We start from the raw sequence: 56,949 nt of genomic DNA, 5'->3' as shown, positions 1-56,949 counted from the left end.
CACCCCATGGGGAGATGCTGAGCAGGAGGCCCTCTGACTTCTCTTCCAAGTAAGCCTTCATAGCAAAGGGCAATACCCACTGCCCAGACTGTTCTCTTTCACGAATACCAGGGTTTAGAGTTAAAACCAAGCAGCATGCTATGAAACATCTTAGAATTTACATCCCTGCAGCACCGGTAAATCACATATGAGGTGTGATCAACAGTCTCATCTGGTACCAAATGTGGTGTTGGGAATGGGACCATGCCATCAAAGCACTGGTGCAAACAAGAGTTTCTGTGTGCTGAGATTGCACAACTAGCACTCTGTCAGAGGAGCAAGGCCAGGCAGAGGTTCAGCATGACCTCCGCTTGACTCATATTTTTTCCTTCTGTTACCAATAAGAACTTTTTCCTCATGAGTCACTTTAAAACAGTTTGTGCATGTTCAGGGAAAAAAACACGACCCAAAGATTTTCCTGAGGAACAGTTTATTGGTGAGACAGAGCAAACCACTGAATGCGGTCAGGGACTGTTCTGCCTCCACAGTTGAGCTAATTAACTCTCAGGGCTATAAGTGAATGGGCTTTTTAGTGTCCTTTGTGTATGTTCCTTCATCTTTAATGTATTTTCCTCTAAACACATCAGTGAAATAAGCAAGCATACTATTCCATTTTCTGTATGTGTGTCTGAAGCTCAGGGAAATGAGGACCCTTTCCAAAAATTGCCAGTTTAGCAGTTAACCATCCTAGCATAGCATATGCTGACAAAACAGTGACTTTTCTGTTCTACTTTTTTTCTCAGGTAAAATAAGCAAAACCACATTTTTGGTACTGTATCTGTGACTTCCACGAGGTCTGCAATACCGGGCTTTCTGTCCCCGTCATGACTGCACTGCAGTGCCAAATTTGACCTGTGTGACTTGCTTGTGGCTGCACAAGCAAGAGGCAGGGAACTGTGGGCTAGCATTTTATCTCTGAGAGCTAAATAGTTATAATTTCTGAGAAGTTCAGGTCTCTGTGGGGAGCAGACATTAAGGTGTCCATTATATGTATTGATATTCAGAAGCTGGAATGAATTTGTATCCTGATGGTAGGAGTGATTTATTTTGTTTTGTCTTTAGCTGCAAAACGATTGCTTCTGGCTAACTCAGCCTGTGCTTCTCTTCTAACACCTTTTGGCCCTGCTGACCAATTTAAGCCAGTTTTGACAGATCAGCTGCAGGCTCAAAGGCAGTTAAGTTTCTGCAGGCTTCACAAAGGTCAGGAGTGAAGAGGAAAGAAACCTTAGCAATGCCCCACAGTTTGATCTCAGCCCTTACCAAACATCTGAAATGTCACAGTAGGAGCACTTTTTAAGGCTGCCCTGATGGCGAGACAAAATTCACTGGGAGTCACAGGCACCAGGAAAATCAATCGTGGAGGAGAAATCAGGTCTCATCTGAACTTCTTGTCACATTCATTGCCAGCTAGCAGCATGATTTTGCCTTTGTGTTCCTGATCTGGATCAGTTTATTTCTGCTGTGAGATCTGAAGGACTGGTGGCACCTCCATCCATTCCCACAGTCTGCTGTGGCCATAGTCTGTTCTTTCTCAGACTGACAGGCTGTAATCAGATTGAAATGTGGGAGTCTGGAAGAGGTGTCTGGGAGAAATTTACTGACAGGTGATTTTGAGAGGCCAGGTTAAAGGATTTAATGGTTCTCAATCTTTAGATCCTATACATCTGCAGGAAGGCATGCTGGCTTCTGGAGCACAAGACAGCTTTTGTTAGATTCCCATATTGCCCAAATGCATAGTCCTGTTTCCTGAATGCAAAGCAGTCTGTCTTGAAATGTTGTCACCATTTTGGGCATCTGAAATAGTGATTATTTCATTAAAAAAAAAGAAAAAAAAAGCAAAGCAAAAAGAAATGTTCCAGCTACAGACCTTTCTGTGTCAAAATCAATGGAAGAATAAGTGCCTAAAAAGTATGATAAGAAAGCCTGCTGCCAGCCACAATATTCCAATTACTGACTGTACAGTCTAGGAGAGTCAAATCCCATTTCTAAAAAGCTGCTTCTTGATGAACAGATTTTGACATGGCTTTTATTGCACTTCTTTGTATAAACTGGATACTTCAGATCAATTCAGAAGTTACAAGTGAAACTGCAGAAAATATAGAAAGAGAGCCAGCAGAACTGATCAGCTGCAGATGACTGGGCCAGGAGGACTCAGATGACTGGGCCAGAAAGAGCTCCGTGATGAGCTCCTTCCAGAACAGAGTCCAGCTCACTTCCAGCACCACACAGCCAGGTTTTTTATTCCACTAAACATCTCCTTCTCTGTTCCTCTCTCCATTGACCTTCCTCATCACCAGAGCAAGAGTTTCTACTGGAGTCTTAAAAAAAACCACCTAACTCAAAGGAATAAGGAAAAAAGGCCAATAATTTACCTATGATATACACCAATGGTTACTAAAAATGTAATTATATGTAATCAGCCATGCATGTCCAGTGGTCAGCTTTCCACAATGGTCAATGAATCTACTTTAGTTTCCCTGTAGGAGATTCTGTCTTGTACTGAGTAAGCATGTGCTCTTCATATTGCAGCAGCTGCCTGGGATGCAGGGCTTCATATTAAACATACTGCAGGTAATGCAGTGCAAGAGTGTGTCTGGAAGATGTAGATGTGGCTGTACAGGACATAGGATGCATGCTTAATTGCCTGAGTGGTCTCTTACAGTGTCTGCCCTGCTGAAAAGTAAGTTGCTGTGTGCCTAAATGACTGCAACTGAAGAAATACTACAGATGTGAATCAGAACCTGAAGGAATTTGAAAATTGCACGGTAAATCCTGAAATTATCATGACGTATGTATCAATTTGCTGTTTGGATTAAGCACCCACTGACTTTAGTCACAGTTTCATTTGAAAAGGGAGTTCGGAATAATCTGCATTTAGGAACTGTTTCGTTCACTACTGCAATAAAATTGCAGCTCGCTGTTAGTTGCCTCACCCTGAACATAAGCCTGTCACAGCTGCCAGCAGCAAGACTGAGCTGTAAATACGCAAAGCTCTATCCATGTTTCTTTATAGTCTTAAAGATGAGTATGTATACTTAAGTCTTTTAGAATGGGGATGTTAGTCCTTTATTGCAATTTGGAGGATCATACATCGTTCATAGAAGTGCTCAGTAGTGAAGATGACCACATTTGTGTTATAGCTAAGTCTGGAAAGCAGCAACTGTTTAAGACATATGGCACCCCTATTCAGCAATTTAGGATTCTAAGTGGGAGACCCCAGATGCAGTCCAATTCAGACGTCAGTCTGGCATTACCTATATTTGAATCTGGCTGGGACATACACTTTTTGCAGAAGGTGCTAACTAATTTCTAAGGGCCAAAAAGTTTCAATCAAGGTATTTTTTCCAGAAAATTCAGACTGTTGAAAAGAATAAATATAGATCACAAAGAGAAATATTTCAATTTGCAGATTGAATTTCACTGCAGTAGTCCTATTGATTTGTTTGTTTATTAATGGGGTTTTTAGGTCAGATGGTATACTCTGTACAGCTTACAGCCAGGACCTCCCTGTTGCCTCCCTGTGCTGACAGGAGATGTAAATGGTGCAACGTGGGGGATACAGCCTGACTAGACATCCTGGTGCAGGAGGAGAAGTGTGCTAAGGTACACATTCTCCTTAGACATAGGAGAAATATTTTCAAGATCTATTTTTTTAGTGTGTGTGTACATGCTGGGTTTTTTGGTTTGGTTTTGTTTTGTTTTTTAAAATGCTCTTCTCTACCCATTTTCCCATTTTCTGCAAAAGCATTTTTTTCAATAGAAGTCCAGGCAAGCCTTAATGTTCCTTTTTTCCCTACCCTTCCCCTCCCCCCACCCCAGTGAAGCTTACTGTTTTATTTTCCAGTCCAGAAGAACAGCTGACAAGTGCCTCAGCACTGCATGCAGCATTGGCTCTGCCCTTTGCCAGAGGATCTGAACCATTCTGTGACTCCCTTGTCAGTCCTGCATGTTCTCCAGGGCCACAGCTCCCCTACCTTGTAAGCGCCAACACGGTGATTGCCCAGCAGTGTTCTACAGAAGTGATATTACTGATATTCTGAATGTACATGAGTGAGAGAGTTTGTGGTTCCAGCTCTCTTACATCCGTCTCCTTCATCCACACAAAATTGTCTGCAGTACTGTAATACGTATTTAAGTGCTGGTTGCCTCAGCGTCGAGAAGTGTACCTGTCATTTTCCATACTTCATTGTCAGCTCCTCATAAAATACCATATTGTGTTTGCTCCTTTTCTTTGCATGAGTGAAGTGATATTGCACTGAAGTTACTGTCTTGCATTGTAAAGCTGCAGTCACATCTGTCTTGGGAACATGCCTTCGTTATTTACGCAATGAAAAGAGAGGGATTTTGGTTTCTCAAACCTCCTGATTCGTGCCCTGCCTAATAAGGTTCTTGTTTGCCTATCATTCCTCTGGTTTATGTGATGCTGAAATTGCAATGATACGAGGAGCACAATGAGAGCAGCTAGTGAAACAGCTTAAATTCAGGATAAAACATCAACAGGCATTTACGTTTAGTTTGTTTTCAAGGTACAGAATTCAAGACCTACAAAATAGCATCTCCTGGTGTGTGGACAGAAATGAAATTGAAGATATACACTCCTGACATCTGAGGTATGTAAATCTGCCTCCTGGCTTTCGGGTGTTCAAGGTGCAAGAGGGAATAGGTGCTCAGCAGGGTAAACATGGACTAAGCCAGAAATTTGGAAATGCCTTCTTCTCAAAGCCAGGCAGGAGGCGGGGATCCAAGCTGAGCAGGCAGAAGAGACAGGTTCCCTGGGGAGAGCGCGAGGGAGAGAGAACCAGCAAAATTCCCACCGGAACCTCTTTGTTTCTGTTGCCAGTAGTCATCACTCACCTGCAATAGGTAACAAACCAAAGCACCCTTTCTCCGAATCCGAAAGCCTCCATGAACGGACGGTCAAGCTCTACCACACTGGAAACAAAGTGGTAAGAAGGGCTTATCTAGAACAGGCATTGCAATGGCCAGGATCATTCTTACTTCTGTTCTCATCCTCTGGGCAGCCACACAACGGGGAAGGGGGAATGAGATTACAGGTGAGTAACACAAACCTGGTCAGAGGACCATGGCTGTTATGTAGAATGGCTTAGTTTGGATGTGAGATATCTCTTTATTTGAAATAAACCAACCAAGGTGTCCAGTCTCCATAGAACTGGCAACATCTCAGTGGCTATTTAAGAATCCTCTGCTGACAATTAAACACAGAAAATCCGACAAAGCCGAAATACCACCTTTGTCCCCAGGCAAAAGCCTTGTCATTTCCTTTGTGCCAGAAATGAATGAGTAGGATTGCATCTTTGTGTTCAGTAATGTGCAAATTTTGATGAAAATTCTCTTTAAAATTATCTTCTTGAGGAAATCATGTAGTAATGTACCTGGCAAATTCCTAGAGATGCATAAAATGAAGGTGTAGAAGACAGCTTTCATCTATGGTATGGGCTGTAATTTGGAAACCCCAAACCCAGTTGCTAGATTGTAACTGCTAAATTACATCCTAATTTGTTCTTAATTTCTGGTTAATTTCTGGTTCTAAATAAATAATATTTAGATGTGATTTTTGGCTGCTTTTTGTTGCATTTTTTTACTTAAGGGATTTTGCAAGTCTCAGTTAAAATACAAACCATATTTCTCAAACCTTAGAGACTTTCCTGTTATTCTGTCAAAATCACAGCTGAAAAAGCGGTTTCTATAGATTGGGGGTCAGCAGAACCCCCATTCCAGTGCCATTTAAAATCAGTGATGTTGACATTGAAAAGAATTTTGAATACCCATAAAAACTGAGCCCTTAATCCATTTTTCTTCATGTCTCTGAGCCTTCACCTTTTAAAACTGAATTATGAACCTGCTCCAAAAGATTACTTTTCAGGTTAAGCCAAGACAAGAAAGGGGCTTGTCTTTGGCTCTTGCTGTTCTCCTGTGAGATTTTACAGATCCAGCTCACAGTGGCTTTCCTGGCAGTTGAGTCCCGAGGTTTCCAGAACTGCAGCTAAGTGTGGCATAAATTCTATCAAGCACTTTTTATTGCTGACTTTTGTGATTGCTCTCTCAGTTCTGATCTGGGTTTGACCTTCAGTTATAAGCAGCCTGCTCCCATGCAGACTTTTCTTTCAGCCCTTCCTCTCAGTATTTGTCTCTATTAATAAAGTATTTGCTTTAATTGTTTGTGCTCTTGCTTGACATAAAATTTATACTTTTCATGATAGTGGAAAGCTCGTGGTTGCTAATTAAAAAGCCTCAAGTCCAGAGATGATAGGCATAATGTAGCCCTACTAATGTCAGTTGACTGCGTTCTCCTGCTTAGCAATTGACTTCAGCTTTGTGTTGCTGGAAACAACATTCAGTGCATTTTAATTCCATTTGATAGTGCCATAATCCTGTAGATGGGGGTAATGAGAACAGAAAGCCAATTTGCTAAAGAGCCCAAATTGATCTGAGCCATATTGCTCAGCAGGAAACTGCTGTCAGCAAATAATTGAACTCTGTGAGTGTCAAAGCTTGTTTTAAAGTGTATGGAAATGATGGAGGATGGTAAGGTTGGTGGTGCTGCACCGTTCCCTGTCACCTTCTGTCTAAATTCTTTTTATACCGCCATAGCCGTATCTGAAAGGTTCTCTTTTGGCTTTGGCAGCCTCATTCTATACCTAGTATCAGTGTTTAAGTATGAAATACGATTTCATATCTTCTCTGACAGCTGTAGCTTCTAATTATAAACTGTGTCTAATTCTACACCATTTTATTCTCAGTTTCATACCTGTATTTATGTTGCACATTGCTATAGAGCCTAAGCCAGCTCAGATGACACTGGAAGTTTTAGCTTTCCAGTACTATGTCCTTGCTGCAGCCTCAGCTCTGCACGGACAACACGAATCCTCAGTGCTCTCCTTACTCGGTTGTTCTCTTCCGGTCCCTGCTTTGCTCTATCCATACTAATATGTGAGCTCTGGGGAAATGGAGGGATCATAGCAATGAAGAACCATGCTGAACTCTTCTTCTTTTCCTGCCCTACCCTCCCCTAACAGAATTTTACACTACAACAGTATGATTTCTTAATACAGTAGTCTATTTTTCTCATTTTCATAGGACAAAATTTCACCTGCGCCTCCCACCTTCCCTGATCACTAGCAGATGCCTGTGCACTCCTTCTAGATCAAGGCTAGATCCAAAATGATTTAGGTATTCTTTCAATTCCGCTTTGGGTATTTAGCAATTTGGGTCCCAAACTAATGGGAAAAAAAACCAACCCCAAACCCAGCTGAAACGAGATACTTTTTCTTTTCTTCCCATGCCTACATGCCTGTTTGCTGGGACAGGTATTCCTGGAGCACTATTAACACATGGCAAGGGAATGCTTTGCAAACTGCAATGACAGCTACCTGTTTCTTGTGAGGCACCACTGCCAGATGCAAAGTGGCACTGGATAAAAAGCTTCTTTTTTCTGCTTCCTGCTGCAGAACTCGCTTTTGTTCTCTTTTCCCCTCTCCCAGAGGGATGTGCTAACCAGGGAGGGAGGACGCATTACTTTCAATGGCTCACTCAACTTCAGTTTCTTCCTGCATAGTCACTTATGTGCCGTGGCTGAGTACAGGCTTTCATGGTCCTGGTCAGACCTCCAACCTGGCCATTGGGGTCCTCTCCTTGGTCAGGCATGAGTTTGAGTCCCTCAGCTTGAGACAGGCTGGGTGCCTTTCTTCCTGCCCTTCATGACCATCTCCTTTACTCTCTCCTTAAGGACAAAGAACAGCCCTGGTGCTTTTTAGGGGAATGAAGACCTTTCAGCTGCTGTCTCTTCAGGGACCAGACACAGAGATGCCCTGCTTGAGGCTGGGGAGGAGGAAGAAGCAGAGAGTGGGATTTCCAAATATGCTCTTATTCTCAGTATTTTCCTGCTGAGCTGATGCAAGCAGCAGCACAGGGCTCCCTGGAGCCTGCTGGGAGGTCTCTTGCTCTCACACGTGCTCTCTGGAGGAAGCCCCAGCATCCAACTCTGCCTTTTGCTGCCAGAGGAAGGCACAGATGGGTTAGGCAGAGCAGGGCTGGGCTCCCAGGAGCATGATGCTCTCTCTGGGTCTGGTCAGATTTGAGTTACTCATGCTGGGGGTGGGCTGTGGTTAGTCTCAGCCCCTCTCCTCCCTTCTGCAATTCCAAAGTGCCCTTGTCAACAGGGAGGTGCCCGTGTTCTATTTGGGAATTGCACCAAGAAAATCCAGTTTTCTTCATGGCCTTTTGAACATCTGGAGCACGGGAAGTCTTTCAGGCTGTTCTTATTGAAGCAGTGTCTAGGATCAGGGGAGAAGACCACTTGTGTGACTCAGTTCAGCTGGCTCGAGGGATGTATTTTGGCCTATGATATCTGTTCTATACTTTCCTTTGGACTGTCCTTGCACTACAAATGGATCATTTGTTCAAAACTTCCACCAGTCCTGCTCAAATTGTGCATAAATCTTTTGTTTAGCTGGACAGCTAAACATGATGAAAGCATATTAATTCCTAAGAACTTGACAATTATCTTTTTTTTTTTCTTGAATTGTTTTTATATGTTTCAACTTTTCATGCAGGAGATAAGTTGTAAAAATAAGATAAGATGTAAATACTTCAACTGTATGCCTATTGCATATACTATGTTAGCTTCAGTCTGCCTGTTGACTGGCCCTGGTCACCTCAGAAGTATCAGTCCTGCCATACTTGAATCTCTGCAGCCAATTCATATTTATCCTTATTAAAGTTTCTTTTGCTTTGTCTAAAGGATGATAGAGGCATTTTAGTTCTATCCCATTTATTTCCCAAATGGGACACAGCGTGACTCAGTCCCTCTGGCTTCTGTAGCATCTCATTAAGAGACAGCCTGATGTTTGTGACGTGATTGTTGATTGCTTACTTCTACTTTTTAAATTCCATCTGATTTTGTTTCTGTTGTTGTAGTTTGGTTTCTTTGTGTTGTGTTCTTTTTTATTCCTGCTCCTGTTCAAGTATTTCAGTTTTAAGTAAAGCATGCCTTAGGCAACATTGTCTAGGGTGAGGCATCACTGCCCATGGCAGGGGGATTGGAACTAGATGATCTTAAGGTCCTTTCCAACCCAAACCATTCAATGATTCTGTGTAACAATTTCACTCCTTATCACGACTGGTTTCAGAACTTCAGAAACTGAGTCCCATTCCCAGACCTGCATGAAATTATGTGGTTAATGAACTTATCAATGACTTCATTTATACTGAAGTCAATGAACAACTGCAGCTCTTAAAGGGCCTGTTGTGATATGGTCTGCTACAAATGCAGATAGGCAACACAGGGGCTTTGGGAATACCTTTTGTGTCAGATACCTGGAAGTCCTTTGCAGTGATGTATGTACCCAGTTTTAGCCTAGCAGGACAGTATCTGAAGGATGTCTTATTCCAGACACCTACTGTGACTCATCTGCCCATGAGTTCCTTGCCCTTTGTTCCTTTTATAGTTGGTTGAGAAAGATGAATATTTTGGCAGCATGAGCCTGGGGTGGACATCTAAAGTACTTGGATGACTCTGCCCTAAAAGTGCCTATTCTGCTCTAGTCATAATTTTCATTTATATACATTAATTTCCTTTGTACTTGAGTTAAATTGCTCTTTTTCTGCCTTGCACCTGAAAACACTGAGAGATCTTTGAATTTTATGCCAATCTGCATCTTTTTATGACTGAATTGATGCCTATGACAAGCAGTCACTGCTAATTCTTTCTTCTGTCCATTTTCTGAAGTGATCTTCTTCCTAACATCAGCCTTACTGGAAATCATTTACCTATGTAGGTTCTGTCACTGCTTTCTCATAACAGCATTTTTAACTAGACACTGCAGGGAACTTGTACGCTGGGGTAACAAGTTAGTGCTGACCCCTTTCTTTCCTGTGGTTTTTATTTACTCCCTAGAAAAAGGCCTCTCTTTGCTTGGGTACCATCTGTGCAACTACAGCCTGACCAGAAATGTGGTTAAAATGGTTGCCTACCAAAAGTCCTATGAGAAAAGCACTTCCTGTGGAGGATGGATACCATGGATGGTGTGTCCCAGGATGTACTATAAAATGCAGTATCATGCTGTTGAAGTCCCTGAAACCGTCACTCTTACAGATTGCTGTGAAGGGTATGAACAAGTTGGACTCTACTGCTCCTTAGGTAAGCTTTAGTCAGATTAAGAGTTGAAATAAATGCTTCTTATGGAAGAGGATTCACTTGAACGGAGACATGTAAAGGCAGTAGGTTCCTGTTCACTGAAATGATTGTTTCTGCAAAATTCCACAGAAAATTTAGTCCGTTGTGGTAAGGAGTAGACATGAAAGACTAATGCTCCTAATTCTTGCTCTTTGCCATCCCTAGCCACAAATTCACTAAAGTTCCAGGTAAGCATGAAGAAGACACCTACTTGCTACCCCTGCAGGGGCTCGTTACTTGTCCTGGTTTGTGCCAATATCTGTGGCAAATTGCAGTAACTCATGTAGCCTTGCTTGGTGCTGCATCTGCTCTGAGCACACTTGCATTTACAGTTGGAGCTTTCCTCTCAAAAGTAATTCAGGATGCACTTAGGCTAACATCTCCTTTGTTTTGGAGCAGGGTCAGTTCTCAGGATGCAAACCCAATTTGATGTTAATTTAAAACAACCTGTGGCCTCATGGCTAGTTACTACCAACCGCTTTCCAATCAAAACTACATTAAGGGCCATTTTCTCAGGGCTTCCTTGGTTACAAAGGGCTATGTTGGAGGTCTGGAAACTGATGAAAGTTTTTGTGGATCTGCTGTAATTAACTTCTGAGTTTTAACAAGGTTCTACTCAGGAAGACTTAATCATCTTTGACTCAACTCAAGATGGAAGATTTTTCTCCTTCCCACATCAGGGATACTAGCTATCAATAAGAAATTACCAGTTTTAGCAGAACTTGAGATGTAAGTGGAAGGAATTCCTTGGGAAAAAGGAACTTTTTCTTTTTTAATAGATAAAGCCACATGCTTTTAAGCTGAACAGGCATCTTGGGTTAGCTAGGCCAGGACTGAACTGTTCCAGCATCCCAAAAAGTTCTGCAGGACATCATTTTGTCTCCTATTTTTGGTATGACATTGCATTTTCTCCATTTCTCCTTTTCAAGTTGTGGCTCTGGGACACATAGTCACATCACTGTAACAAGAGATTGAAAAGGAAAGGTTCTATTGCAGCCCTGGCCCTTGCTTTGAGTCATAAGACTTTTGTGACTCAGATCTATGGGAATGTCCCCTAACCCACTCCTGCACCAGATCATATAACGTGACATGAGAGGGTATGAGCCATATGTCTTGTCATGGGATCTGTCCAGAACAATGTTTTCATCCTACTTTTAAGTTGTTTCAGAGCATTGGAAAATGAATCTCCAAAGAATTTTTGCCAGGCGTTTCTCAACAGTTACTGTAGAATATTGTGTCTCACAGGAAAATGCTTATAACAGAAAGATGGGAAGACAGAAGTGGTCATTGTATTTTGCTTCTTCTTAAAATGATTTTCTAGAGATGAGAAATGAAAGCATAATTAGATACACATCATTTTTAGTGTACTGTATCCTGCCAAATAAATGTGTCGGCTAAATGCTGAAGTGTCAATAGCTAGTTATGGTTGTCTCTATTTTCACATGAAACTCTGTGAGTGTTCATTATTTTCAAGGTGTTTCAGAACCTCTGAAAATCAAGACCAACTTCTTGGATAGGAAGAAAAGACATCCTGACAACACTTTAAGTATTCTTTCCCAGTATAATTCTATGCCTTTTAAAAGCATCTGTATGGATATTTTAGGGTTAAGAGTGATTGATGAGCTTGTTTCATCTAACATTAACAAATCTGTACATCTCTTGTAAAGCTTAGCTGCAGCATTTCTGCTCTGCCCTTGCCATATTGTTGTTGAGCACTCTGGGCAGGCTTGTCTGAAATACGGTGGTCACCTTGACTGCTTTTCCTGTCAAAGTTAATTTGGGAATATTTTAAACCATAAAAGGATTTGTATGGATTCTTTGTGATTTCTGTGTTTACATTATTCCGGTATCTTTGCTTTTCAGGGCATTAGTCATAAATTCTGTGAATGGTAATGCACTGTCTAGACACAGTCTTAAATAAATGATGAGAAAAGAAACTGGAACTGCTGAAACCACTGTGCAGCACGCTGTTGAACTACTCTTATGTTCTCTTGACGTTATCCGTACTGGCATGCTCTCTGTCCTGCTAGGAGTGGAAAGGTCTGCATGACCTTTCACAGCAACCTGCTCCTGGCCACTCCCCACCTTTTCTTCCTAGAAGAAAACATTTATTCTTGCTTGGGATATGACACATCCCTCTTTTCTTATTTCTTTACTGTTGGGAAAAATTGTCTAGGTCATTAGTCCAGTTACTTTGGTAGTTCTTATTATTTACCTATCAATCCATTAGAGTAGTGTTATGCACACACAAATTACTTTAACTTTTTAAAAATAAAAATGGAAAAGAAATTAAATATCTAAAAGTTAGGAAGTGCTAGAATTAATTTTAAAGGTAGAATTAAATAAGACAACCTTGTCTTTATTACTTTAACAACCTTTGTTACTTTACTCTCCTTGTGCCTATGCATGCAGGGCACATTAACTCTTTTAATTCCCTGATCTGGCACTGTGTTGCTCTGAATACCACATTTCCCTGAGGTGATCAGGGATGATGGAGCCTCTAAGGAGCTCGCCAGCAGTGTGTTGTCCTGGCCTCCTCATTCAGTGCATGGGGCAGGGCTCTGCTGAGCTTCTGTCTGAACAGAAAAACATTTATCACATCTTAAGGTGAACCCTGGGGTGATTCACATACAGCAATTTGTCTTCACAAAGCCTGTGGGAAGGGAGGGAGGTTCTCTGTCTTTCACAGCTGGGCAACTACCCGCAGAGAAACTGAGATTGAAGAATTTTGTGTGCCCACTTCCAGACACTTACGGTAGGGTTTTAATTTTTTTCTTCCATTTATTTTGATTTTGATATTCAGAGTGCTTCGTGCTGCCTTCAACAACTTGTGTGCTTGTAGCGCAGAGCCTCATGTCCTTCCATGGTGACTATGAGCAGTCTAACTGCTAGGCAGGTCCCAGGGCTGCAGGTCAGGTTCCTGGACCTGTGAAGCCCATGGCTCTAAAAGGTTGTTATGAGTTTGTTGTACAAAATTTTCCCAGCATTTTGCAGGACTTTTTATTAGGTAGAGACAGTGCCCAGTTCTCCAGGCTAGTTTCCAGCTACTTGAATTGATGGTACAGTTACTTCTGGTGACTGGTTTGCTGCCACCTTCCACCTTAATGCATAAGATGAAACCAGAGAGCTTCTTTATCTGCCATAAAACCCTGCTTGATCTCCAGCTATGGAGTAAAAGAGCGCATCAGCATGTAATGAAGGCTGTCTTTTAAACACATATACATAAAAATACCATGAAATCAGAAGGCCCAGACAACTGCAATCCTGGAGTTCGTTAACTTGAGAGTACTTGATTTGCAGTGTTAAGGCCATGCTTGAAGTAGAGTATGCTGCTTTGTGTGAGTAACTTCAACCCATTCATTTTTTGGTACACAGGTGCCTCAGAGGGGCTGGGACCTTTCAGAGCCTGCATGCAGATGATCTCATGCTAAGTCTCACCAGAGCAGTGTGGAACTGTGGCACAGCTGTCCCTCCTGCTTGGGCAGTGGTGTCACCAGGGGCATGAGACCAGCACTGCAGCATCAACCTGGGGTAGGAAGGTGCCAGAATTCACCCAGAAGCAGGTGTCCCTGCCTGCCCTGCACTTTGGGTACCTTGTGTCCCTCAGCAGCTGCAGAAATGGGATTACAGGTGTCCCTGCCTATGGGGTCTGCTTGCTTATGGGCCTCCTGCCCAGGAATTGTCGTGTCCTTTTTTGGGACCACTGAAGCTGTCTGCCTCCACATGCCCTGTGCCAACAAATTTCAGAAGTTTACTCCCATTTGGGTAAAGAAGTGTGTGCTTTCACCCATTTTATTACTGTGGGCTATGGTGAATACTGGCTCTGCTTTCACCTTCTTCTCTGCCTTTGGTATTCTGTAAACCTTGATCATATCCCCTTCATCCTTCCTGTCTACACAGCAAAAAGCCGCAGCCTTTTTAGTAGTCTTTCCTTGCAAGTTACCTGCTTCATTCAGTTACCCACCTTGTGCCTTTCATGGCTGCATTAATCCCTTGAGTCACATCTGATCACCATGGGTCCCTGCCTGCTCTCTACTGATTGCGGATGTGAGCTTCAGCTGGGCAGAGCACATGGCATGGTGCTGCTGGCAGGATGAACCCTCTGAATGTGGCAGTGGCTAAACTTCATTAGATTTCTTCTGAGCATGTGCAGATTGGTTTGCTCCTCTAAGGCCGCGTCCTTGCTGAATTTCAGCCATTGCCTCCTGATTATGTTCTAGTGAATGATAGGGCTTTTCATAGGGGACAGTGTTAAATATTTGTCGGATGCTGAACTAGCACATCCTGACACTGCCCTCCAGCCCAATTAACCCTGGACAGGCAGTCAGGGTGGAAAACATCCATCTGAGCAGGTACAGTTTAGCAGTGGTCAGAGACCCTGAAAACAGGGTCATATGATGAAAACTGCCAGTGCCTTTTTAACGGGCTTTGCCAGGAGCCCTTTCTATCACCTCACAGATTTGTCTCCACCTTCTGACGCCTGAGATGAGTGCAGGGTGTTGGTGCTTGCCTCTGCCGCACCCTCTAGATGAAACCCGTCCCTTCTAGGTGGAAGGAGAAAGAAGAAGAGGGTAATGGCTAAGATAATGGTGTCCTCAGCATCTATTTCCTGGGAGATCCTCCCATCCTGTGCTCACAGCAGACCCCGCGGCTTTCATGCACGGTGGTAACTGACCTTTCATTGCTAAGCACTGGGTGCTACATTTCTGCTTCTGTACATTTATGCAAATAAAAGAGGAGAAAAGCCTGTCCTTTATCCAACTGACAGGAGCTGGCTGGCTTGCTCTCCAGTGCTGGCGGTGTTGCTGTGTAGGTGATTGTCCCAAATGTGATTGAAGTGGAGAGCACAAATTGAATTTCAAAGTGCACCTGGCACAATTAGGCAGAAATGTGATGTGAATCCATCTGTTTCCGCTGATGCAAAAATGATGACCTTTTGAATTTAGATAAATGGCTGGTGTGGCACTCGGCCAGGATTCAATAGTGTTTTCTGAGATTGCATGTGACTCATTAAACCTTTTACATTGCAGTTAAACATGCCAAAAAAAAAGACCTAGGTGGAAAAAAGCTGCTTTGAACGTCAAAACTGCTTGAGCTGCACCTGAATCTCAGAGCCAGAGGAATTTACATGTTTCTGTCCAGCTTACCAAGATCTACCTGGTTTGGATATTAAGGAGCTCTGATGATGTACTAATACACAGAAATCTCTTGTTGCTCGTGTCTGTGCAAGCTCCCAGTGCGAGAGGCTGCTTAGCCTCCTGGCGCAGCAGCTGGGATGCAGCAATTGCGTGAGGCTGGGAATGTGTGGGAGACTCATCTAAGATCAACTGAGGCTGCATCACACCTTATTGTGGCTTTAGACTAGAAATCAGAAAAAGGCTTTCTAGCAGCAGAGCCTGTTTGGGGGAACAGCCCATAGCGCCAGCCCCAGAGCAAAGGTTTCTGGTCCATGCTGGGAAGGAGAATAGGGCTGTTGGGACTTGCTGGACCCAGAAGTAACTTAAGTAAGATTGCATGGGTTTGAATTTCACCCCATCCTCCCACTGCAAACCTAGGCCTCTGACTCAAAATGATTTTTGGAAGCAGAGTTGGTCATGGGGAAGACCAAAAAACTGTGGGTTCAAAATGAACGGAAAAGAGAAATCTTTAAGGTGGATTGGAAAGACCAGAGCTGAGCATGCCTTGGAGCTATGTTTAAAAGCATGAGTGAAAGCAATGTTTGTAGAACTTAGAAATATTTTCTCTTTTCCTGTGGAAACAGGAATCACTGTCTGCCCTCGGCTTGGGAATCAGCAACTTTCTCCCTTAGCTGCCCTCTCCACAGGGCTGTCCCGCGTGGGCTATTGACCTCCCAAGGTAGTTGGCTGATACAGAGCAAGTGCTGTCAGGCTGTGGACCACAGGCTCAGTTCTGCTCTGTCCCTCTGTGTAACCCTGTTAAGTGTACCTGAGAACAGCGCTGTGTCTCCACTCTCATTTTCAATTACTACAACTAATGGTTAACTTTGTTGCAACAAAATACTAACTGAAAACTACTGATTTCTAGCTCAGATGTTACCTGTTTCCTTTGCTCATTATATATTATTTGGATTAGTCATAGCTGACATCAGACGCCTTTTCTGTTTTGCAGTGCTTCTAGTGCGACCACATTTAGAAACACTCTCTTGCTCTCTCCCCCCCATTTATCCATAATTATCAATGGAAAATTATAAATTTAAAATTTAGTAACAGAAGTTTCATGAGCAAGAGAAAAAACTGAGAACATTCACACTCTTGAAATGAAGTAATGGTAATTTAGGCTGCTATTCTCTCCCCATGAAAACCTCAGAACAGACGCACTTCTAAAATGAGGAGGAGGTGTTTGATATAAATTCAATTGCACAGTTTTATGGAAACATTTTTCTGTATTTTTGTTCTCATAAATGTTTTTGTTACTTAGCACTCAATAGATCCAGTGTATTTGCCTCAAGACCTGGTGCTTGTCCAAAGGAGAATATGGAAACATTGGATTATCCTTGTACTTTTGATACTGAATGTCCAGGGCTTAAAAAATGCTGCAACTCTTCCATAGGAGCAGGCTGTGTGGATCCAGTGCCAGAGGGTATGTTACTGATAAATTCAAGACTGCTCCTAAGAGAAATATGCATAATTTTTCCTTCTGAGGGTGGGAGTGGGCAGAAAAACTGTTACCATAGCTTTTCATAAAACAAATATGGGAATCTGCTTTGGATCAATTCCAGGACATTCAGCTCCAGTACTTGCACCTAGGAGTGCTGAATGCTGTGTGGATGCTGAGGGTCCAGTGGACCTTCTCTGCCTTCTTCTCCTTCATTGGCACTGCTGCCTGCAGCATATGGCAAACAAGGCTGTAGATGATGGCTGTGCGTGGGCCTTCATATTTGCCAAATTAAAGCTTGCTTTGGTTTCCTAGACCCTTCCTATAGCTCTGTCTCTTTCTATAACATCAGACCATAGATGACTTGGCTGTTTTCATTTGTATGCTTCAGGAAGTACATTCTGGTACAACGTGACAGTGCTTGTGAAAATGGATTTTGATGAATTAATCCGAGTGGATTCCCATCTTCTGAATCATTCACGCCTTTTGCACTCCATGGTATGTACAAACGTAAACGCCCCCCTGTGTTGCTTGTTTTGTCCACGTTTCTGTCACTCAGTAACCACCACTTGCTTTGTAGTCGTAACCTTGCTAGCTAGTTGCTCCTGCTTTGTTCTGCAAGATCAGGGGTATTTTGCCCTAATTTGTTCCTAATTACTGAATGTCAGCTGAATCCTCAAGCAGCTCAAATGACATTGATTTATCAGCTTATTTAGGAAATTTTTCAGGTCTCTTCTGAGGGCAATTTAAAGACATCATAGAATATAGGGTTTTTTCCTGCCTGAGTGATGCTTGCTCCAGCTCTGCCTCAGCTGAGTTTTTGGTCTACAACCACCCAGCTCCGGATGTCTGCAAACCTGCAAAGCATGATTAGATCAAAGGAGTTGTGATTTAACCCTTTCAAGAGACAAACCTGACCTACGGCACTGGGACCTACAGGGCAGGTGGACTCAGCAGTGCCAGAAGTTTTGCTGAGGAAGTCCAGGGGGACTGCGTCTGGGTCAGGGGCACTTTGTTGTCATTCTTGCCACAGAAGCAAGGCTGAGGGAGATGACAGTGTGCTGCTTTTGCTGTAGAGCCAGGCTCATGTGCACGGATTAGCAGCAGCCATGAGAGCAGTGCTTGCAGAGCCATGCGACAGCAGCACAGCATGTCTTTTCCTATCCCCGGCATGAGAGATAGGAACAGTTTGAGGCAACCAAATAAAAATAGAGCCCTAGCAGAGGTGTGAGGTACTGAAGTGTTTGTGCCCTTGTTTTCCAGATTACTGGTGCATTAGATCCCTTGAATGCCTCCGTACACCATATCCAGAGTAACCATGCAGAAGTATATGCTGGGACAGTGGCCTCCCAGGTTCTCATTGGACTGCATCAGCCAGCTCCGCTCATGCAAGTTTCTTCTTCCTTGAAGGACATCGTGAAGCGCATATATGAAGTGATTTATACTGAAGTGCAAGGTTATTTGTTATAATCCTGTGATGGGGGGAAATTCTGTAGGGGTTTCATCCCTCTTCACTGGGGGTTTCATCTATATGACCGTCCATTTACTTTCAAAAATAGCACAGCAGACCTTGTAAACTTTGTAAATATGTCCCTAACCTTTCCATTGTAGGAAGGAGAAGCTTGTAGTTAATAATTACTTTGGAGAGAATATTTGGAGGGAAATATTCCTGATTCCTCAATTAAATTTATTTTCTCCTAATAGCGTCTTCAGATGAAAAAGCAAGGAGGCCCATATTTGTAGCACAATCATTAGTTATATTAAACAAGCTCTTAAAAAAAGTGTTTTCCTGGGAAGCATATATACTCTGTTTTTAGAGATGTGTTACTTCCAGTAGCTTGCATGGAACAAGTTGTACTCATAGTGTGTTAATTACTATAGCATATTACCTACTTCTTAAATGTTAGGTAAATAATTTAAATACATTCAGTTTAAATTATTTTAATCTCCTCATTATTATGTAGTTATCTGGACATTTTCACTCCTGAAATACATCAATAAGCACCACTGTCATCACTTCTTGTTCTGTGTTTATTTTGGAAAACTCAGCCCAACTTTCAGAGAAATCACTCTTTCAGGGAAGGGCAGAATTCTAATTTCGTTGCTCCCATATACGTCCAGAATTGCTTTTGCAGAGTTACTGCAGATTTACACTGAATTTATCATATCCAGAGCCTAGTGTACACATACTGCAGATCAGTCTTGATGCTGCTATCAACATCTGTGCAAGGTGTATTCCTCTTCATAGATGTCAACGAATGTTCCTATGTGGGATTCAATGCTTGTCCTGAGAAGAACACCTGTGTAAATCTGGAGGGTTATTACAGCTGTGACCCTCAGCATGGGCATGCAGATGTCATTCCTCACCAGCTGAGCAGAAGAAAGGAAGGTAGGAAATGTAGATCTCACCTTGGGAAATACTGAGACTGTTTCTGCAGGACTTTTTGGGGCCTATGCCAGGCATCACCTGCAAGGCAAAGATTTCTGGAGCACCCAGTGCCCTTTCTCCTTTTGTTGGGAGAAGATGCCACACCTGCCAGCTGTTAGCTCTTTCTGATTGAATTGCAGTGTATTTATTTCAGGGTTCTTTGTTGTTTCTCTTATCCTACCCTCAGCTGTCCTCACTCACCTGCCAAAACCTTTAGCTTCAGACCCTGTTGTCAGTGCACCTCCCCAGCTTCCTGGGAAAATCCGATTAATGGCACCATTTGTCCACAAGGTCTCCTTCTCATTTTGGCTGTATGACTGCAGCCAGGGCACAAAGGTTGTATAATCGCACCTTGAGCTGCTGTATGGTCACTGAGTCCTCTGTTGGAGCAGACAGACTTTGGCAATGGGTGAAATAATACTTTGCAGTACCAAAATATGGAGTGCAAAATATAGAGGCATATACTTAGGTCCCACAGACATCAATGGGCCTGCTAATAGGCTTTAAGTTAATGAGATAAATAAGTGCTTGCAGATCCATTGCCTTAGTTAGAAAATAATTTTACAATCCTTTAATCTCAAAAAAGAAGATAATGTATTACTTTATACTTTTGTGATATGATAATATGTTTATTTTAATTTCTATTTCTATTTTATCTATTGCTGCTTTTCAGCTGCAGAAAACATGAATAGTATTCCTTTGGATTTGCTTTGTTAGGAATACTTTAATTCTTTGATGATACTATTTTCCTTCTAGGCATAGCAGCATCTACTCCAAGTTCAGCACTGACTCCTGTTAACACCAGCAATAGCTCCCTGCCTGTAAGCAATTCAAGTCTGTTGTCCATAACTAACCAACCTACAGATGCTGGGTGCTGTAAGTAACCTTGAGTTTGCATGAATATTGTCTTGCTTTTGATTCAGCTACTGTTTGATCCTTTATTCCTGGGGCTGGTTGAGTTACAGAGGGGTGTTCACAGAAGCTGGTAATAATTTTGGAGTGGATCTCCACTGATGGAAATGGAGAGAGGCTTCCCCAGTGGGACATTCAGCGCAAGGGCTGTGATGTTGTGTATTGACCACTGGAGAAGCTCTACTGTTATTCCCCTGGCTACTGAAGGGAATTGGCCTTCTGGAAGTGGCCTGGTGAGCCATTCAAATGCGTGTCCCACCGCAGCACTTGTGATAGATAATCCTACAGCACAAGCAGCCTGCCAGTGAGGGCTGTGTGAGGCCAGCACCACTCACTCACCTGGAACACAGGTCACTGCATGTCCCAGGCTTGTCCTGGAACAAGGTATGGGAGGATCTGCTACCAATCGCAGGAGCTCCCTCTGACCACAGCCACCAAGATGAGGGCACTTCTCGCTTTTGAGTCCATGAAGATGTTGGTGGGGGACATGAGTCAGGGAGGTTGGCTACAGCTGTGGAATTAGCCTTTGTGAATACTCTCCCTGCTATACACTACAGCTGTCTAAGGGACTGTGATGGGAACAAACCCCAGTAGATTTGTCTTTATATGGGTGACTTCAGCCCTTTCAGGCAAGAGTTATCACAAACTTTGTTTACAACACCCTGTTCTTCTTGTTGGAGGAAATAGCTCAAAGTAGTTATTTGCCTAATTCAGAGAGAAAGTCTGCATATTCTTGATTTCAACCACAACTTTTGATTCAAGCTGAAGCTAGAGGAATTAAACTGGAGTCCCCCTAGTGCTGGGGCAGTATGGCTTTGGGTTGGTTGACAGCCACCTGCCTCAGAGTCATGGAAACAATTGTGTTCTATTGAAACAATTTCAGAAAACAAACTTTTTTTCTCAGACTAATTATTAGCATGAAAGAATTGAAGCTGTGGTAGCAGCATGCTGTGGTCTCTAGGTTAGCACGGGGGATGACGTTAATCTCACCTGACCCCAGCTGTCTACAGGACAAGTGTCTAGTCTGGGCTCTGTCTATAGTTAGTGGATACAGACTGGCTCTGCTGGAGGGCAATTAGTCCTACTCAATTTAGACACCATCTCCTCCTCCTTCGAGGAGGAAATCATCTCTGAAGGGTCCTGTCTTTTCCCATTGACACAACAGTGATTGCACTGGACTAGAGTAGCATAAATAGGTAAAATGCTGCCTGCTGCTCTGCCCCCAGCCTCTATAAGATGGGGTCTGTGGACTTTCTCCAGGCATAAATCAAGGCACCTTTGCCTGAAGACATGCATTTTGATGATTAAAGTGACAAGAAGCATAGTAGGTGTCAATTTTTGTAGAGCACGCAGATTCACTATTCCAAACTTATCCCTGTTGCTTGAACCTGTAACTCACTGTCTGATTGTCAGTGTTACTTGAGGTCCAGCACAAATACTTATAGTAAAAGGAAATAAAAAAGGTAAGCACCAAATTAATCGCTCTAGTGGGATGGCTCATAGATGAGGGGACCTTGTAGTGTGAGAGAAGGTTCTGTCTTGATGGAATATAAAGAAGAGTTTCCCCTATTGATTGCCGAAGAGCTTGTCTACAGTGGATTTACAATACCACAATACTTTAAAGATTAAATGTTGCTTTTCCTGTGATGACTCTTCCTGGGATTGGAACAGATCCCTCTACAGTTAGAAACCACCGAGTCTTCAGTGTCAACAGCAGCGGTTTTGAAGTGTCCTGGCACGTCACTTCTACTCTGAACCGTACTTTCCAAGTCCAAGTGTTCAAGGGCAAAGAGATTGTACAAAACCTGAAGACAGAGGAAATGAAAGTGTATGTGTCTCAGCTGGAAGCAGGTGTGATGTATTCAGTAGAGATCAGCTATGAAACCTGTGGAAAAACCAGCACCTCTCGTCAAAATGTTAAAACAGGTAAATAACAACTTTATAATACATATGCATTCTCTCCTCCCTTCACCCCTTCACTCACTTGCAGCTCAGCAATGATCCATTTGGTCCTCTTTGAACTGCATTTCCTATCTTCCCACCTCTTTCAGCACTTTTTGTGTCATCTACCCCAGTATTTGTGTGACCTCAACTATCAAGCAGCAGAGCTCTGGCCTTAGTTAATAGAGCAGTGCTGGAGCTGACTCAGACTATTACAGGTATCAAACTAAGCTAGAATACTTTTGTGTGTGTGTGCCTGGCACTGCATTCTGCTGCTGCCCGTCTCCTATCAGCCCCATTTTTCCTGGTTGATGGCTGTGGCCAGTGAGAAATCCAGTCATCTGGTTTCTCAAGGGGTCAGCTGAGCTACCAAGAGTGCCCAGAGGAAGGCCAGATTCAGCTGAGTGTTTGTGAATGATGGGGATTGAAGGGGATAACCAGGGCTGTGTAAGAAAGCTCGCAGAGTACTTGGATAATTTTGTTCAATTAGGTCACGATTCTAGCAACCTGGGACCTTAGTGTGCTGATCAAACATACTTTTGCCTTTCCTTTATCCTTAGTTTCCTAAGCCTGCACGGAAATAAAGAAATAATCCTCTCCCCATTTTCTTCAAAAAGCAGGCAGTGAGCTATTTAATACTGGCCACAGTGAGAATGCTGCTGTTTATATTTATCCATAAAAGCCTCCCCTTTGGTCAGATGAGGGCTGACTTCAGTTTGGGTCAGAAGGAAATTACTCCCTTTGTACAGGGAAAGTAGGAGGTCTGGTGGTTACGGGAACAGGGGCTGGAGTTCAGGGTATGAAGTTGGAGCCCTTGAGAAAAATAGTAGTTCTTAAAATGAAAGTTTTCCAAAGATCAGTCCAAAGAGTAACGGCCTGAGATTGTTTTTACAGGTTAAAGTGGTTATAGGTTCCTTGGCTCTTGGTTTTGGTTCATGAACTCTGTACGTTATCTGTCAGGGCTCTGCCAGACAGAGAAGTGGCATGCACATTTTTTGTTGTTATTTTCAGTTGAAGAATATATTTACTATATTCATAATACCAAGATCAGGAAAAAAAATAAACACTGTGACTGGGGGACCAATGATGAGCTCAGAGGCAATGCATCCCTGGATGTAACTCAAGCGCAAGAGTTATGAAGGGTCAGGTCCATGAGGGTATGTGTATACCCAGTTCTCATTTGGTTCTAACTAGGCACCTAAATATATTTATAGACCTAATGTAAGTGCATCTCCTCATTATATAGGAAGCTTGTAGCAGAATATTTGCTTTATTTTCTCAGTTTAGTACCAAACTCTCTCAACCTTCTCCGCACCTTCTCCCTCCATCATCTGAGATTTTGGTCTGGGTAGCTCAGTTTTGACTGAATCCTTCCATCCTCTGCTTTATCACTGTGTATTTTTATATTATGTCCTACAGAAGCCAAGGTGTTTGGTGTTACTATGAGGATTCTCAACTACAACTTCACTGATGATTTCAAGAATGCCAGCAGCTCAGCATATGAAGAATTTTCAAGACTGCTGCTTATGGAGGTAGTGCTAAAATATCTCTGGGCTTTATGCATACATAAATATACATGGTTTTGGTTTTGATTTTTTTTTTTTTATTTAAAATTTATTTAATGTAATAGAGAATTTTATGCCTGGCTGAAACGCCCCTTGAAAATCATTATTCTGTTTCCTGTGACCTTTCTTTATAACTAAATCAAAATTCAGCTGACTAGACAGGTCAAACCATTGGCCTTATTAGCGACAGAACCAGTGAGAATTTTTCCCTACTGGGGAGTAAAGGAATTAAAAATGCAGGCAAAAAGGACCCTTTCCTTGGATCTATAGTTTGGCAATAAACTCACACTAACTTGACTTGAGGCTTTTTAATGGATTATTGAAACGACATTGCTGGCATTAATTTCAGTGCTGTCCTCTCAATAAATGTCTGACTGCTCTCAAGGATCTGCCTTCTTTTAGGAAAAGTGACTGGATCAATCTGTCTTCTCCAGCCCCATTCATTTCATGCACACATGTAGCCACTTGACCATGCTCAGCTGCAATCAGCCATAAACAAAAGTTGAGTCATGAGGTCTATTACCAGCCCTCAGCTTCCAAAACAAGGGGGATGTTTCATGTGCAGTAATCTCTAGTTTTGCTGTAAGAGCAAGGCCCATAAAGACGAATTGGTATCTCCATTCAAAACAAGACATTCCTAAACCAAAGTGTGACTCATAAACATTTGTGAATATAAATGTGAGGAAAAAGACCATTTCAAAGGCAGCAAAGAAGAGACATTTGCTCATTCCTGACACGGCTTTATTTCCCATCCATAGCTCAGATTGTTTACTTTTGTTGTGCAGAAGGATTTTTGCGACTTAATCTTCTCTGAGACTAATGCAGGCCTAATTGTCATAATGGGGTAGGGAAGGCACAGGAGCATTGCCCATCTCTGTTGCCTTTGCCTCCTTGGGTGTTTGTGAGCATAACATTCCCATTTCACTTCCTCTTTCCTCTCTTTTTCTTGCCTTCCCACCCTGATGTCAGCTTAGACCAGTTAAACATCTTGGTTGGAGTAATTTTTAGAGAAAACTCTGACTGAATGGGAACAAAGCTGTGTTGATTTATGGCTCTGCATTGTGTCCTCAAAGGCATTCTTTGAGGTGTATGCAGGAGCAAAAGGCTCAAGCAAAGAGATGCCTCCTGGAGATGGAAGATAAAACCGCAAGCTCCTGCAGAGCTCAGATGTTGACAGCAGTATGCCAGCTTTAATGTTCAAAGTAGCACCATTTGGTCAACGAATGTGTCTGCTTACTGGTTTGATAATGAACCAAGATGTAATTGTGATATTGCCTTGAAGCTGGGCTGTATCAAACACATTTTCTTGAAGTTACACCTTCCATTTTTTTTTATCTCTCATCCTGAGATTTCTATATCACTGGACTCAGCTCCAAGTTGGACTTGGGCTGGTGAGTTTCAAATACTCCCCGTGAGCTAAAGCTATGCTCTACTGGTAAATGAAACGTTTCCTGAACCATTCTCTGGCACTAACACCAACTGGCACAAACCAGACTCCCAGAGTCTGGAAGTGCAGAAGCAAATGTATAGGAGGCCTGGAACAAAAAGCTTACATGACATAGACATCTAACATCAGTCTGCATGCAGATTTAGTGGGCCAGTTCAGTTGTGATGCTGGTAAACAGGAGCAAAAGATATTCTGCTCCCTTGAGCCAAAATTAAGCTTGGTTTGTAAGACCAGTGGTCAGATGGGTACCGTTTCCAAGGGTACCTATGTGCACCAAGGAGAGCCACACTTCTCTGTGCCTCAGTAATCTCTGAGAAGTAAGATTTCTGAAACTCTTTGAAATTTTTCTTTTTAAAACATTTTCTATGTTATGCATATATAGATCTTTACAATGGTACCACATAGCTCAGTTTTAAAAGGAGCTATACCTGTTGGGTTCCTAATTACTGATGTGTCTCTCCCTTTGCTCAGCTTGAAAATTCATTTCCACCCAATATTTCTGCTTTATACAAATCTGGGAAGCTGAAAGTGCAGGTGGAATCCCTGCAAGCTGGAAGCATCATTGCGAGGCTCAGAATCACTGTGCAGGATCCCGAGTTTCCAGTTGATGCCTCCACATTTGCCCTGGTGTTTTCTTACCTGCGCAATGGCTCAGTGCTTTTGGTGGATCAGCAGAACACTACAGTAGAAGGTAATTACTTATTTTTTTAACAGGAAAACAGGGTCTGTATTTTGATGGGGCACAGTCTCACCAGCGTTCTTCATCAAAAGTATTTTGTAGAGAGACAAAGTACATGGTTTGTTGGAGGATGTGAGAACTCCTCTGTAGGCTTTTATTCGTAAGCTCAGAAGGGGTCTCCCTTGGCTGTCTCCAGGTACCTGCAGGCACTGCTGCCCTCCACTGTGTTTAAGGAGGAGTGGCACTCTTGGTTTCCATATTAATTTTCCTCCCTTTCCTCTTTGTGAGCAGTTGGAAATTCGCCATCTTTCTCTCACTGAACTGCAGATATGATTACTGTGGAATATTTGTGGCCTTTACATACACATGGCCTCTAGAGAGTTTTGTGCTTCAAAGCTGTGGGGCTGTATTTGGGCCAGGGTTTAAGAAATCTAACATCTTCATTATAGAAATCCAGCCAGAGAAATTCCCAGATGTCCTCTCAATGAATAGGACTTAAGAAACATGCATGGAATTTATGTTAAATGAGGCCTTTGTTTGATCTTTGGTAATCACCATTTTTATCTTCAAAGAGCTAAGTTCTGGCTTCAGGTTTCCAGCTGTCAGAGCCAGCCAGAGTTCAGAAAGTTGCCAAAGCCAACAGAATGGGTTATTCTTCTGTCCCAGTATATTGAACCCTTAAAAGCTTATTTACTGTGCTCAGGGAAAACTCCCTTTGGGGTTGTAGCGCATATGGAGGTAAAGGAGAGCAGGACAGAAAAAAAAACAGAAAAGACAAATTGCACCTGAAGCCTACAAATAACACAGTGGTTGTGGATACTGAACTGCAAGATCCTAATGTGTGCCAAAATATTATTGATCCTGGGCCCGAAAGAGTGGTGAGGGAAAAGGCTATAGTTCTGGACTGTTCCTTTCATCGCAGAAAACCAGATGGGTTCCAGTAGCACCACTCAGCCAGGAGCTCAGCCAACTCCTCCTTATGGGGGAGAAAAAAGGGGGCTATGTCTTGGCTCTAACCAAACAGACTTTTTTTGGTAGAAAATAAAGTGAAGGAGTGAGGTATATGAAGAAAAGATTTGTATAATGGGATGGTTTACTTCCTGATTCCTGATTGCCCTGGGACATGCCCTTTGACAGTAAGCTCACACAGATCCTCTTGCAGCAGTGGAGCAATGCCACCTGGATCCTTGGTGGAGCCTGGCCACCAAAAGGCTATGTGTTTGATTTAGTGACAGTGGCAGAGCAGGGAATTCAACTTTGAAACATCAAAAGTGAGAAGTCAGAAGGGATAGCATAATTGAAGGGATTGGAGCAATCTCATCTTTCTTTGAAGACTCATAAAGTATTAAGTTTACTGCCATGATGAATAGAGATACTAAAATGTCTGTCTATTGCGTGAGGCATAGTAGGAAAAGAAAAAGGGATGTGTGCTGAGTCAGGCCCAAGATCCACCTAGCACAGTGTGATGTCCTCAGTAGCACCCAGGAGCCAATTCCTGGAGAAACGGAAATAAGAACAATACAGTAAGTATAGATGATGCTTCTCACTAATACTCTCTTAGCCACCAACTGTTTTCTGCTCCACGACTTCCTGAATCCAGGGTGATTTCTGTGGGTTTCTCCTCCTTGGGATCTCCATGAACTCATGCAAATCTTTACCATCTGCAATATCATTAGTCAAAGAATTTCACAGACTTTTAGCTATTGTATTTACCTCTTAAAGATACAGTGGGTATTCAGAGCAAGTGACAGTACGCACTGAGAACATAACCGTTTTGGCCTGATGCATGACTGAATGTGGCCATCAGAGGTTAAGAAATTTGCTTAAAAAGCCATGCTAAGCCATGTGAAGCCATTAGCTATTACAATGCTAAGTGATGAGAAAGGAAACCCTCTGAGACAGTGGAGCCAGTGAACATAAATTATCTGGCAATCAGCACAGGAGCATCTCACTGATGGTGTTTGAAGGGTCACAATTACTTCATAGCATAGTAAGGCATTAATGACAGCACTTTCATTGCTGATGCTTTAGTCAATCCTGGGTACTTCTGTATTCCCTCCAAGTGGCTTAGGCTGTAACATAATCAGCAGATGCTGGCCACAGGCACAAGAAATTGTCTAATGGAAACAATCTTGGATGCAACAATTATCTAATGAAGAAGAAATGAGAAAGAATGGAAATACTAGCTGAAGGAAGTAAAAGGGGAAGGCTGTCAGCAAAGCAGAAAGATGAACGTTTGTATGGTCATGCACACACCTACTCTCTGCTTTCTGTTTCTAAACTGGGACTTTTCTTTGTTTCAGAGAAATAATCGTTCATTAATCTCCACGTTTGCAGAACAAGCACTTGCAATAACGCATTGTTCAAAACAATTTTCTTGCCTATGATCAGAATCATTTGTCCAAAGACACAGTTTTCAGTCTAGTTTTCTGCTTTCCCTCACTTACAGCCCCGAGGCTCTCAAGATGTATGCACAAGGGAGTGCACACAGGGAGGGCTCACATGGGATTCACTGAGATAATCCATTTCCAAAGTATTTGCCCGGCCTTTGCATGTTTGCTGGGTGCAAATGGTGATATAAGGCTGCACATCTAAATCCCTAAAGAGTAAAGAGACTGAGCAATAAAGTATTTCTATATGAAAAGAAGCATGTCTAACTGATGCAGAGTAACTGAAGTTAGACATAAGGGACACCCTTAGAGCATATTCATGCATTGATGAACTAGGATCTCTTTCCTAAGACTACCAGAAGGAGGTCACAGTTTTACAGTATTATCTGTGACAAGAAAGCTTTTATAAAAAGAGTTTTGCCCTTAGCACTTCCTCTGTTATGAACTGAAGAGTGCTTCTCGTGGGAGTTACTTGTATTTGCCTTTTATTTGAGGCAGAAGATTATTTGGATTACTTAATATTCTATCTGCTGGTAGCAGTTCTGTTCATTGCCTGATGTATCTGGAGGTACTGTATGCAGAACTTGGTACAATCTATGCTTTTGCTATAGCTATAGTACAAACTTACAATATTTTTTTTCACTTCAAATAAGTGTTTACTTTCAAAAATATTTTCAAAGTTTTTACTTGGAGAAAATATTTTTCAGAGTATAAAGACAAAGGTTGATTTCTAGGTAAAAGAATAACAACACAGACAGTATTGTGCATCACTCAGAGCCTGGCTGTCACATAAGTGATGAGAAGGGAAAAACACATTCACAAATTCAAAAACTGAAGAAAGGACTACTTCAGGATTATCTCTAGCTTAATGCAGCCAGAAGGGAGGCTATATCTGACCAGTGTTCTGGTTTTGGCCTTACAGACTGGGATGAATGTACTTCTCGTGTGGAGAATGACTGCTCTGTGTTTGCTGAGTGTATCAACCTGATGGGCTCATACACGTGCAGATGCAAGACAACCATGGATACCAACCCATCCCGACCTGGAAGAAACTGTGAGGGTGAGCAAAAGACCGGCATGTAGTTTCCTTTTGGCATGAATGGTTGGAATTGTTTTACCTCTGCTTTTATTACAACTATTTATATAGTTCACAATGTGTATATAGATGCACCTTTGCAGTCTCTGGCTGAAGGCCTATATATGGTCTGTCTCTGAACCTTATATGCATCTTCAGGTGAAATCTTTCTGAGATCCTCCTTTGATTAGCTTACTAATTGACTGCTGAGGAACATAAGGCATACCTTTTCCTCTTCTGCTACGTCTGTGGCTAATTTCTTCCCACTGTAACAATCCATGGCCAGCCAATCACAAGAAAAGACCCAGGAATCAAATCTACTTCTTTGTGTAGGCACAAACCAGGTTCAACACCGTAACAGACACATATACCATAATGTGTTAATGAAATATCCAAGAAATATCCATTTCTGTAACTCTATTATGCATGGCTGAGTGCTCTCAGCCTCATTTTCAGGCCAGACCCTGTTGTGCCCTCATCTTGTTTGAGGTCCCATTTCAATGTGTTTGTTGTGTTTCAGGTGAGATTGTGGACCCTCTCACTGAAACAATGGCTCCTGAAATAGCAAACAGCACAGAGTTTGCTCCTGAAGAAGTAAGCTCTGCAGACCCTGCTTCTCCTGCCACCACAGGGATGGTGGCTGCTACAGGCTCTGAGACTAGCACTGCAGTACACCTCCCTCCTGCACTGTCCCCGGGTGACGAGCAAGCACCCCATGGTCATTCTCCCACCAGTGCTCCTCCAACCCCTTGGAAAAAAGGCCTGGCATCACAGATGCACTTCAGCAGGGACAACGGCTCCACGGCCACGGGGGCCACAGCCAGCAAGGAATTGGCCATAAGTCCATCACAGCAAAGCTCTATGGCGGAGACTTCCCCTGGTGCATTGCAGCAGGTGGCTGCTCTCACAAATGCACCCATGGGCACAGTCGGGCAAGGGCAATTCAGTTCGTCATTGCTGGTGTTTCCAAATCGAACAGCTACCACCAGAAGTCACACAGCTTTTGATGAGCCTCAAGCCAACTCTGAAGATGGCCCCAGTGCAGCTCTGCTGGCCATAGGGGATGCCAGTGTTCCCACTGCCAACACCACTATAAAAGCATATGCAGAGATGGGAAGAGAGAACAGCTCTTGGTCAGAAAAACATCCTGAAGCCCTGGGGTCACCAGCTTTGCCAGGCACCTCTCCAGCTCCCAGCCTGGCACCAGTCCTAGCCATGAACCGCAGTGAGTATGAGTTTGGCAGGGGCTTACACGCATAATGATTTGGCTGCACGAGAAGCAAAGCCTCACCTGGAGTCAGGAAAGATGCACAGTTGGAATCAGTGGTCTGGGATAAAGGTGTCTGAAACTAGTTTTTCTATGCAAGAATTATTTTTTTGCATGATCAGCACTTTTTTCCTAAATCAGCATGTCAAAATAATTCCTCTTTCTGGTAATCTAGTAGCCAGTTTCATAAATTTTTACTCTGAAAGTAATATTTATTTGTTTGGTTTTTATTCTCAAAGCATATGAAGCAAATAATACAGTGCACTGAATGTGGCTCATTGAAATATATGCTGCTTGTCCTTTTGCCACACATCTTGGTTTCTCCTGCATACTCTGGCACCAGTGTGCTGCAGGCGCGGCTGACTATAGCATTTGAGACCCAGGAAGGCAAATGACCTGTCTTCCCATTCCTCATCCAGTGGAGGATGGATTAGGCAGAGCCCTGCAAATCCTCTGTAGGGCAGGAGCTGCATGGAAACCTTTTGAGAGCTGTAATTGAGAGTAACTAGGTTGGCCGGAGGGCTTAATCTGTTTGGGTTTGGGCAGATGTGCTGCAGCTAATCAGGGGATTTTTCTGCTGATTGGAGCTGAATCATATTTCAAGGTTAGAGTCAGATTTGGTCTTCAAACTACGGTTATTTGGGATGGGCGTGGTGCTGTCCCTGCCCATGACTAAATGTCTTTTTTCTTTAGTGTGTCAGCAAGTGATACCTATTTCAGTTTTGTGTCTGCTTGTCTTTATTCCGCTTCTTATGCCCTCCCCATCTCTCCAATCCAAAAATGCACTCCCCTCTGCTCCTTCCTCTTCCCTTCCCCTCTCTCCTCCTCCTGGGATCTCCACTCATCCAGCCCCACTTTTGCTTCTCCCTCATTTCCTTCTCCCTGGAAAACCTCTATTTCAGCCATGTAAGTCCAGCTCTGCTGCTTCACCAGCCTATTTTGTGCCACCAGTCTTGGTCACCAGTGGCAGCATGTGTACTTCTGCAGTCCTGCTCAGCTCTGGGCAGCTCTGCTGATGCCCCTGTTCAGCTTCTGCCTTCTCTCTTCTTCATGCTGTATCCTTTGCTCTGCCTGGCATGGGTGAAACCTGGGAATAGAGCTGGGAAAATAACTCATTTGGAACCTTGGTGGCCAAATGGAGGAAGCAAACAATTTTGGACCAAACAATATATTGATCTGAATTTAAAAGCTCCCTTTACTCCTTTGCTTTGCTTTGTCCCCACTGCCCTCTGTCAATGTAGGGAAAAGTGAAAAAATTGTTATTGTGGGTTTTTTGTGGCTGGAAAATAAATTGAAGAATTCTACACAAACAGGTTCAGTTTATAAAAACTTTTTTTCTTTCCCCGAAATAAATAAATCCAGTCTTGAGCCAAATGCTGGGAAAGAAGCTTGTGGAGGGATTATGCCTGGGGAGCAAGAAGAAGAGCCACCATAGTGATATCTCAATAGCCTGGTGCAGGAAATTCAGAGTGAAAAAATACGGTTTTTTTAAGTTTAATATATAGCTCCTCCTTGTGGCCACATTTCTGACCTGGAGGCTTAACCTCAGCCAGCTCTTCATGGTCCGTCAAGCCTTTTAAGTACTGTTGGGGTGGTTTTTTTTTGTTGTTTGAAAATTGTTCAGAACATTTTCCCCTCTCGGCATCAGTTAAATGAACATGGTTTATCTCCTAAATGAACGTGGTTTATCTCCTAAATGAATGTGGTTTATCTCCTTTTTCCCATGTTCACATGACAGGACAAGCCATAGCAAAAATCAAGCCCAAATCCTTTGATCTGACCGGTGGTGGTGACGAGAGCTCCTTTGGGATCAGAAGCATACTGGGATAAAGGAAGCCTGCTTCGGCAGCTTGCTTTAAGCAGGCAAAACCCTGTTGGGGTTCATCTTATCTTACAACAGCTGTATAAAATGTAGGCGTCTAATCCCAGGCGGCAGTCTAGCCTTCCTCTGAGGTTGGAGGGAAGACACTGGTGCTGCAATGATTTGCCCTCAGGAGGGACTGGTGTTGCCCTGTTGCATGAGAGGCAGCTGGGAAGGCTAGCTGAGTCTAGGAGAACAATTCAGGCGCTTGAACATATCCGTACAGCAACGTTTCAGATGCTCCAGAGGATCTAAGATAAAGCTGGCAGATATAAGACTTCCAGGATGCCAGTGCCCTTCTTGAGAGTCATCTGGGGGTCAGACAGAGCAGATTAAGGTGCTGAATGACTGTGTTTAGGCATTCGGTGTTTTGGCTACATTTCAGAAGGCTGGCCTTCTGCTACTGTGAACTGATGCATATGGCATGTTGCCGGACATGCCAGTGACCGTCACACACTTGTTCATGGACTACAGCCCGTAAAACATGTAATTTAATTGTCTTTTTCTTACTTTGCAGCTGTCCAGAAGCTTAGTGGCACAGTACGGATAACAAATGTGAAATACTCTCTGGGCTTTAGCAATACAAGCAGTGAGGAGTATCAAACCTTTGCACACCTCTTTGTTGATGAAGTAAGTAGCTAAGGAGGATGTGTCCTATTACCCATCTCAGTGAAACCACATGTACCATATTTTTCCCATGAAGCCTATATACCACATCCGTAAGGTCTGAGTTCCCCTGTCTGAGACTGCAGAATGAGCATGCAGCTGTGTTTAAGAGTGAGATCAGGATTTGGGGATTCTCTTGTGCTTCCATTTCCTCTGCTTCTCAAACCTGGTTATACTGGCTTATTGATTTCCTCCAGGGGTGTGGTGAAAAGTTAATGAATACTTGTAAAGTGCTCTGATATCCTTGCCCTGCACAGCACTATATTAATGAACTGTATGATTGTTTTGCCATCCTACCTTAGAGCTGGCATTTCTTGTAATCATCCTTGATTTTGTAGCCCTGTAGTTGGAAAGGGAGTGGTTTCTTGAAAAGTCACCTCTGCCCTTGCTTCTAATTAGATAGCAGGCTATCAAAGCACTTTGTGATATCAGCTGTGCCTATAATGCTCTTGTAATTCCCAAGCATTGCCTTTGACAGTATCACTCTCTTAATTTCTTAGGGAATTTATCAGAAATTTGTTCCTGCTGGTGTTTACTCAAACACACCTGTGCTTGGAGAACTGCAGTTTATGCTGGGCTTCTTTATTGCCTTCCTTATCTCCCCTGCCTGTGTTTTTGGAGGTCTTTGATAACTGTGCTGACAACTCCATCACTGACAATCATATGAATTCTCAAACCCCACAGAGGCCTCCACAGACTCTCACTGTGCGAGGAGTTAAAACCTGTCACTGAAATACAGCTGTCTGCAGTGGGCGCACTGACAGCAGCGTGCATTCAGGCAGAGGTCAGACCAGCTTGGGGTTAGAGACAATTGCAACGAGGGAAAAGTGCAATCTCTTTAGTAGTGCATGATGTTTTCTTGGATAGCAAATAAGTTTCCCATTGCTCATTACTGGTTTGCACCTTTCTGGATGTGTTAGTGGAGCACAGAGTCGTTTTGGCCTCAAGCTGTCACATCACAAAAACAGTCACAAAACGAGAGTGACATGATTAGCAAAGTGAAAAGGGAGTAATTCTCCACTGACCTCACTCTCATTCAGCATCACTCCCTGCCTGAGGCTATTTTAGAATAGCATAGCATTAAAATTGATTCAAATGAATATATTTATTTTCTTCATTCACTAAGATAACTTCATCCAGAAAATCACCAATACAAATATATTAGGGAAATCTGTAAAATGATTGCAGAGGAACTAAAGTAAGTTTTGTGTCAGTTTTACCCAGTTCTCTTCAGGCAGAAAATGATCCCTTTTGATAATAAGGCACTAACTCCTTTTTCCAGCATACTGCTTTTGTGGATCAGCTGGTGAGATGTGTTAATGTTGATTCCGTCCACCTCTGAGCCACTGTATATAGGTTATAGCTGCATGGCCACTGTATATGGCAAAACATGTTGTGAGTGTTTTATTACAAATGTGTTTCTAGATGGAAAAAAAAAAAAAAAGAAAAAGAAGTTTAGGAAAACAGAAAGATCTGGATTTTTTTTTTTAAGTTATAAGAAGCAGAAATTGATCCCTTACAGTAAGAGAGGAAAGTTTCATGGGCTTTAAAAGTACTATCAGGTTCCACTTAAGCAGACTTTGCCAGAGATACTTTTTTTTTATCTCTGTGGAGTCACCATCTAGAATTCAGAGCATTTATAAAACCTGATGTGTATAATGTTCTTTAGCATAGAGCTGCCCCAGTACTTAGGTGCCATGTGGTTAAATTGGCAGCACAGCAAATGGAAATACCATCCTTTGAATAATGTGTAGATGAAAATGAGATAAAAACTTGGTGTGACAACTTGCACTGTCATTATCCAGGCTTGTTTTCGTGTCCTCCTTGCAATGCATCTGGAAAACAACACAAAGGGTGAAAGAGTATTTTCTTCGTCCTGGGTTTTACTCAGCCTGTCATTTGCGACGGCCAAGGAGAATATCATGGCAGCTAGGGCTTGTCCTCAGGAAAACAACTGAGGAGAACAAAAGGTTTGAATTGAAAAGGCACTCACTGAGGTGCATTAAATACCTGAGTGGAAAAGTTGTTTTGAATATGGGTGTCTTAACTGCTTCGTAATAGCTCAGCTAATGATACCTTTGGCTGCAGTGATCACAATGGTCTGGAGTCTGGAGTTTGCAATCTGGCTGAACATGCTGAGCGTTAGTACTAAGACAAAGGTTTTAGAGTTTAGAAGCTTGCTCAGAGCTCAGTTCAGAGGGATTCTGTTCAAAGCTCCTCTGGGGGCTAAAGGAGCTAGCAAGTGCTGGGAGATTTTCAAGAGTGCTCTCCTTGGAAGCACAGGAACAGTCCATCCCCTGTAAAGGTAAGGGAAGTGAGCAAAGCAGGAGATCCTCTTGGCTTAACTCTGAGCTTCTGAGTCTGCTCCAAACCCAAGAAGCAGCATACCAGAGATGGAAAAGTGGATGGAAACCCATCAAGAACTACAAGGGCATTACCAGGGTGTGCAGAGATGCAGTTAGAAAAGCAGAAGCTCAGATCAAAATAAAATTGGCCAGAGATGTCAAAAACTACAAGAAAGCAGAAGCAAAAGGAAAATACTGGCTCGCTATTGAGCAGGAAAGGTGAATTAGTTGCCATCAATGCTGAAAAGGTGGAGGTTCTCAACACTTTCTGTACCTCTGTCTTTACCAGCAGTGTTGGGACCCAGGTCTTGGGAACAAAGACCCAGGTTGATGCAAATGCAGACCCACCATCGGTGAAGGAAGACTTGGTATGTGAACTATTACAGGAGCTTGACCCCTACAAATCAATGGGCCCTGACAATATCCACTCAAGGGTGTCTGGTTGATGTCATTGTGAGACTGCTCTCCATAATCTTTGAGAAGTCATGGAGATCAGAGGACGTCCGGGCAGACAGCTAACATTGCCCTGTCTACAAGAAAGGCCTAAAGGAGGATCCAGGAAATTATTGGCTCATCAGATTTACTGATAAGTGATATGGAAGGTTATGGCCTGAATCCTCCTGGGGGCTATCACAAGTCACATAAAGTAGGTGACTGGGAGAAGCCAGTACGGATTCACCAGGGGCAAATTGTGCTTGACAAAACTGGTCACCACCTGCAACAAAAGTAACCTGAACGGTTGATGTGAGACAAGCAGTGGACATTGTCTGCCTGGATTTCTTCAAGGCTTTTGATGCCGTTTCCCACACCCTCCTCCTAAAGAAACTGACATGTTACTGTCTAGATGGTGGGTGGGGACATGGCTGACAGGCTGCACGCAGAGGGTGGTGGTGAATAGTTCCTTTTCAAACTGGCAACCTGTCACTAGTGGGGTCCCCTAGGGGTCATTATTGGGCTCAGCACTGTTTAGTATCTTTGTAAGTGATCTGGAAGATGGGATCAGGTGTACCCTGACCAAGTCTGCAGATTATACCAAACTGAATGGGGAAGTGGACACTTTGGAAGAGAGAGCCACCCTGTTGGATGACCTGGATAGGCCGGAAGAGTGGGCTATCAAGAACCTTATGAAGTTCAACAAAGACAAATGTAAGGTCTTGCACCTGGGAAAACATAATATAAGACTGCAGCACAGGCTGGGATCTACCCAGATGGGGAGCATCTCTAGGACCTGGGGGTCCTGGTGAACAGCAAGCTCAATGTGAGTGAACGGTGTGCAGCTGCAGCAAAAAAAAAGCCAACAGAAGGCTGGGTCAAATCAACAAGGGCATCATCAGTAGAGATAAAGATGCCATTATTCCATTCTACTCAGAACTTGTCAGGTCACACCTGGAGTTCTGTGTTCAGTTTCAGTCCCTGCTGTAAAAAAAAGATGTGGACAGGCTGGAGAGGGTCCAGAGAAGGGCTACAATGATCAGAGGTCTGGGAAACCTGTCGCATGAGGAAAGGCTGAGAGAAGTGGGTCTGCTGACCCTTGAGAAAAGAAGGCTCAGGGGAGACCTCATCACCATGTTCCAGTACTGAAAGGGTGACTACAAAGAAGATGGAGACTCCCCTTTTATAAGGAGTCGCATGGAAAAGACAGGGGTAATGGACATTCCCTTCCATTAGCGATGGTGTTAATTTTGTCCATGTTCTCTCCCTTTCTTGTTGCACTTCTGGCATAATGATTTCTCCTTCTCTGGCATTACTCGTGTTTCTTTTGTGTGCTACAGCAGTTGGAGAATAAATGATGGATCCCAAAATGTTAGTAAGAAAACCTTATACTCAAGGGTGTTATACATCGAATATTTCCTTCTAGGAAGTTTCCTTTTTTTCTAGTCCTGCTTCATCGACCATTATTTTAATAACCTAGGGTGTGGTACCTGTGAAATCATGTAGCCTGCCGGATAAAGGGGTTTGTAGTGCCACCTAGTGGCTAAATGCAAATACCGTCACTGTCCGCTGACACTTCATGCTCTGAGACCTTGTTTTGTGAGAAATAATGTGAATAAGGACAGAAACCAAACAAACAAACAAACAAACAAACAAAAAGGACAAAAAAAAAAAAACAAACCAAACAAACAACAAACCCAATCTCCCAAGCCTTAAGTAAAAAGAAGCACCAATAAAATAAAATCTTCAGGACAGATGAGAAGGGAGTACAGGTGAATTCAGGGATGGGCTAAGAAGATGTCACAGATCTGTGTATTTAATGTCCAGAAGTTCAAACAAAAGCTATGAAAGATGAAAACTTACATACATATCCCTGCATTGCTGAGTTGGTGCTAGATACAGATGCTAAGAATCTCACAGGTAACCACACTCTACAGGTAAACGAAAAATTGGCTTTTTTCTGTTGTGAATGTTTGATATTTCTAATACAAACTATTTAAAGTATTTTGTTTTCTGGCAGATTTTAAACCTTAATGACTCAGCATGTCTTGGCAGGGTGCATTCATTACCACATAATATATGCCATATCCTTTTGTACCACAGATGTATGTAAATTCTCTCTGTGTGGTTTTAGTTGCCAAAGGTATTTGCAGAGCCATGCAAAAGAAACTCATTATTGAAAATCCATGTCCTCTAAAGCTGAATTAATGTTAGCCTTGTGTTTTGTCTGGGGTTGATCTTATGAGGTGTTGCCATCTGACCTGTGTCTGCCCCTCCTGTGGCTGGTGCTGGGCCTGGAGATGAAAGGAATAGTGCTGGAAAAGCAAATCCTGTTGTACATCCCCCCAGGGCTCCTGCATAAGTCCAGGTGCCCTACCCTATAGACTGCTCTGCTGTGGGACAAGGAACAGCTGTTCCCACGGGCGGCTGCCCTCCAAAGGTACGCAGCCTTGGAGGGCGGAAAGGGAAGAGGTTGAACACATGGCTCCAGTCTTTTTATCTCTTCAAGGCGGGTTGGTGCCTCCATCTGAGCTGGGTGGTGGAGAGGCTGAGCAACCCAACTAATGCAAAGTCTTACGGTGGGCTGTGTTTTCCCATCCCGCAGAAAGCAGGGACTATTCTGTTTTCCATTGTGGTAAGGGAGCTATCATGACTAAGACTGTGATTTGAAAAGGGTGGCATTTTCTTTCTTAGCTAAGTAGTGACATCCAAGGTTACTGTGTACTGACTGTGAATGTTTATTTTATCGATTTCTCTAGATTGACCTAAGTTCAGCTGTGATTTGGTGCTGCAATACTTTGAGGGTGACTGTTGCTATTCAGGATAGTGCAGAGCCATTTCCTAGCCTGGATCTTGGGCTCTCAGGGAGGACAGTGAGTCAGGGCTGTGTGCCCTGACAACAGACAGAATTTGCAGAAGTGATGTGATACTCCTTAGGGAAGACCTTAATGAAATATTTCTGAAATCAGGTTGAAGACTTGGCTCTGGTGAGAAATCACCCGTGAAGAAAGGCTTGAGGTTGGTCTGCTCTAAGCTGTAACATACCTGAGCTGAAGGAACCCTCTGAGACACATAAACAGTGTGGAGCCTCAGGAGGTATCTCCCCTTGCATCAGCAGCAACTCTTTGTATTGGGTTGCCCTCTCTCCCTGAAGGTATTTTGAGAGGCAGAACATGGGAGCTTCCCTGCAGTCTCCTCTCTCCCTTTCTGTTACCAGAGACAAGGAACTGTGCCAAATTACAGACAAGGTATCTTAATCACTTAGCTTATTTCATATTCATAGTTAAATATATACCGTACCCTTCAGCTGCTGTGGAGTGGAAACATTAAAAAGCAAAAGGTCTGCATCCCTCTAGAGTACGAAGCAAACTGTGATGCATAGTGCTCTCTCCTAGGCTCTGTACAAAGCCTGAAATGTAATTGCTTCTATCTGTCCATCTCCACCCGCATTTTCTTTTCTTGCAGGTACATAAATCTCTGCCCCCTGAAGTTCTTCAGCAGATGGATGCTGGTCTGATTAAAGTGTTGATAACGGGTATTACTAATGGGAGCACAGTGGTAAGTTTCAATTTACTGATTGCAGAAGATGTGGATATCTACTACATCATCACCACTTTTCATGATGCCTTTGAACACAACTCCTATTTCACAGTTGACAAGAGCAGTCTCTCCATAAACGGTAAGGGGCAGCTTGTATCCAAATGGTACTTCAGAGCTAGAAACATGCTAAAGCCTGTTATTAATCTGTATTTTTGAGGTGAAAGTATCTGTAAAATGGATGAAAGGCCATTCTCTCTCCTTATATTTCTCCTGCTTATCCATCCAATAAGCTTTTTTCCAGAGAATGTCAAAAGATGAAATGAGAATTTAGTTACTTCTGATCCAAAAGGACAAAGCCAACTGCTCTTTTTTGTCTATAGCTAGCATTAATTTTATACAGAAGAGGATATGGAGACGTTAGAATCAGTGGTGACAGAGTAGTGAGGGGTTTATAAGCTACCAGAAGAAATAGGTAACACAGACATAAGAAACACAGACGTAACTATCTCTGTTTAAAATAATTAGGAAACACATTACTCTCTGCTTTGCATTAGTAATTTTGTGTGAGATAAAACCCCAAGAAACAAATACACAAACGTGAATTCTTCTGCAGTGAGGGTATGTGTTTTCCTCACTCATGGGTGGGTCAGGACTTCAGGTGAAAGTCCACACTTTACCAAAACCAGCATAATGGCTGATTGTCCAGCTTCTTTTCCTTTATGTCAGTAACCAGAAACTTTGTTCTCCTGACTAACTGCTGTTGAATCCCGTTTCACGAGTCGATGTGTCATCTCTAAAAAAGCATACCAAATTCTGTGTTTATATACATTTGTCCAAAGGGTGTTGTTGTAAGGTACCCACTAGAATTTCACACACAATGACTTCAGAAACATGTATATGGTCTGCCCTGTACATTCTCTTTGCCTGTTACCCTCACAGCTGTGAATCTGGAAAGTTACACGTCCTGTGAATTATGAAGATCACGACTATCTTGTGGCAGTGCTTTGTAGAGGGCCTGTACCCCTCAAACCTTTGCTGAAACAAGTGTTTTTTTTCAGGGACAGGTCCTCACACAGCAGGCTCTCCGAGTCCCACCTATGGTGGTGTGTCTTTATTTGCACAGTTACAATTAAGTTGTGCATATAAAAATTTTAAGAGAAACGGAGGTAAAATACATTTTTTTCCTTTCAAAAGCGAAAATTTTAGCCAGATAAAAATTAAGAAAGCAACTAGACTGCAACTTGGACCAGTCACACAACCCTCTTCCTTCACTCATGCTGATCATTTACTTTCCATCTCCTCCAGAGTTTGAAATGGGGAAGGCAGCTGAGGAAGCCCTTGGGTTTAGAAGCATCCCCTTGGGCTGTTGATCAATTTAGGAGGATAGGAGCTCTGCAACAGGGTACCTGCATTTCAGTGAGTATCTGATGGGCATCACTGGTAGCACAGCCCCTGGAGGGTTTTTTCGGTGCCCTGAAATTAGTCTTTTAGGCTGTGCTTCTAGTATCCCACCTTTTCTAAACCCAGCAGCTGCCTGACAAGTACAGCAGAGTATCACAAGTGTAATCCCGCCATGATATCATGACAGGACTTGGTTTCAGTTTCAGAGCCATCACATTTTCATTTATACACTCTTCACCTTTGCCTTTTGCTTAAATACACCCAACAGATTATGATGAGTGCGAGAGTGAAGAAGATGACTGCTCCCCAGATGCTTCGTGCCATAACACACTTGGGTTCTACCAGTGCAGCTGCAATGAAGGATTTGCTGATGTGCTCCCAGAAAAGCCTGGAAGAATCTGTGAAGGCAAAAAAATATCTAATTATCTAATGGCTAACTGAACACTGAGCAATCTGATCTTTCCTGGGTCATGGTCATACTTGCCACAGGTCTTGAAATTTTGCCAGGGATTAATTTGGTTTGCTGTTTTCAGATGGGTCCTAACAGGAAAAGTCTTGCAGTGGACTTCTAAGTATTTATCAGTGAAATACCCTGTCATGAGAGTTTACTATATTAATATTTAATGTTGCCTTTGTAAGGTTCTTTTAACAGTTCTGTTTTCTCAAATTTACTATTAAAATTAGATATGATTGTCAAAATTGCTAGTTATTTCCATTAGCAGGAGCAGAGGGGACAGCAGAGCTCGTACTTATTTTTCTTTCTCATACACTCAAACCAGCACCTTTTCAATTTGGGGTGTTTCCGAAAGTGGGGGAGTTGCAGAAGGGTATCTATAGATGTACAGATTTTATATGTTGCTTGGGAAATAGGTGATATTTGTATGTATAGCCCATCAAAATTATTTAAGAGAAAATTTTGTGCCATGAGACACATCCTTTATGTTTCACTGCAAATTGAGTTTATTATCTCGGTGCTTTCTAAGTCATCAGTGGATGAATACTTAGGTTGTTTCTACCACCAAAGAGCCACAGGGTAACCTCAGAGCCTGTGCTGAACGTCAGATGTTTGACATACTCATTGGTCTCAATCTGTGCTTCCCATTTACTCTGCTTGCTTTTTTCCTGAAGCCATGAAAGATTGCTGCTGACATGTTTTTCAGCTTTCCACTGTGTCTCTCAGGACACGTACGTGCAGTGTGGGCCTGCTGCAGAAAGTTTGTCCTGCATTTCCCCCAAAATGGGTTTTCCAAAGCACTCAGGGTCATATCTTTGGACACCAACTGATCACAAAAGGGGCCAGGTTTTTTAGCAAACTGCTCCTGTTTGTGCCCCACATCCAGAAGTGTGCAGTCTCCTACAGTACTAGGCAAAAACATATGAACATTTCCTGAACAGCTTACAGTTGGGGATTTCTTCAAGCACTGATCTTCCAAAAGCTGTGTATACGTGTTTTACCTGAACGTGCTAATTACCGCAGCTCTCGGGAAACAAAGCACTTTAGCTTTACTCACAGACCCTTTATGTATCTCTTGGGTACTCTCTTAAAACAAAAGTCACAGCTTTGGCAGTAAGTCGAGAGGGTTAAAAAACCAAAAGAAGCTAGTTTTCTGGAAGTAATTGAGTTTCCTCCTAAGAGTTTGCTTTTACCTTATGAAATCAATCTGAAGCTGTAAATTACAACAGAACCTTTATTTTTGGCATTCTTCAGCATTTCCTATCAGCCTGAAGCCAACAGCGATGGATGAGAAACCTGGATGCAGCACAGTTTTACTTGCGACATCTTTGCAAACTTCAACTCATGCTCCTTCCTCTACTTCAGTGGATCTTACTACTGAGCACAAAGGTCTGGAGGACACCACATTCTCCAGTGTGGTGCTGCCTCTTCTCACCATGGATCCTGTGCCAACTCCTGGTGTTTCTCCTCAAGCATCTCCTGTTTCCCTCGTTAAACCTGCCCAGGAGGTTTCCATTAAAGATGCAGTGGAAGTGTTTTGTGGAATCGAGAAGATTGTCCTTGCCATCCAGAAGAGATTTTTACAGCAGGAGTCTATTCCTGAAACCTCCCTGTACCTGGGGGAGCCTCGCTGCAACGTGAGCATCAGCAATGGCACTCACGTTGTGCTGCAGGCAGGCTGGCGTGACTGTGGCACTGAAGTTGAGACTGTAAGTCCCCTGAGCTGGTGAATGTGGAGAAGCCCCAGAGTTTTTTTTGTCAGTGGGAGGGAAGGTATGGGAGGGGCAATGGCAGATCTTTAGCTGGGTGCTACAGTCTATTGATTGCTGAAATGTTGGACTAAGAAATTTCTTTGGAGAAAGAAACCCTTTTCCCATGATGGAAAATTACCTCTTTGGGACTGGGGGGAAAGCAAGAAAGAGAAGGGGTAAGAAAGAGACCAGGCAGCAAAACTCAAGGGCATCTCCAAACTGAGAGTAACTTCCCATGCCTCTCGGGGTTCCCTTTGTAGCTGTCGGAAGCTTCTCTTTTCTTAAAAGTTAATTTCACTATTGCATGTACATGAATGCTCCAATTGCCACCAGTAGTGGGGACAAAAAGTGATGGTTATTTCTTTGGATCCCAAATGAAAGGCTGTGCTCAGGCCACACCAAAGTAGAGAAAGTCCCTCGTGGAGCAATAATCATTGCAGACTGAGAAAGAGGAGTAAGGTCGGTGGATTTTCATTGTCTCACTGTACAGCAACTAAAATACAGAGGTTTAATCTGTTTAATTTTTGCAGCTAGGAGAATGGATAGTGCCTAAGCACTTGAAGCTGGTAAGCGTGTAGCTCTGCTATATCCCTGGAAACACTGATGTTCACAGGTTGCGCTTTCTTCTTTCTGCATTGCAGAACATGACTAATACAGTAGTGAAAACCATCCTTCGGAATGATGGTTCTGCTCAGGGAGTAATCCACCACTTAAAAGTTGCTAGCCCCATTCTCTGTGTGTTTCAAAATGATCTCTTGACTTCCTCTGGATACACTGCAGAAGGGTAAGTAACAACTTGGCCTGCTTTGAAATGCTGCTGTATGGCTAAGAGCTACTACAGTGGAAAAATCTCCAGGGACCTTAGCTGTATCCAGTGACTGCTTGCTATGCTAAGTAGTTGGCCATCCTGTGAGTCCTGTGCTCAGGTGATCCCTTCTATCTGCTTCTCTCTTACTCCTTGTAATGTGTCAATAAATCCAACTGTCAAAAAGCTTGGCTGTTGTCTGGCTAAACCACAGATGAAAATATGCCTTTGGGAGCTACTGGTGCAGGTTCAGGAGTCAGAATTCCCAACCTCTCTTTGCCTTCCTGGGCAATCACGTGTAGCAATAACAGTGTGTTCCTGCTTTTAGAACAGAACAATGATTTTTCAACCAATGTAGGCATGCAGACTGCTATGTGGGTTCTGAGGGTTACAATTTTTAACTCCTACAAATACATATTTGATCAGCTTGTAATGCAAGTACTTTTTTATGGAAGGCCCCATCTTCAGGTAAGACGGAATCAAATGCACTGTTCACAGAAAGTCAAGCACATTCTCACAGAAGAGGTGGCAGCACAAGCTTTGCTCTGGTGATGAATGGTCTCACTTCATGCAAGTGCACCTCCTCTCGCCTAGCACCATGCTTATGCTGTCATTACCAAATCCACCTTCTGCTTTATAACCCTGTCCAAATACTGTATTTTCCTTTCTAGCCCCCCACAAAGTCTTTGCGAGGGCCCTTCTCTCTGAGCTTTATCATTCTCTCATGTCCCTCCCTTACTGTTCAGATTTGCCCCTTCTGTTTTTTTTTCTCTTCTGCACTAAGCTTTTTCTCTCCTTGTTTTGAACTTTAAGAGAGTTCATAGTCTTGTTTCCCTTTTGCCTCACTTACCTGTCTCTCTCTGCTTTATTTGTATTGCCAAGACATTCCACCCTTTGGGTTTTCACGCTTGTGTTCCCATACTCCCTGCATTTCCAATTAAAAACTTGGTGCGTTTTCATCCTTTCCTATTGAGCAGTGTCCTAACATCCTGGACTGTAGATCACTCCTTACTACTTAAATGGGGAAGGAGTGGAGAAATGGGCACTGATTTATGACTTATAGAAACAAGCAGTCAAATCTGTGGTCTTTAAAGGAGGTTTATTGGTGTTTCAGACTTTACACCATCTTTGAGGATCTGCATGGATCTGGACACTTCAGAACAGAAATGCAGTTGTTTATTGGAAACTCTCCAATACCAAAAAATTTCAGCATCTCTGCCAGTGATGATGTACTGATTGAAGTGGGAATCCAGAGAGCAGACAGCAAGCTCAAGGTGGTCCTAACTGATTGCTGGGCAACTCCAACTAATAATTCAGTGGATCCCCTCTCATTTGTTTTTATCAGCAACAGGTACAGCAATGCCACTCACAAATAGCATGTCATGCCTTAGATCTTCCAATGGTGCTGAGTAGTAATGTGTTATGTTTTAAATGCCTTTTATGTGTGTTTTCATCATTCTTGTACACAGTCCCTTACCATTTGGACTGGTCATACCTTCTTTGAACAAGAAAGGCAGGTATGAAAAGAAAATGTTTTCAAAGGGAAATATGATGCTTCTTTGAGTTTGTCTTCCCCATAATTTTCTAAAGGAGCTGTACTTCTGACCCGAACAAATAGGCGCCTTTGGCCACTACTTTCCTATGGTAGTGAAAGAGTATTTGAAAAGTGTACTTCATCTGTGGTTCATCTTACCAAGGACTTAGGTGCCTCTTGGTAATCAAAACATAGGTTAGTTGATTCCTATGTGTTGTGACTCACACATAATATTAACGCAGCCTCTGGTAAAAGGGGAGGTTTATCCTGTCTGAATCCCTGATCTCACTCCAATGTCATATTCCCTGTGCTCACCTGCCACTTTAAAATCCAGGATAGTCCTTTTGCACAGTAACAGAAGCTATTCTTTTTTTTTATGTTCCTTCAGTTTGTGTTTGGTGAAGCCAGGTTTAAATCCTTCTGTCACTCTTTCTCTTCTTTTCCAACTCCCCAACCATTTCTCAAATCTTCTGTTCTGTTTGGTTACTGTCAGAATAAAGCTGCAAATAGCCCCTACACTGCTGGAGAGCTGCTTCACAGAGGGCCTGGTTGTGACTTTGTAAAGGAGCCTTGCAACCTAAGTTATGCGCTATAACCAGAACATGCTTTCTATAGCCCTAGCTGCTATGTATGTTTTTCTCTTCCTTTTCAGCTGTCCCATCCCAAATACATACACCACACTGCTAGAGAATGGGAATTCAAGCAAAGCAGAGTTTAAGATGAAAATCTTTTCCTTTGTCAACAATTCTGTGGTTTACTTACACTGCAAAATTCGTATTTGTATGGAGAGCCCAGGAAGCACCTGCAGGACAGTAAGTGTTTTGCTCCAATATGCTATTTTTCTCTAACATGCCATATGCAGTCCTGCTATGGAATTGAAGGAGTAATGTTTTCAAACACGGTTTAAAATAGCTCTTGAAGTTTTCCTTAATTTTCTGCTGAGAGTAGATATGGGTGGGAAAGAACTACAACCATATGGAAGTGTCCGCCTTTCTGCCTCTTCCTTGTAGTTAAAAGCATGGAGCTTGCACAGAAATGGGCAAACTGAAGTTGGGGGGACCTGAGAACTGAACCTTTCACCTCTGCACATGGGTGGCTAGAAGGCAGTGAAGAGGAGTCGTAATGAGATAGGCTATTCAGAAATGTCTCAGCTCAGACAGACATGTCACAAAAAAGCAAGCACCCATATTAGCAGTGTCAGCAGGCAAGTCTGAGTACATTTATTTGGGATGTTTTTTCTGTCCTTTTTTTCTTTTCCTTAGGGGTTTGCTTCTCCAGGTGAGAGTTTAGGTGCCAGGAAAGGAAACATGGTGGCATTAAGTTTCTAGGGCTGTGACTCCAATAGTTTATTGTGGCTTTTTAAAGGCCTATTGCTTTTTGAAGCAATAAACCAAGCAGTGTTCTGATGACAACTTCAGTTTCTAAATATCTGTGCTCCAAAGCATTGCTTTGTTTCTTTTTACTTCTATATAAGTGATACACATTGCTTCATCTAAAAATGTGCTGCTACCATAGAAAAATTTAAAAAAATAGATTTTGAGGTTGGCTTTTTTTTTTTCTTTATAGCAGACATGCAGGAATTCTCCTCTCCCTCTGCCAGCCTTCCTGGCTTTTTTCCTGTAAAGGATGTTTTCATTAGCAGTTTGGAGTTCTTCCATTGTTTAACACTTTCCTCTAGATCTAAATAACTCAGTTTAAGCCCATTACAAAGCAAATGATCTCTTCCTAAAAGATTAAAAATGACTAGCAGAAGATAACAGTTTCCTTTCCAAAGTAAAAAGCTTCCTCCATGTTAAACCTTCCCAACAAACTAGTGACAGGAAACACAACTGACAGATTGAAAGATGGCTCCAATTTCACAGCTGAACTTGCACAGTGAAGATCAGTGCTTCAGCAGCCACCTTTGGAGGAAGTGGTGCCCTCCCCAAGTTCACTGCAGTGGTGCTATCCCCAAGTTCACTGTGTGTTCTGCACAGCTGAGAAGGGACACGGTGGTGAATGCAAATCAGGGACATAAGAGGGGTGGACACGACAGGGACTGTATGGGCTGGTATGGTTGCTGTAAGGAACCGGTTGCTTTGCTAGGAGTCTCTGAGTTTGGCTTTAGCTGTACAGATTAGAGTTTTAGAACATGGTTAACTGAAGAACTGACTGATCTGAATTACAGGGGTCTGTGATGGGGTAATTCTGCTAGCCCCAGATGAGGTTTGATTCACATTGACATCCACAGTAAACAAGGCACAGGACAGTTAGTCAGTGAGGCCCTCCTCTTTCATATATATATATATATATATATATATATATATATATATATATATGAGAGATATAATTTTTTCTCCTGTGCAAAATTTACCCCCATGAAAAGTTAGTGAATTCAATATCTGAGATTGAGATTGAAGTTATGCAGAGAAGACAGGTACTACGCACATGCACACAGGATGACAATGGCTTTTACAAAGAAGAGAGGGAGAGCTGCAAAAGGTGAAAAGGCCAAGGAAAATGGAAGCAAGAGCAAAGTGTATTTGGAAATATTGTGAGATGGCTGGTAAAGTGCCCAGGGTCTAGGATGTGATCCTCTGATCCTTTTGTTAACCTGGAAAATACTGACTTGCTTAAGGGCAGATTTGCATCAGCCCTTTGCCTACAGAATTGAGACTTAGATCTTGTATATTATTTCTTCTTTCCCAGTCTTTTTATTCCTTGTTTTACGGCAAGAGAGAGGAAGGTACTCTGTAGTTCAGAGTAGGAAAACCACAGACAGACCAGGGAGCAGTGTAGTCAGAAATGAGTAAGAAACATGACTTTGAATGGGAAGGAGAGTGATGTTCCACTTTCATTCATATGTTTGGTGGAATGTGGCTGCTCCACGGCCACATGGAGCCAAGAAATCATTGATGTCAAGTAGCTATGTAATTGTTTTCTCTAAATCTGCCTAGCTGGGAAAGCTATTCAAGGGTAGGCGAAAGTCATACCTACACGGGTGTTTTTCTGGGGGTGGATGCAGCTAAAGACACTGTTGCTGACAGTAGAGGTTTTTCAGTGTAACCAGGCTGGTAGTGCTGGTAAGATATTTTTGTATAGACAAGCTGGTTAAGACAGGCCTGCATATCCCTGGTTCCTTTTGCTGATTTTAGTATGGTACCGCACTTTCTCTGTTTTTATGTGCACTTCCAGGAGAGCCACAGGATCTTTCGAATAACCTCAAAGGGTTATGCTTCCCCTCAGAAACCTGTAGGCAGCAAACAAACTAAATGGTGCTACTGAGGAAATGTGCAGAAGATGAACGTGCTGTGCATTCTACAGGTGCTGCTCACACAAAGCTAAAGCACCTCATCCCCAACATTTCACAGGGCAGGGCTTTCAAGCTAGTAGTTCCCAGATTAGTAGTTTACGTGTCACTGAAGAGCTGTGCATTACTTCAAATGCCAGGTTGGATATAAGGAAGAAATATTTTACTGTGAGAGTGATGAAAAACTGGTAGAGGCTGCCCAAGGAAGTTGTGGCTGCCGCAACCCTGTGAGTGTTCAAGGCCAGGTTGCATGGGGCTCTGAGCAACCTGGTCTAGTGGGAGGTGTTCCTGCCCATGGCAGTTGGGGGTGGAACTGGACGATCTTCAGGTCCCTTCCAACCCAAACCATTCTTGATTCTATGACACACAGCTTTGTAAGGGCTGAAAGTTGCCGCTGCTTTTGCCGCTGCTGGTTGTAGTATCTATAGTATCTGTTGTGCCTGCCATGGACAGTAGAAAAATCCAAACAAAAATATGTGCAAAGTCCTGGCGTATAGAAATAGTGAGAAGTTTATTCTTCTGTAAGGTTTCTCTAAACTAAATAGGAAGTTAATTGAAAAGAAAGAGACTGTCTGTGTGAAGTGCCTGCTCACAGCAGTGTCTTCCAGTGTGACTAATCACAGATTTTATACTGATGTTTCCTTATTGCTATTTCTTTTGAACTTCCATTTGGTGCTCATTTCAGTTTAACAAAGCATAACATTAAGAAATAAAAACCCCAGCGAGTGAGAACTGCACTGGGCTTTCACATACTCATTCAAAGGCTTTTTATTTTTAATTAGTAAACCATATTACTTGTTAAAGTTTGAATTGATTGTTTCAGAGATGCCGTGCAGTTCGACTCATGAAGACTGGTGAAACCATCGCTACGCACAGAACATCTTGGGGACCCCTATGTAAATCAGCTGGTGAGTCATGAAGAGATGCCTGAGGGAATATGAAGTAACTGTCACTTCAAGATTCTTTTTGACTGGCAAAAGAACGTGAAGACCTGTGATATAAGGTTTCCATGCCCCCCTGCATGTTATTCTGAGGAGCAGGCATTCTTACTGAAGCCATGTGGCAGTGTGAAAAAGCATGTGCCCTCCACGGTGAAGTGCCTCTCAGGTTGTCAATGGAATGTAGAAAAGAAAAGGATGAAGTGCTTCATGTAGCTATTTGCACAGGGTAGCAAGTACAAAAGGCACAAAATCAAACTGTTATTAAAATTGCAAAGTGTGAAAGCAGCTGTAATCTTTTAGATTGCAACCAGTCTTCCAAGTGTTCACGTTCTTGTTAGACAGCCATAATGCTGAGCTCTGAAGTCCAAAATAAGAGGAGATAAAGAGATGGTATTGTTGTGTTTCCTTGGATTCTCTGGCGTTGACTTCATTGCTACCATGAGAGAAAGTAGCAGAGCACAGCTGATGAACACCACCTTGATCAATCTGGTGGAGTGGTACAATACAGGTTAACAAAGAATGAACACTAGCAGTGTGTACAAGCAAGGTCTAATTTGTTACTCATCTGCCTCTTCTGCATTAACTCCAGCTATGTTTTCAAGGGCACTTGTGGCCTCTAACATTTTCAGGCATTTGGCCTCCTCCAGTCATTTGCATTCACATCTTATTCGCATAAAACAGTCATTGAGAGTATTTGTACACATCAGTATCAGGGTTCTAACACATAACTACTGGGAATAGATAGAAGTCACCCCCTTTCCTTCTGCTGGTTGCCTGTTTTGCCAGTCACTTAAGGCTATTTTGACTGTGGAGGTAAGTTAATGCTGGGCTGTTAGTTGGTTCAGGGTATTTTTTTCTTCTCTGCTGTGACAGTCACAATGTTCTTTTGGACATAGAAACTCTCTCTGGTTTAGCATATTGTATTTTTCTTCCATTATAGGCAAGTATTAATCTGTTAGGTGTTCAGCATTCCTTTCTGAATTAGTTCTTTGTTTTTTTTTTAAACTCGGCAATTACAGCTTTCTTTGTACAGCACTTACAGCGTGTAGATCTCACTCCCATTTTCACTGGAGATCCCAGTGCATTTCCAGTATTGATAAAGGGTCATTATATAAAAGGAACTCTGGTGAGCGGAACTTTATTTGTGTTGTACTACACTGATTCATAGGCAAAGGTGGCACTACTAGATGTTGTCTCCTACTTCCAATCTGGATGCTCACATCACATTTTAAATGTGAGGCTAGATCATGCATCTCTGTGTGGAAGGAGACAACATGAATTATGATGTCAGGTAAACTGCTGGCAGTGAAACATGAAAAAATCTTTAATTGCTCTGCCTATACAGCTTGGCCACATGCCTGCTCCACTGACCAGAATGGGAGCTTAGAGGTCCATCACACATAAAAAATCCTCCCCTAAATACTTTCATGTTTAAAAAAATGTTGCAGATGAGCATAAAGCAAATTAAGTGGGTTTTAATAACCATAGATGAATGGGAGCAGGATTAAGATAGGAGAATGCTTCACCTCTAGGAAGATGAGCGTTTTATTCTGAAAATAAGGCAGCATTTTGAAGTCATCAGTGCTGACACTTTAATTCTTATTTTAAAGAAAATTACAGAGTTAAATTTGAAAGACACATCACTCTCATGTGTGCAAGGACTCTGCACTTGTATGTAAAAAGAGAACTTGGACTGTGGCTCACATACTTTTCCATAAGAATCACCCACCCCAAAAGGCTGATTTACTTCAGTATCAACAGCTCTGTGCTCCAACGTGCATTTTGGCTAATTTGTGGGCAAGGCTTTTTTCTTACTTAGGAAAAGATTTGGGAATTTAAAACCTTTTTTTTCAAATCTTGGGGTTTTTTTTCAGGATCTGATTTGAAGAGACAGAAGGAGGCTGCCATGGGAGTTGGATACATCATCCTCATTGCCTTTGCTGTGTTTGGCGTTGTGCTGGGAGTTGTGAGCCTTCTCATCTTCACATACCAGAGAAAGACGGGAAGATACAACTTCAGAATCAAGTCTGACAACTTCAGCTACCAAGTGTTCTACGATTAGTGATTTCCAGATTACCAGATGTAAGAACTGAATTATGATCTGTTACTTTTATTTTTTTTAGCTGTTTATCTCTTCCTGAAATGGTTAAATACTTGCAGATGAGCATCCTCTGTTTACGGGCATTTGAACCTCTTGTCCTGTTTGCTGTGGATGGAGGTCATAGAAATAAGAATGAAATTTCTACTGTTCTTGCTGTTTTCAAATGCTACAGACTACAAAGGAGGAAGACAGCTTTCTCTTCATCTTTCTTCATGACTTCAGTCTCGGAGTACATGGTACACCACTTTAGAATTACACCAATGACCCGTTCCACAAAAAGTGTATCCCTTTTGGTTTTGGATCATGAAGTGGTATAACAAGAGAAATTTTACCACTCTCTTTATCAATCTGCTTTGGAAGTTATCCCTTTGTGCAAAAGCTTGGGTTTTTCTGAGTTTTTTTCTGTTTTTGTTTGTTTTTTTTTTTTTAGGGTGTGTTTTTCAAGAAAATAGTGGGATTTTAGACATAAAGAGCTTGAAATATTATTAATGGATCAGCAGTACTTACAAGGGCCTGCAGAGAGTCTGGAAAGACAGCTCTGAGGAGTGTTGACCACTACCATATGTTCTGCCTCTGCAACTTAAGAACCTAATACTTTTCCAGAATATCGCAGAATTCAGCACTTTTTCTGTAAAATGAGTATGTTCTAGCTACTCATCACCATTTGTATGTTTGCCCCTTTAAGAGGAGGAGAGATAGATAGGTGAGAAAGCTGGCTGCTGAAAAAGAACACCTAACACTGCTTCACAGCTCAAGGATGGGAACAGGCTTATTTGATGTAGTTACAAGAGTTTGTCAGCAACTCTTTCCTGATAGAGGCTTCATACAAGATAATGCAGCTTCCATTACCACAGGAAATCTTCTAGACTCATCATGATGGTATTTACAGAGAATTTAGTTCACTAAGTTCAATGACTCAGTATGTATCACAGAGAAAGGTCAGGGAAGACTTTATTCCAGCTATCAGTTCCCAGAATCTTCCACAGTCATGATTAGCTCTATTTCCACCAGTCTTACATTATGAAGACCATACTCTGTAGTCATCTATGGGAAGTTCCTAGGAAGTCACTATAGGTGAGGGTGATGCTCTGATTGCTTCCCAAAGGCTGAGAAGGGCTTCCTGTTAGGAGCCCAAAAGGAAGGTACCCAGGGCTTTTTGGTACAGTGCCAGCAGCTGTACAGTTCCATCAGTGATAAAGATCCCACCAGAGAGCCATAATCCAGTGTAAAGAGGATACGTAGGTCCCTGAAGTCAAAACCTATATATGAAGCCTTTGAGTCTCTCAGCTGAGAGAAGAATAGCTTGTCTTCATTCATCACTCTGAATCATTCATGAGTGGTCATGGGTGACTGCAATATTTGACAGCAATGGAAATTCTATAGTTGTGCTATGAAGCTGTAGCACAAAGGATATCGTAAAGCTCATAACATTATACCTTACGTTGAAGACTCAGCTAAGGGCTCCTTTTAGATGCTGAAACTACTCAGCTTTTATTTTCCATGTATTTACTTACCTTGGAAGGTAGCTGATTACCTTTCTCAGTCACACTCAGTTTGCTTTTTATTTTTTCTAGTTGTATCACGTCTCGTCACATGAAGAACTGAAGCTTGTCTTCATTCAGCATTTGGCTTTCATCATGCTTCACAATGGTGGTCATGACTATTTACAACACTGACTCTTCTAAACTAATGTTGTATATAAAAAGCTTCAATCCATCCTTTTATTTACTTATTTATTTGTTAATCTGGCTCTTCCCTGGTGTCCTGAGAACTATTTGCCCCTGCAGCTCCAGGTTGAAGTGAATTTTGGCAGGTTTTGTTAAGGATAAAGTAGAAGGGAAAAAGAAAGACTTACTAGTTCTCTAATCAAGTTCCAATATTTGGCTCTCCCACTGTGCAATGTTACCATGTGCTCATCTTGACATCACTTGTGCCATTACTACTGACAAGCTGCATGTTTCTATAAATATTCCAGGGAGTAAATCAAAAAACCCTTAGAGAGACTTCCTTTTCAGTTTGTAATTCACTGTTTACTTAAGGTGAGGTTGAAACTTCGAGCTACAGCTTCAAACATTGAAGACCTAATTGTGCAATGCCTTAAGCATACAGAAGCTGGAGAGCAAGTATTGGATTTGCCACCAGATAAAGAAAAGGCACCATGAATCTGAGGCTTAACCTATTCAAGAGTGTTCTTCAGCATGAGTTTTGAGATTTGAATGTAAATTCCTTTATTAACAAGGACTCAGTGAAAAAAAATAGAAAAAAGAAACTATTTTTGTTACTGGCAGCCCCATTTTTGCAGATATGTCAATAGGTACCTACATATTCTGTTTAATTACACCACAATCATTGTGCAGTCAAACCACAGAGTATGGTGCCCGCCTGAGTGAGAGCACTCCAATTGCAACTGAATTGGAGTTACGAATTTGAGCTGAATTTTGCCTAGCTGCAAGATCCTACCATTAGGGCAGCAGCACAGATTCAGTTTACATGCTCCACTGGTTACAACAACAGTCTGTTCAGCTGGATAAACTGGAACACAGTAAGCATCTCTGGCAGGACTCTTTCCTGGGGCATTGCTCTTCACTCTCTCAAACCTTCCAGCTCCAACCTTGGCTGCTCCAAACCTCCACTTCAGTGAGTGTGTTAGAAGATTGGAGAGTAAAGCATCGTGGTAACTTGTCCCCACCACCCCTTGATTCTGACTGCCACATGCACTCCTACACAGTGACAGTCTGCTATGTCTGGGTCGTATGTAATCCAAGCTAATTCCTCTATAAGTTCAATGGACACCGTTATAAATACATCATGTGGAAATTGGTCATTAACTTGAATTCACAAATACTCTTAGTAGCTATATCTCATATTTTGGATACTGTTGGTTTTTGTTGGTGGTTTTTTTTTTCTATTTTGGTACAGAATAGCATTAGAAAGCTGCTTTTTTCACACGTCACCCCCTCCACCCCCCAGTCCAATTTCTGCTAGCTATTAAGATTACTGGGTAAAGGACTTCTACATTTTGCAAAAGGTTGTACTGATTTATCTTTGGTTATATAGATACCTTTTAAATATATCAATAAATTTCAGAATAATAATTTGCATTCTGATTTTGATTCAAGTGAATCTATAAGGAACAGAAAACTTTGAGCTGTCATTTCTGTGCTGAAATACCAGATATCAGATCCTGATGTAAAAAAAAGTTCCATTTGGTTTCAATTTATAAATGAAACTGCAAATTATCTTTGCAATCTCAGAGTGTGATGAACATAACCACTAGCTTTTGATTATGTAGGTGTCTCTTAACTTTTGCTCAATTTGCTTTCAAATATATAATGTGTTTGCCTTCTGGACACAGTGAAAGGAGAAGCTATTTTGCTACAAATATTTTTCTAGTTTTTAGTAGTGACAGTCCTGAACTGTTTGAAAGTGACAGGACTAGAGATTTGCCTATTGATTTCAGCGGAGCTATGCCATTTACAAAAGCTGAGCCCTTGTCTTCAGGATGAAATGCAAAACTGTAGCTTGTATTTGGTACCCTCTATGCTCAGCAGAAACTGCTATTGTGACTGAGTCTGTTTAGCAGAGTTTTGGTGTCTTAATAAAAACATTGTTGTAACCTTGGTGGCTTTGTACTGTTATATTTTCCTTTTATGATTTAGTCACAAGTATTATGATGTGCATTGTGTGGATGTGGCAACTTCTAAAGAACTGCTCAAGTAGTAGCATAGTGTGCAAACATCACTCAAAACACAATACATAATGTTATCCAAACACCAACAGTGTCGTTGCCAGTCCCTTCTGAACATTTTATAGCCATTGGATGCAGTGCTCTGGTCATGATGTTTGTTCCAGCACATTTCAGTGATAGTGACTAGATTGCAGCTTGCTAGCTGCACAGTGGCTGATTTCAGCTCTTCCGTGCTGTGTGCACTGGTACAGAGGCACATAAGCCAGGCTATTGACCATGTCACCCTTTTTAGAGGAACGCACCCTAATTCCTTTGAGGCATTTCACAGGTGTTTCCTATCAAGGAGGAAATGTATGAGGTGCATTAGGATCCCTCCGTCTCTACTGTTTCACCCCATCTGCTGCTCAGACAAGTTTTGATTGCTTTGGAGGGTTTATGGCTTGACTGCTGTGGTTAGTTCCCCATATCAGTGATCAGGCAATTTCACCAGACAAGTCATTCTGAGAACAAGGAGAAATCTAGAGGAGCACACTGACCAACCCCATTGCCAGTCTGGTGTTGCACACCTTTTGTTCTGTTAAGGAAACACTGGATCTAGAAAATGATTTGAGACAATGGATAAAAAATATGGAGAAATGGAGATTTAGTTTTGACCTCTTAAGAAGCACTTAAGGTCAGTGGTATGTATGCTTAGTGTCTCTATGGTTCCCTGAGAACACAACACTGTTGATGCCTGATAAAAAGACACATCATTAGTCCTTTCTCTCATATTATAATGTTGCCAAACTCTGGTCCCAGGAGGGTTGGGAAAAAGCTGATATAATTGGAAAATTTCCTTGTCCATTAAAATATAAAGGAGCTGACTTTTCAATGTCTGTCTGGAAAGTTTTCTTGTAGGCTGCGGAAGGAAACAGGTTAAAGGAACTGAAAATGTCTAGCTGCAATTAATCTAAAAACATGATGTTGGCTACCGGTATGGATCTGGTAAGAAGCTGAGAGCACAGAGCCACCTAATGGCTTCTTTGATTTGCTCCATAACATCCACACTGCCTGGGGGTCTGTCCTGCAGGGCTTGTGGCGAACCTGCAACTATTTTCCTCTCTGTAGAATAACTACCGTTCTTCAAGACAACTCTCTTTTGTTTTTCAGATTTCTCTTCTCTCCTTGCTGTCTCCTGGTCCTAGCAGGCCAGCTGTGGACAGTACTTCACTCTAGAGTTATCAGGGAATCTCTGCCTCTTTCTTCAACTCACCTCTCTCCAGCTGTGTGGACAGCTGTCACCTCTTGCTAAAGAAGCTCTCGGGCACATAGTCTGGATGTGACACTGTCTGCCAGGGGGTAACACAGGAGACTTGTCAATGCAGCACCTTTCCACACACAGCAAATTCCCCTGGAAGTGGAAAACATCCCACTGCCTGTTCCTGGGGCATGCATAAGCATCATATTTGCTTCATACTCCTCCCATGCTACCTGCCCTTTCTTCTGCACACTTTAGGCTTCCTTTTTATGTTTGAATTTGTCCAGGAGCTACTTGTTCATCCACACAGGCCTCCTGGCATCTTTGTCTGACTCCCTCTTTGTCAGGATA

General features: G+C 42.4%; 1 protein-coding gene across 1 annotated transcript; it reads left to right on the top strand.

Annotated features, from left to right (window-relative positions):
- Positions 1-3,886: 3,886 nt before the first annotated feature.
- Positions 3,887-54,430, top strand: UMODL1 (uromodulin like 1). Its single transcript, XM_061454418.1, has 23 exons — positions 3,887-4,649; positions 9,956-10,198; positions 16,673-16,834; positions 17,241-17,347; positions 18,113-18,305; positions 19,098-19,238; positions 20,034-20,153; positions 21,861-22,115; positions 23,550-23,662; positions 25,614-25,833; positions 29,134-29,271; positions 29,807-30,511; positions 32,932-33,044; positions 39,323-39,536; positions 41,067-41,230; positions 41,979-41,983; positions 42,466-42,961; positions 43,645-43,787; positions 44,923-45,159; positions 45,995-46,154; positions 49,455-49,539; positions 51,447-51,654; positions 53,248-54,430. Exons 2-22 carry the CDS (start codon positions 10,021-10,023, stop codon positions 51,632-51,634), a joined length of 4,137 nt encoding a protein of 1,378 aa, XP_061310402.1. The 5' UTR covers positions 3,887-4,649; positions 9,956-10,020; the 3' UTR covers positions 51,635-51,654; positions 53,248-54,430.
- The last annotated feature ends 2,519 nt before the right edge of the window (positions 54,431-56,949 follow it).

This window comes from Pezoporus flaviventris, unplaced genomic scaffold, assembly GCF_033815535.1.
Source record: "Pezoporus flaviventris isolate CSIRO_AGI_PZ_B2104156 unplaced genomic scaffold, CSIRO_AGI_Pfla_v1 ptg000015l, whole genome shotgun sequence".
Classification (NCBI taxonomy): domain Eukaryota; kingdom Metazoa; phylum Chordata; class Aves; order Psittaciformes; family Psittacidae; genus Pezoporus; species Pezoporus flaviventris.
The sequence above is the reverse complement of the archived record's forward strand: the minus strand, read 5'-3'. Positions and strand labels throughout refer to the sequence as shown.

Bases quoted from the DNA above. Each gene is read 5' to 3' on its own strand.
- UMODL1 (XM_061454418.1), top strand. From the start codon at position 10,021: ATGGTTGCCTACCAAAAGTCCTATGAGAAAAGCACTTCCTGTGGAGGA. The intron at 29,272-29,806 runs GTGAGCAAAAGA...GTTGTGTTTCAG, and splicing joins ACCTGGAAGAAACTGTGAGG to GTGAGATTGTGGACCCTCTC. The intron at 46,155-49,454 runs GTAAGTGTTTTG...TGATTGTTTCAG, and splicing joins CAGGAAGCACCTGCAGGACA to AGATGCCGTGCAGTTCGACT.